Raw genomic sequence first — 72,089 nt, 5'->3', positions numbered from 1 at the left:
ATTCCTTAAATAAATCTAGATATAATTAGCATTTTAATATTCAAATTATATCTCTTATAATTTATTTTAAAAAAAATAATTAAAAATTATATTTTATTTTCTGATTTTTATTTTTAAGTACTTACGATATTTATCTTTTATTTTTAGATTTTAATATTTTTCTTGATTAGTTAATTTTTCAAAAATTTAACAATCTTTTTATATATTTTATTTTCTATTTAAACTGACCACTCTACTCATATATTCTATGTTTCTTTTTTATGCTTACTTGCTAGATACAAGAAGAAAAATGGTTTTTCTAACTCCTCTTGATTCTAAAACCAAAAACACTGTTCAAAAGCTAAAGGGAGAAGCTTCGCGTGCAAAGAAGTAATTGTTTGAAGAAGGATCATCTTTAAGCTCGTCAACTAAAGCAACTGAAATAGACAAGGAAGGAATAGCAGAAGTAGAGCAAACCATGACAAAATAAGCAACCAGTCAAGGAATCGTCATCATTTTTAAAGCGATGGCATTTTTGTAAATATGAAAAACATTTCGAAGATGACTTTCGTGAAAACTATCCTTGTATAGCTGAAACCATAAAACAAGGACGATTTTTAATTAAGACCGTTGTCGATATCAAGTATTCAAAGACAGTTATTTTCAAAAACCGTCTTTGAATGAGGACCGGTTTTTATTTTTGCCTCTTTGTGACATCCTGGAAATTTCTACCCGAAATTTTTGTAAACGGTACATTTTGTATGATTATATATATAAGTATTATTCAGTGTATATGCATATATGTTCCTGGTAGAAGTAGGAATAGTGGGGGCAAGATACGTGGGTTAGGCTGATTAAGGAAGAGAAATCCATAATTGGAAGGTTATAGGTTAATTCTCAATTAATTAGTCTAAAAATCATCATTTTGCGTGTAACTTAAAATTTAACAAAACCAACCTCTAAACCACGCTCAGGGTTTTATTCTGAGCGTTTTGATATATATATTGCCTACTTTCAAAAACTGGCCCCGACGGACGCAGAGGAACGCGAGGAACGGGAACCAGAGAAACGGCATGCAAACCGAGGCAGAATTTTTTTTTTTAGCGTTGCAAAGGTCAGATTTTCCCCTTTTTGTGACTGAGTATGAGTCACATCAAGAGGAAAAAGTGGGCCCTTTTTGCTCCACTCAAATGGAGACATGTGACATAGCTTAAAATAAAATAATAGAAAAGAGAAAAGCCTTTTTAAACCAAAAAGCAACACTCTCTCTCTACTCACTCAGCCCCAAAATTTCAGAAAGCTCTTTCCTCTCTCTCACGTTGCCATTCTCTTCTTCTTCCTCCACCATTGAAGCTCCAACAAAGCTCCAACCTTTGGTAGCCATTTCTGCTCCAAATCGCGAAAGGAAGGCATTTTCGGAGTCGTGAAGCGCATCTCTACGTGTGGGACTTCGAAATTTCAGGTTTGGGTAGACTTCTTTCTCACTTGATTTTCGTGGGTATTGGGTTTTGGGAGATATGATGGGTAGTTTTGCTAGGTTCCTGCTTCATGATAGTTATTTGTGAAGAAATTTGTTGAAAGCATGTTGAACTTGCCATGTTTGGATGAGTTAAGTTTACCCACTCAGTTTTAGGGTTTTTATGATGATGTTTGTGATGTTTATGTGCTGAAATTGCTTATGGAAAACTGTTAGAGATGAATGGTAGAGTTAACCTAGGGTTAGAAATTGAGAATATGGTGTTATGAGTGGAAAAAAAGTGAGGTTTTGAGAGTTGGAAGGCCAAATCTGGATTTAGTGGTATTTGGAGGTTAAAGTGAGTTAATCCTAGCTTGAAATGTCATTTAGGACTTATGAGAAAGTTTGGGCTGTGCTAGAGAGAAAAACAAATGACCAAAGTGAACAAAGAGCCATTTCTAGGGTAAAATTGGGTGTTGAGGAGTCAAATTTTGGTTCGGTGAAATTTTAGGTGTAAATCCAGTTTGAAAAAGTTTAAATTGATGTTATAGACCTGTGAGAGGTGAGAGTTTACTCCAAATTTACCCCATTCTCAATTGCACTTCTCAAACCTTGAAAATCCATTAAATTGAGGGGTTTTGGATACCTAGATTTTGTGTTGCTTTAGTCTGAAGCTTGTCCCTTGTTTAGACATGATTGATACATGATTTGGGACTTGTAGGATTCGATTTGGGAAAAATTGGATGAAGGCAAGAGTGGTTTTCGAAATCTGCACTTTATGCAGAATTTTGCTGTTGAAATGTGCAGCAGAATTTTGTATAAGTGCAGAAAAATGCTTGTGTATGGCTGGTTGTGAAAAGGGTAGTACATATGGGGTTCTGGATATTTACTAGCAGATCCCAACGGTCAAAATGTAGACTTATGTACTAGGGACTTCCAGTAAAATTTTCAAGTCGATCCAACGGTGAACGAATTGGAACGAAGGAAATGTTACTGGCGTCTTTAAGTGAGAAAAAGCTGTGATTTTTGGTTTGAGTTTTGGGCAGAGTTTTCTGCCTTTGCCCTGTTTTGCTTGGTTTTGTTAGTTTGTGATGAGTGGATGTTGAATTACTTGGATGTTGTGGAAGCTTGGAAGGATTGATGGGGACCCGGCGTTGAGAGGAACGAGGATAAGGGCTACGTGGGAGTACGTGAGCTCAGTTGGAGGTGGGCAACAGGGGATGGTGGGTTTGTACGTGATTTGTGGATGTGGAGAACTTGTTTTGCACCATCGCCCGACCACCACCTAGTACCACATGTGATGGATACCCCATAGTCCTACAAGCTTGAAATGAGGAAGTGTGGAAGGGTGAGACTTCCTACTTTTATTCGTTGACCACAGAGTGGTACCTGGAGATATGTCGCGGGGGTCAGGAGACCTTGGGGACGTCAGGTGGGGTGCTATTGCCCAAAACCAAGCTTGACCAATCCCGACCCAACCCGGGCATAGTCAGTCAATGAGAACCTGTGATGTACCTAAACAGGCGAGCTCCTGGCAGTCAACAGATAAAAGAACAAAGACCACAAAGCAAGGAGGCTTGTGTGGTGGCTGGCCAGCTGTGAACTTTGATTGATATATGGGATATGGCCTCTGGTAATCGATTACCAAGGGTGGGTAATCTATTACAAGGCTTAAAAGTGAAGACAGGAAGCTAAGATGGTCTCTGGTAATCGATTACCAAGGGAGTGTAATCGATTACTAGGCTTAAAAATGAGGTCAGGAAGCTAGGAGGGCTTCTGGTAATCGATTACCAAGGGGGTGTAATCGATTACCAGGCTTAGAAATGAAGGCAGCAGGTTGTGGAGGCCTCTGGTAATCGATTACCAGGCTGTGTAATCGAATACATAGAGGAACATGCCACTGGTAATCGATTACCAGTTATGTGTAATCGATTACACATTGCATTTTTGCAGGTTTCATGTCCTGAAGCTGTATAATTCGAGTTTGGCCTCTGGTAATCGATTACCAAGGCTGTGTAATCAATTACCAGAGATGAAAAGCCTAAAGATACCCCTTTTACTTGCATGTAGTGGTTATGAGATGCATTGTGTTGCGGCGTAGTTAGATTTTCGTGAAAGAGTCTACCCTTTTCTTTTCTTTCTTGTAGATCGTGATGGCAGCGCAGCTAATCTATGATCGAGTGGAGATGGAGTGCCTAGAGGGAGCTTGGGAGACCCTCGAAGGCAACATGAGGTGCCGATTTTGGGGCACGATTCAATTTACGGCTACTTCATTGGTGCATCCAGATGAACCCGCGCGCACGCTTCAGCGTACTATGGAGTGGATACTACCCACGCCTACACCATACCGTCTAGTGGAGCCAGTCCAAGTTATTGAGGTAACGTCATCCGAGGAAGACCCTGAGGAGGATCTCGAGGAGCTACCTCTTGAGCCTGCTATGAATGCTCTTGACTTTCTAGAGGGTGATGAGGACCCACTCCCTGAGGTGGATTCTCCCGAGGACGTCATGTCAGCATCCGAGGCAGACTCTACGGAGGATAGTGGCCCTGGAGAGATGGCGATCAGTGGAAGCTCTTCATCATAGTAGACAGTTCTATGGACTAGTTTTATATACTTTTTGAGGGTGGGTGTATCTAGGACTGACTGTTAGGTTTACTCTTTTGATTTTGTACGGGTAGACCTGTTGTATAGGAATTTGATGATTGTACACATGTGGCTGAAGCTACTATAGTGGATACTTTTGCTTTGGATGACACTATGTATTTTGTAAAACTCCCATATTTTGGACAGCTTTAAATGATGAACGTATTTATGTTTAATCTTGTTATTTGAAAAGAAAGCATTAGCAAACTTCATTTGCAAAAGAGTTTACCGACCGTATTTTGTTTAATTATTTTCACGTGACGACCTAAAGTAATGGTTGGTATACTCTGCCTTTTGAAACAGCAAAATAGTTTAGAGATTATGAGCGGTAAGAAAGAAATGACTCCGAATAGAGTTGTGAACTGGCCATTCAGGACTCTATAGTGAGGATTTTCCTTCTGAACCTAATTATTGTGAAAAGAGAAAGAAATGAAAAAGAAAAAGAAAAAAAAATTACCATGGTTTCTGTTATTTAAATCATTACTATTAAACCAATCATTATTTTGGGGATGCCACACTCTTCGCCTCCACTCACTCCATCTTTCAGTGAGGCCATTTTCACTTAGTTGAAGGTTCTAGAGAGAGTATAGTGGCCCTCAAACAAACACCTCTGAGTGACGGCCAGGTCTGTTGGTGCGCCACCAATAGTGACACCTTTACCTCTTCATACCCGCCCTACAACTCCCGACTGATCCGTAATAGCTCCTGCGATGTGGTGGCGCGTGGACGCGCCACCGTCCTCTGCGGGCTCACCAGCACTAGCCTTCGTTTCCACTCCACCTTAAATGACACCTTAGGAATGGAGCTGCACATGGGAACCACACGCTTTATCGGGACGACCACCGCCATGACAAAGAGGAAGAGCTTCAGACCCCTAGGGTTCATCACGAACTCGAAACTATGACTCACTGAGTGATGCACGTGGAAAAGAAACAACCTTATATGTTGATTCTTCATTTGTTTTATTTAAAAAAATGTTTTCTCTCCGTCTAGATCTTTAATATATAATGCCTAAACTTAAATGTGATTCATCTTCTAGGTGGATGAAGAGCTGGATGCATTAATTTCACGTATAAAGTTGAAGGAAGGAAATAAAAAGTTTTGGAAACATCATTTTTCAGGTGAGAGAGAATTGAAGAACAAACCTCATCATAGATGGTCACAGGAAAGGGAAGTTGAGTTGGCAATCAAAGTTACCCAAAAGGTAAATAGCTAAACCTTGACTATTTTTTCCTTTTAGCTGCAAGCTTGCTTCTTGTTGAAATGGTTATAAATGCAGAAGGGATCTATTTAGTATTACAAAAACAACCCAACAATGTCGATGCGTACTTTGGAAGAAAGGTAACATCTCGGCATTCAAAAAGTTGTGATCTTTATTTGGAAAGATTTGTTCCCTCTCCGACTTGGGTAATGAAAGCATGGGAAACAACTCAAGATGAAATGATGACTGCTGGTGGTTTGGATGCTGTGGTTTTTAACAGATTGGTTGTGTTCAAGTTGTTCAATCATTTTAAAATTGAAACTTTTTGAAGCTTCATGTCTTATATTGTGGCAGGCTATGGTGAAATGGTTATACTATAAGTTTTAATCTGAAATCCACAAGATGTCAACCTACTAAGTGAAGTTATCTTAATCCTATATAAGTTGAAGTGAACATATGGTATGGTATTAGGCTCAATTATTTTTATATTTCCTTTGTTTTTGAAGTCTACTTTCTGGATGCACCTGGTCCTAGGAATCATATGCCATGAGTATATGTTTTGATAACATGGCACCAACATTATGCACTACAAAAACTCTAAAATCAATACTTATTAAAATGTTGGATGTGTTGCATGACAACTTTATGATTTGCTCAAGTCTCTGAAATAAAGGAAGCCAAACATTAAAAGTGATCTGTCCTATAAGGGCACTGCCAACTAATTATTTTTTTAGTATACTAGATACAATTATTACATGCAAATGGATGGTAAAGCATAATGTATAGCATCACCTTATCACACATGTTAGTTAGTTGCATGGATCATCTCTATGATTTGTCATGTTACTTGTAGCTCAACCTTAGGACTATAAATCACTGACTACTATTATGGAAACAACAAAGAGAAATGAAATCACCTCTTTCAAGAAGCATCTGAGTGTTTACTATTTTTTACTATATTATATATAGTGATGCAATCCTACCCTGCAAGGGCATTGGATAGAAGACTCCAAGAAGATTGGGCCAAAGATGCAAGAGAAGACCCTAGGGTTCTCATGAGCCTTAGGGTAGATTTCAGGCCCATGGGCTAAGTATAAACCCACTTATCTTTGTACATATTAGATTAAGGTTTCATAATTTTTGGGCCTTGTATTTAGGGCTCCACAATATAGGTAAGGTACCATAGAAATGTAGGATTTTTCAGCCCTTGTATTTTAGGGCACCTAGACTAGTTTTTGCATTAGGGGTAGTTTTGTAATTTCACATGCATTAAGTGAATATTTGATGTGTGTGGTTGGAAATAAATTTAATTGAATTGGGAGAAGTCTAATCCAATTAAATTTTAGAGGGGGAGGTGAGCATTTGCTTGCTACACCTCATTGCCACATCATATAGTCACACTTTGTATATGTCCTTCATGCTTTACATGCCTCATGACACCTAAGCACACTTAGTGGAGAATCTTGGACTTGATCTTGGATTAGTGAGCTGAACCATAGCTAAAATTCACTAATCATAATTAGTGAAATTTTGGCTCCACAAATTCAATTTCAAATTCAAGTGAAATTTGAATAGAAATTCAAATTTCCCTCCAATTTTGTGTGACACTTAGGCTATAAATATAGGTCATGTGTGTGCATTTTGGAACTTTGACCATTTGAGAATTACACTTTAAAGTTCAGACCTCATTTGAGGCACAAAATTTTGTGCCCCTTCTCCCCCTCTCCTTCCACTCATCTTTTCCTACCTTTAAGCTCTTATTCATGGCTTCCTATGGTGGTGAGCTTCTTCTTGACTCATCTTCTCCCTGAAGTGGCGTCTCCTCTCAACTCTTCTTCTTCTCCATTCCACTGCCATTAAAATTCAAGAAGCAAAGGACTCCATTGATGAAGAAGATCCAAGGCCTACAAGCTCCAATGGAGCTACGTCATATAGTCACTAAAGCTTCTAGGATTTCTGCCAACTACATCAACTCATGCTTAACTTTAGCTTGGTTTTTATGCTAATAGTGTTGGATCAAGTGGCCTAAGAATAATTAAGAAGGGGAGGAGGTTGAATTAATTATTCCTAAACCTTTACTAATTAAAAATTTACTCTTCTAAGGCTTTTACTAAGTTGTTAAGTGAATAAAGAGTAGAGGAGAAAACTTAACCAAAAGTAAAGGCGGAAATTAAAATGCACAGCCGAAATTAAAAGAGTAGGGAAGAAGGAGACAAACACACAAGAGTTTTTATACTAGTTTGGCAATAACCCGTGCCTACATCCAGTCCCCAAGCGACCTGCGATCCTTGAGATTTCTTTTCCAACCTTGTAAAAATCCTTTTACAAGCAAAGATCCACAAGGGATGCACCCTCCCTTGTTCTCTTTGAAAACCTAGTGGATGTACCCTCCACTAGAACTGATTCACAAGAGATGTACCCTCTCTTGTTCTCAGTCAAACCCAAGTAGATGTATCCTCTACTTATACCACAAAGAATGTACCCTCCAATGTGTTAAGACAAAGATCTCAGGCGGTTAAACCTTTGAAACTTTGTGAATGGGGATACAAAAGAATTCTCAGGCGGTTAGTCCTTTGAAATCTTTTGTATAAGGGAAAGGGAAGAATCAAAAAAATTCTCAGACTGTGTCATTTTTAATTCTTTGACAAGGGAGAAGGGAGACACAAAAGAATTCAGGCGGTTAGTCCTTTGTTCTTTTGGAAAAGGGAGAAGAGAGACACAAAAAGAATTCAGGCGGTTAGTCCTTGGCGAATTCTTTTTGGCAAAGGGAGAAGAGATGAAAAGAATGAATAGCACAAGTTTTCAAGGTTTAGAAAACCAGAAAACTCTTGGAAAGCTTTTGGCACAAAGAAGAAGAAGAAGTTCAAAGAAATTCAAAAGTTGTAAAGGATTGTGTTATAAAGGTTGTTCAAGATTTTATAGATTGGATAATTGTAAAATGCAAAACAAAGTCTTGCTTTTATAGACTCTTCATGTCTGGTTAAGAGAACCATTTAGAAGAGTTATGACTTTTAGAAAAACTTAAAACCAATTTGAAAAAGTAAAAAATCATTTGAAGAGTTACATCTTTTGATTTGTTCAGAAACTTTCACTGGTAATCGATTACCAAATCATTGTAATCGATTACAACATTTTGAAATCAATTGGAATGTTGTAAATTTAGTTGAAAGCTTTTTGAAAACCATGTAATCGATTACCAGAGAGTAAAAACTCTTTGGTAAAAGGTTTTGAGAAAAATTCATGTGCTACTCAGTTTTTGAAAAAAATTTTAATACTTATCTTGATTGAGTCTTCTCTTGATTCTTGAATCTTGATCTTGATTCTTGGAACTTGAATCTTGAAACTTGATTCTTGAAATCAAATTTCCTCTTGAACCTTGAAGTGTTCTTGATTCAATCTTGAACTAATTCTTTGATTCTTGAAGTTATCATCTTTGTTAACATGAAGTGTTCTTAACTTTTGAGCTTTTTGTCATCATCTTTGTTATCATCAAAACTCCTTGAATCAATCTTGATTCATCATGAAGCTTGCTTCTACAATCTCCCCCTTTTTGAAGATGACAACTTCTGAAATCAAGAAACACACACACACACACACACACACTTTTTCCTAGTCGTTCACTCACATAAATTTCCATTCTCCCCCTTTGTTTTTGAGTTTATGCTTCATTTGAAATTAAGTTTATTACTTATGTGAGTTCTTGATTTAATCCTTATTTCTCTCCCCCTTTGGCATCAACAAAAAGCCAAAGTGCGTAACAAGTATGAAACATACAAATACAACTAATCATTCACACAACAATCATGGAAAAATATAAACCAATCATGAAGCAAGAAACATGAATAGATCAAATATATATAAAAACCACGTAGTCAAATAACATAATTCATATTTGTTCAAACATACCATGCAAATAAAGAAATGATAAATTGTTCAAATGTCATAATAATATAGATTATTTGGATAAGTCATTGGCATCTAGCAGTCCTAATTTTCTTCTAATGTTGTAGAAGGTATCTTTACTTAGTGGTTTTGTGAAAATGTCTGCAAGTTGATTTTTAGTATCTACAAATTCTAAAACAACATCACCTTTTAGAACATGATCTCTAGATACCAAGTGCGTAAGAATTATAAAACATACATAAATGACTAATCATACACGAGAATAGAAAAACAATCAAACAAGATAACTTAACCACTCATCAAACTTAGAAAGATAATATTTCATAGAATGTCATATAATCCAGAAATTCATTCATAATAACCAAATAAAAGTACATACCACTAGTCATATATCATCAAAATAATTGAATTTAAAACTCATAACCATAAACAACCAAGAGCAAGTAAATATAATCATCATGCTCAGTCATACTAATCAAGTATTAAAAGAAATACTAAGTATTCAAATGTCATAAAAACATAGCCAAATACAAGGCTTAAAAACAAAATATAATTATAATCTAAATCTATTATCAGAGAATCAAAACTTAATTCTAAGTAACAAAAATTAGTTATGAAAACATATATGATAACTCATTACTTATCTCAATTATTTTAGCATATCAATATAATTTTGACAAAAATCCAATCATGTCAAATCATACATAAATGGATAAACATACAATAAATGTATTTATACAAGAAAGAAAAAACTTATAAAAATCAAACAAGATAAAAAATCATTCACAAATCATAATTAAAACATATGTATCAAATAAGTCATAAATCATCAAAAATAACCAAGTAGAACCATAACACATAAAGCAACTAACAAGTTTTAAATTTTTAGAAAATAAAGTACTAATAAAGTTTCAAAATATAATTTCCTAAGTACCAAATAAGTAAACAAGATAATCAAGTTTAAACACATAACAGAAATACATTAAAACAAACTATTTTGCACCCATAAAAAAATACATATTCACTATCTTAATCAACATAACCTTTAAATATAATAAAAAAAATCATAATAACTCTCAAACACAATCAATCATCAAACATTTCAAATTAATTAAATTTAATTAACAATCAATTAACTATGCACAATCTATTTAAAAAAATTCAAATTTCAAATTTTTAAATTTCAATTTCAAATTTCAAATTTCAATTTCAAATTTCAAATTTCAAATTTCAAATTTCAAATTTCAAATTTCAAATTTCAAATTTTAAATTTTAAATTTTAAATTTCAACTTCCAGTAACTTCCTTTTTCAACTTCCAACTTCCAATAACTTTCACTTCCATTTTCAACTTTCAACTTCCATTTTCAACTTTCAATAACTTCCAAATTTTAATTTTCAAACTTCCAATAACTTTCAAATTTTAATTTTCAAACTTCCAACTACTTGGACACAATTACCAAAGACAAAAAATCAATCATGTATATTGAAATTATTTAAACTAAATATAGTTAATTAATTATAATAAATTTTAACATAATCAACTAATTTTGTACTTATCTTCAATTTATAGAACTAAGTATGTTCTATTGTAATCGATTAATTAAACACTAAATTTTAAGTATCAAATAACGATCATCAACACATATCATGGTAATTATTTACTTAATTCAATTATTCTAACATGTCAAAACATTTTTTATTTTTCAACAGAATCTAATCATCTTAGAAACAAAACATAAGCAATTCAAGCATTAATCAATTCAGACAAAATTCAATTAATCATACATATTTAAAATTAAAACTAAATATAGTTATTTAAACATTTTAAACACAATCAAACAATTTCAACAATCATTTTCTATTAGTCACAAAAATAACTTAAATGGAAATACTAATCATACCTTAATTCATAGAGATGGCTTAGATGTTACCTCTTTTAGATGTTACCTCTTTTGAGATGGCTTAGATGTTACCTCTTTCAATATTGTTGTCCGTGGTTGCTGGACGCAGAGAAGAAGAGGCTAAAGTATGATTTGCGAGTGAAAACCACAGAGTTGAGGCTGCTATCGCGCGCTCTCAACCCCACTCTCCACGAGCTTCATTCCTAAAACCCTAACTTCGCCATTGTCGAACTACTAACTTAACACATTGTCAAACTACTTCGTCCCAGGAGATCTTGATAAGGTTGGGGTCAGAGGACCAGCTAACATCCATGGCGGAGAGGGGGGTTTAGATCTAAGAAGGGCAGGTGGTGCAGGCAGAGAAGGATGGTGGCAGCGAGAAGGAGGGTGACCACAAAGAAGCTGCCAATAAGAGAGTGAGAGTGACATTGAAATGAGAGTGAGAGAGAGTGGGTTAGAAAAGATGGGACAATAATAGGGAAAAGACAACATTGGTTTTTACAAAAACTGGCATTAACATTAAAGCCCAATTTTAACGTGGTGATGTTAACATTGATTTTTGAAAAACCAATGTTGAAAAAAATCAATTAACACTGTATTTTAAAATCTAATGTTAACAAAATCAGTTTATTTACAAAAATGTCACTGCCCTTTTATTAACATCGGTTTTTATCAAAAACTGATGTTAAAGTAGCAATGTTAAAAACATTTTTTCTAGTAGTGAACTTAGCATTCAATAGCCTTTCAATTTCTGCTTTTATAGCTTTCATGACATTAGGAGCAAATCTCCTTGGTACATGCTTCACTGATTTCTTTCCTTCACAAATAGGTAGCCTATGTTCCACTAAATCTCTGCTAAGTCCAGGCATCTTGTAATAATCTCATGAAAACAATCCTTGAACTCCTACAGTAAAGAAACAATGTTTTTTTGAAGCCCATAATCTAGCAGTTTACTAACATAAGTAGGTCTTCAATTTCCATCAGTCCACAAATTGGTTTCCTCTAATGGAACTTGTGACTCCATCTTTTTTCAGATCTAGGGACATTGGTTTCTCAAATCATAATCGTGAGTTATCATAAATACAGTCTAGTTTCATATTCTCACCATTCTACTCGAAATTTTCTTCTTTTGATTTTTCTTTATTTTTTGATTTCGAGCACTTTAGTTCCTTTTCTTCATTCATTTTTTTCTTTGATAGCTTCAGTTCCATCTTCTTTTCACTTTCATCCACAGTAGCCATTTTGTTCAAACTATCAACCCTATAGGTTGAAATTTGAGCCATGAAGCTTGAATATGCTTGTGAAGAAGTTATATTTCTTCAATGGTGCCTTACTGATCAGTAAAAATGCTTTCTTGGAGTCCCAACGAAAAAACCTGTCCACGTCCTTACCGGTTTGTGATGAAACCACTAGAAGTATAGTGGGCCTTCTCTTACTTCCAACAAATACATCTAAACAAATGACTCCATTGAAACCTTATGGTTTCCCACAAAAGTTTGATGCAACAATGTTATGAGTTATAAAATCCTCAATAGTTTTGTCAAACCTTCTTAGCATAGATTTCAACATAATATTGAATGATACTCCATCGTCCACTAAAACCTTGTTAACAACCTGGTCTTCCACCATAGCAGTCAAATGAAGTGACTTCATATGATATTTCATTTCATCATTTGGTGGATCAAAGATGATGACATTGTGATGGGGAGTGAAGCAAGATACATGGGTAACCCAAACAACTTTTGGGCTTAGAGATGGGTCCTCGAAACATTCCTCTCTTGCATAATCTCTTATTATGTGACCGGCCTGATATTCCTTAGCAAATTTAGCAAGTAAAATGGAAATCACTCCACATATTATAATCTAACAAAAATGGTTGTCGGAGGTCTTTATTTATAATCTAACTACTACTAACGATTGAATTATCAAATTTTGACACAAGTACAATGAATTCCAAATTGACTAAATCTAATGGCTTCAAATGTCTTCACGTATTCCTTTTCATCAACTGCTACAATGCTATTTTGAATTTGAATTCAAACTCCATTCTGAGTGCTCTCTAATCTCATGGTTTTATATGTCTCATCAAGAATTCAAACTTCGTCAAAACTTATTATTTTTTATAACAATATCAACATTTTGAGATCTAGTATGCAACTTAATTTACTATCTCCTTGTTATCTAAATAATGTCTCTCAAGATTGTCTAAATAAAATTTTATGTACCACAGATAACAACATGCCTTTCCCATCAACTTCTCCTTGCATGAATAGACGGGATCATTAGTGTCACTCTTATCTAGTGGTTCAAATTCAATGTTAGATTTTGAAAACCCTAACTTAGAAATAGACAACTCAATTTTGCACAACCCACTCTTTTTTTTTTCAAATGTTTGTGTACCCCGATGGACTAATTGAGAATCAAGATATTCTTATATTAAAAAGAATTTATTTAAAAAAGAAAAGTAGTGTTACAATTTGAAAAAAAAAGACTAGTGTAATATATAAAATGTGTCATTGTAATGTTTTTAAATATTAAGAAAAACTAGTATAAAAAAAATAGTGTTATATATTTGGAAAAAAGATTCAAGAAATACAAGTATAATTTTTTAAAATTAAAACGAATAATCTTCAAAGATGAATTTGATTGAGTGAGATGAAATGTAATAAATTAAAAAAATATTTCAATTAAAATAAAATAAAAGAGTATTATACTCACAAATTTTTTAAAATTTATTTTTCTTTCTTAACAATTTTAACTCAACCAACCAAAGCAAGGGTAGATGTAATAATTAAAATGTAAATCCTTTGACATTATTAAACCTAAAAATAAACATGAGAGTTGTGGCACAGTTGCAGTCTCGCACAGGCTGGCGCATTTACCCACCCAGCATGTCACTATCCACCATCACCCCACCACCTCCCTACTACCCTTCCACTAACCGCCACCACTCCAACCCGCGCCACCAAATATCAACCTAACCCACCAAAACCTTTCCTTACACTCACAGCCAACCCAACCCCAACCTCACACACCCACTCGAATAATATTAACAACAACAACAACAACAACCCTTTGTTCCTTACACACCACACACTCTCTCTCATCTATCAAATGGCGACCCCCCCAAACGACGCCGCATCGACGAAGAAGCCACAACCCATCCCTTGGACCCACCAGGAGACCGTGCACCTCATCCGCGCCTACCAGGAGAAGTGGTACGCCCTCAAGCGGGGCCCACTGCGCCACAACCAGTGGGAGGAGGTCGCCGTCGTCGTCGCCGCACGCTGCGGCTACGACCTTGCCCACCCCGCCAAGTCCGCCCTTCAGTGCCGCCACAAGATGGAGAAGCTCCGCCAGCGCCATCGCGCCGAGAAGAAACAACAACACTCCGCCGCCGACGCGCTCCGCCCCGGCGCGTGGCAGTACAACGCCCTCATGGATGACCTTGAGCGCGGCCCCCTCCCCATCTCCGCCCTTGCTCCTCTATACAGCGACGAAGAAGAAGACGAAGACGACGACGACGCCATCGACGATCAATACGACAATGATGGCGACGAGGGTTTCATTAACATCAAGTCGAAGAGTATTAACTGTATCCTCAGCGAGAGACCTGTGAGAATGAGAAGCAACGACAGAGGGTTTTTGAGAGAGCACGTTGTTGTTGTTGAAGAAGAAGAAGAAGAAGAAGAGGAGGAGGAGGAGGAGGAGGAGGAGGAGAATGAGAATGAAGACGACGATGTTTTGGGGTTGTCGATGGAGATGAGGGTTTTCGCGGAGAGGTTTATTGGGATGGAGAGTTTGAAGATGGAGATGATGAAGGAGACGGAGCGGTGTAGGTTGGAGATGGAGAAGAAGCGGATCCAGATGATTCTGGAATCACAAAGGAGGATCGTTGATTCCATTGGTAAGGCGTTTGGGTCTAGCAAGAGGGTCAAGATTACTCAACAAAACTGAAAAAGGTTTCATTTTTTTTTCTTTCTAAATTGTAATTTTAATTGAGTTTAAGTTCTATATTGTCAGTGGAAAAAAGTTATTATAAGAGGTACCACTTATACATGACAGAATGTGATTGTATGATAATCAATGCATACACTATTTACTCATTTTAAATTAGGGTTAAACATGGTTTTAGTGGAAATTTCGCTTTTGGTTCTTTTTTTGTTTGGTCTCTGTTTTATGGAAATGTGTCAGGCATGGTTCTAAATTGTGGTTGTGATTGTGGTTTCATCGCGATCCTTGACATTGTGGGAAAATGCGGCTGATACCACCACAGTTGCGGTCATGATACGGTTGTGTTGTAAGTTGAAAAGTGAAAATCCAACTGCAAATTAGAACCATGGTGTCAGGTGTAATCCCTGTAACTAATTGAGAAGTGAGAAGGAAGGAGAGGAGCCACAGATGACGCATTTCTGTAAATGAAGGATCAAGAGATGGTTTTAGTGGAAATTTCACTTTTGTTTCTTTTTTTGTTTGGTCTCTTGTTTATGGAAATGTGTCAGGCATGGTTCTAAATTGTGGTTGTGATTGTGGTTTCATCGCGATCCTTGACATTGTGGGAAAATGCAGCTGATACCACCACAATTGCAGTCATGATACGGTTGTGTTGTAAGTTGAAAAGTGAAAACCCAACTGCAAATTAGAACCATGGTGTCAGGTGTAATCCCTGTAACTAAGTGAGAAGTGAGAAGGAAGGAGAGGAGCCACATATGATGCATTTCTGTAAATGAAGGGTCAAGAGATGGTTTTCTTAGGGATTGGAAATGAAATTTCTGTATTTGGGGAGCTTAAAACATGAGTTTAATAGGTATGCACTCTCAATTAAAAAAAAATATTGTCAACGAATTAGAAATCATTCCTGACGCAACACATGTGGGTAGTTATTATAAAAGTGAATAAACTTATCATTCATGGCTGTTTGTGATCAGATGACATGTTATGTAAATGACTTTTACACTGTTCATACATGTATTATTTATTCCCAAAAACATATTTAACCTTCTTAATTATTTTTTGTTGTCTATTGTTTTTGTTCACCTGGTTTATGGATTTACGGTGACATGGTTTATCTGCCTGCAGGTTGTGAAATATAATGATCGAAATAAGCTCTGATGGTTTCCATAACAGAAGAGTCTACAAAACCAGTTGCAGATTGTGCTGCAAGTTATTTATTCTATTTATTGTTGCATTTGAAGTCTTTACTACTCACCTCAATTAGGGTAAGTTAATTTTTTTGGCATTAGTTGATTATAATGAAAATGATTTCTTTACAATATTTGTTTTTTCTTCTATTTATTAATTGAGCCCTATGAAAAAGTTCTTTACTATAAAATAGCTGCTTATCTATGCTAAGTTTGAAAGTTTGTGATAGGTCAGAATAAAGAATTTCTGTTTTTCTTCCATTTCTAATCAAGTTTCTATCATGCTGCTACATGAATTTCCCTTTTATTGCATACTGATCTTCTTAATATGCACGTGGGATGTGGTTTCTTTTTTTATATTAAACTTCGTTATGGAAAAAATCTATTAAGATGAATGCTTGAAACAAATATACCAGAAAACTATCACTTTAAAGGAAGGGTCATGTTAAATTTAACACTTTTATCTTCGCTGTCAATATTGTGACCTGTAATTCTGTACAATAGCTCAATAGATTCTACGAGCCTATGATAGTTTCAAATCTTAGAGGTAATTATGTTTGTCTGGAACCAATTAGTTGGAAAAGTATATAGGGGCATGTGCAGGAGTGATATATATCTCTAAATATATTTTACTGGAGTTCAAGGTTATTAGTAGTTGATTATGTTACTTTCCTATGCATCTTGTGCTTTTGCTGGAAAAAGTTATTTTAGGGCGTAATGATGCTGTTAGTGGTTTGAGCCTCCATTAACCCACCTATTTTCCTCTCCTGTCAAATGGCTGCTGCTTTCACTCCTCTAGGACCCCCCACGAGAAAAATATTCTGCATTTTGTCTATAGATTGCACTTGTTAATGAGGAATGGTAAAAAATTCCTCATTAAGATTTTTTCAGTATCACTCTTGCATATTGCTGATTATTGTAGCTCAAAGACAACTAGAGACATGACAAAATTGATGTTCTGTCTAACTAGTTTTAATATGGTACCAACTATGATCAAACTTTCCAGATACCAAAGAAGTCTTGACATTATCGCCATTTATTTTTATCTTGCTAATTTGAAAGATGTGTTTCTCTTAACGTCTTTGGTCAACCCTTCTGGTATTTTGTCATGTAGTTTATTCCTTGATATGCAGCAATGGCCATCTAACCTTAAGCCATTTCATGTTTTCCATTTCTATGATTTCTTTTTTGGGATGGCTTTTTGACAACATTTGAATGAGTAAGTGATAGGGTGTGCCTCCCTATCAGGGAAGTCTACGTGAGTGATAGAACCCGAACCAAGAACTTAATAAGAAAGAGCAGAACTGATTTATTATTGATGATAAAGAAATAAAAGAAACAATATAACTCAGGTAATTAGAGGAACCTGGAACCTCCTAAACAATTTCCGAATATTTCCCCCCTCCCTTCTAAATATTATCTCCTATATATAGTTTCTGCCTCCCTTCGTCAATCCCAATTATAATTAGAGTAATTGATAAATATCCTAATTAAATGTTTTAGATTTATATATGTAGTTTTTTATATTTTGTTGTCTTTTCTCTCTGCTGTAGTCATCCGTCATAGAGACAGCTTGTATTTTAACTCTCAATATATAAATACATTTCAACTTTGTGAGTGTGAGACACTCAAGTATTATAATCAAATATCGTAGTCTCAACTTGGCATCAGAGCGGGTTGATCCCACTCTGCCTGTTGTTTGCTGCCAACCGCCATCTCTGGACACCGGCCGCCACCATATTTTTTGGCGAACACCAGATCTGGAGTGCCTCTCTGAGTGAGGAAGAACCCAAGTGGTCGCGGTTTCTATTTCAGTCCCACATGCAGCTTTGTAAGGCGCGTGCAGTTCACCCACTGATCATCCATTGTTGTAATGTCACCGGACCACCACCATAGTGCTCGTTGGAGGCTCCTGTCCCTTTTAGGCCCCGATTGTCATTCCTTCCGTGTTTGGTTGGTGGGTTTGAATGTAACCCTTTGTGTCTCGAGTTTGTACATTGTTTTCGGGAAATACTTGAGTTACTGGTTCTACTGTCACTGGAAAGTTGTGTTGCTGCCACCAGCCTGCTTGTCGTTGCCTATTGGTCCTATTTCAAGTCTCCTCTCCTATTTCCCTTAGTTTGAAGACTGTGTTCAACATCTTTTTCTCTCTCTTGGGGCTTGTTCTTTTCCTGTTACACTAGGAAGTAGGAAATAGAAGTTACTTACTTGGAGATGATGACATTGATGAATGAAAGCATGAGACTAGGGTGTAGGACGTAGGAAGCATGAGACTTGGAGATGATGATGTCGATCTTTTTGTAGCCACTACTTTATGTTTTTTTTTTTCATGACTTTGATTGTTTTGCTTCATATATGATATATTTTCTTATTTTGCTTATGTCACTTATTTTTACTTTAAAATACTATGTATTTTATTGATCTTGTATCTTACTATTCATAAGACAATTCGATTCACGATTCGTAAAACAGCTCTTCCGATTCACGATTTGAATCTCAATTCGATAACCATGCTTGCGAGTTGGTTCCTCTTCCTCCTGTGAAGAAGGAAGTTGGTTGTAGATGGGTATATGCTTTTAAAGTTGGTCATAATGGATAAGTTGACTGTCTTAAGACTTGATTAGTGGCCAAAGGATATACCTAGATATATATATGGTCTTGCTATGGCGATACTTTCTCTCCTATGGCCAAAATCACTACTATTCGACTCTTGTTTGCCATGGTTGCTATTGGTCATTGGCCCCTACATCAATTGGATAATAAAAATGCATTTTTTCATGGTGAATTAGATGAGGAGATTTACATACAGCAACCTCCTTGGTTTGTTGCTTGGGGGGAATCTGGTCTAGTTTCTAAGCTTCGTCGATCCTTTTACAGGCTCAAACAATCTCCACGAACTTGGTTTTGGAAAATGTCATTTTGTTCAAAGTTTTGGGCTAAAACAAAGTGAAGTAGATAATTCAGTTTTTTATTGTCATACATCTCCTGGAAAATGTGTATCTTGTTTATTTGAATGATATAGGCATCACAAGAAATGATAATGCTAAGATTTCCCAACTGAAAGAATACTTGTCCAGTCATTTTTAGACTAAAGACCTTGAGAATCTTAAGTACTTTCTTGGTATTGAGGTAGCTCAATCAAGTGAAGACATTGTGGTTTCTCAAAGGAAGTATATGCTCTTGATATTTTAGAAGAAACATGCATGAATAATTGTAGACCCATTGATAGTCATATGGACTAGAATCAAAAGTTAATGACAGACCAAGATGAACCATACTCATATCCAAAAAGATACAGAAGACTAGTAGGAAAACCCATTTATCTCACAATTATAAGACCAGACATCTCCTTTGCAAATAGTGTGGTTAATCAATGCATGCAGGCTCCTCATGTTGATCACTGGAAGGTTGTGATTTGCATTCTTAGGTACATTAAAAAGGCTCCAAGACAAGGATTGTTATAAGGACAAAGAAAATATTCAAATCTTTGGGTATTGTGATGCTGATTGGGTTGGATGCCCCATAGATAGAAGGTTCACTACTGGACGTTGGAGGCAGTATTATCTCTTGGAAGAGCAAGAAACAAAATACTATTGCTCGGTCTAATGCAGAAGCAAAATACAGGCTATATCCACAACCACTTGTGAGTTAGTTTGGATCAAACAACTTCTTCGAGAGTTGAAGTTTTGTGAAGTTAAACAAATGAAGTTGTATTGGGACAACCAGGCAACTCTTCACATTGCTTCAGATCCATTTTAACTCTCAATATATAAATACATTTAAGCTGAGTGTGAGTGTGTGAGGCACTTAAGTATTATAACTAAATATCTTAGTCTCAACTATCCTAACAAGATAAAGATCATTATCTCCTAATAATGGAAAAGATAAAGATAAGAATTCCCTAATAACAAAAAGATAGTGATCTTCTAAAAAGATAAAGACAATAGTATTCGAAAAAGATAAAAATAATGATTGCATAACTCTTTTTTGTCTTTCTTGTCACGTAGACCTCCCAAATAGGGAGGCACACCCTATCAAGTAGAAGAAAGACTAAAAAGAGTTAGGCAATCATTATATTTATCTTTGCAGGAGATTATTATCTTTATCTTTGTAGGAGATCATTATCTTTTCTATTATTAGGCAATCATTGTCTTTATCTTTTCTGTTATTAGGAGATCATTATCTTTATCTTTTTAGGATTTAATAATTGGATATCACTTTGTAAATATTTTACTGAAGTGATAATGTTTTGAAGTTGTTAACTAGTGGCGATTTTACCAGCTTAGATCTTATGTATAAAGACGTGAACAAGATTTGAATTTAAGATCTTTTGCCTTTAAGATAGTGCTTATAGTTTTGGGTTAATTATGTTTTTTTATCTCTGAACTTTTTTAACTTTTTCTTTGTAGTTTCTAAACAAAATTTTGACTAAGACCCTGTTGTTTTTGTCCGTCATCCTTTTTAGTCTTTGCACTTAATATTATTGTTAAATGATGATGTGGCATTGATTTTAATATTATTTTATTATGTTTTGTAGCGGCCATTTAAGTGATGATGTGGTTGGATGAACTTTTAATTAAGTATCAAATAGTGTTTAGTGGTTAAAAATCAATCACCCGAAATTGTTCCACTATTATTTTTAACAAGTATAAAATCCTTGAGTTCCAAATTCACAAAGACAATGTTGTTCGCGTTTGCAGCACCGATGACATCGTCGTTGGCTCCTCGATTTAGCATCACACATCACTTCCGTTCTATTATCTCGAGGGGTGGAGCAACGAATTGCAGCGTTTTTGCTGGGGTTAAAGGTTGGGGGTAGAGTGTTTTGTTTAGGAATATTTTGAACCAGTTTAACAAAGTGATTGGGTTCGCCTCGCTTCATGTTGGGGATGAGGACGGACAGAGGTTGTAACTGTAACGGTGACGGAATGGGGATAGAATGAATGAGGGGTATAGGGAGACTGATACGGAGGGTGAGAGTTCTATTATCTGGCATCCACATTTGGCAAATTCGGTCCCGCCCCTCCCCCAATTTTATTCTGCAAATGCAACTCCTCTATTATTGAAATCGTTCCCACCCCCCATAACATTTATGCCGATCTGATATCTGTTTTGTGAGCTTCACTTCAATTTAATAACATACACACTACCCACATATGCACCCGCCCAGCATCTGTTTGATCCACGACCTCAAAGAAACCAGTGCTTTCATTCCCAATTAACAACTTGACTTTAATCATCAGTTGTTCTCCTCCCATTCCTATATTGATATTTAATCCAATTCAACCCAGAAAGCAAAATAATAGAAAAACAATTTGTTTCCCTTTTGTTCCCATAAAACAATTTGCTTTTTAAAGTAGCCACTAAATGAATTTGATAAGCGTTTCCAAATCTGAATTTGATTCTCCAATCAATGTATTTCTCTTTTGTTCACTTAATAGCATGCATCATTCGTTTCATTAATTTGTTCCTCTAGTGAGTTTCTGGGACCGGCTGGGGATTCGGCTGAGAAGAGTTGGGCCTTAGTGAAGCAATTTAGAGTGTTGCTAGGTGCACCCAGCATTATTGCTGGTGCACCCAGCATTTAATTAAAATATCAAAACTGCCCCTGCACTTTTTTTGCATTTGTGATGGGTGTGTGTGAGGGTGATCCGTAAATCGTGCGGATCAAGTTGATCCGTAAGGTTTCTATGGATCAAGTTGATCCGTAAGGCTTTTACGGATCAACTTAAATGGCTTATAGATTAAGGGTATTTTTGTCATTTTACCTTAAGTGCTGGGTGCACTAGCAATAATGCTGGGTGCACCTATCAACACCCAACAATTTATGGCCGTTGTTAGCCGTCATAAATTATTTAACACTTAATTAAAAGTTCATCCAACCAAATTCTGAAAGTTTTAAACCGCTAGAAAAATAAACACCCACAAAATGTAATAAAATCATATTCAAATCAATGTCATATCATCACTTAATGATGATATTTAATGACATAGATTAAAAAGGATGAAGGATCAAAACATTAGGGACTAAGACTGGTCAAAATTTTATTCGGAGTGAAAAGTTGAAAAAGTTAATGGATAAAAAATATAGTTAATCCTATAGTTTTGGGCTTCATATTAGTTTGGGTGATATTACGTGCACCATGCAATTGTTGGTACACCTAGTATAACATGCGAAATTCTCATTTTATCCTTTCATAAAATTGATACAGATTGGGCTTACGAATTGTCAATCTGTAAGTCTCATATAGATTGTCCAATTTTTATCTAAATTTACATGCGCATTAAATATACATTAAAAAATTTAGTGTTACATATAACGACATTAATTATTTTATAACATAATTAGTCTATTAGCTTAGTTGGTTAGAGTGTTGTGTTAATAATGCGAAAATCACATGTTTGATTCCTGTATGAGTCATTAATTTTGTATTAATAACATGTTAATAGTAAACTTGATTCCCTTAAGTAAGATCCAATAAATATTTTGTATTAATAACATGATAAAAAAAAAGATATACGAGTATTAGAATCTGACTCATTAAGTTTCTTGGGTTCAATGTTTTCCTTCTTAATCAATTAAGTATAAATAATACTCCTAATTGTTATTGTTAATATTGATTTGTTGACTAACGTGCTACTTTTTACGATAAAAATCACCTGCATATTGGAGGGACAAATAACCCATGGTTAACAAAATTATAATAACAAATTATTATTTTATACTTTAAGGAACGACATTATATAAATGATCCTCAAAGATTTTATAGAAAAAATCTCATAATGTTATGATGTTTGATAAAATAAAAAATTTGCAATTTAAGATTAGTTATTATAAGAAAAGACCGTGTGAAGCAAGTAGGTTAAGTGTGAGAAATATTTAAATTAAAAGGGATAAAATTGTAATTTGATAAAACTAACACGCACACGCACACGCACACGCACATGAACACGCACACCCCCACGCACCCGCACGCACACCCCCACGCACCCGCGCCCCCGCGCGCACGCACACACACACAGAGATATATATATATATATATATATATATATATATATATATATATATATATATATATATATATATATATATATATATATATATATGTTGATGCTCCCCAAATTGGGAGGGAACAAAAAGAAGGATTTCAAATGTGACAGGATGGAATCTTTTCCTTTATTTGCCATCTCATTTTATTCCATTTTAAATAACCGAGATAGTGAAACAACTTAAGGTTTCATGTTATTTCAACCCATTTCATCACATTTAATGTAGCTCCATGTTGAGCTTGTAGGCTTTGAATCTTCTTCGTCGATGGAGTCATTTGCTTCTTGAAGATTAATGGTAGTGAAATGGAGAAGGAGGAAAAGGTGATTGGAGACGTCACTTCAAGGAGAAGATGAGTCAAGAACAAGCTCACCACCATAGGAAGCCACGGATAAAAGCTTGAAGGTAGGAGAAGATGAGTGGAGGGAGAGGGAGAGCGGGAGAATGAAGTCTGAACTTTAAAGTCTAATTTCTCAAATGATCAAAGTTTCAAAATGCACACACAAGACTTCTATTTATAGCTTAAGTGTCACACAAAATTGGAGGTTTCACTTGAATTTGAATTTGTAGAGTTAAGTCTGGAGCCAAAATCTAACTAATTATGATTAGTGAATTTCAGCTATAGTTCATCCCACTAATCCAATATCAAATCTAAGATTTGCTTAGGTGTCATGAGACATGTAATGCATGAAGGACATACATAAAGTGTAACTATATGAAGTGACAATAGGGTGTAGCAAGCAAACACTCACCTCCCCCTTAGGCTGGTCCAAAATTTAATTGGATTGGGCTTCTCTCGAATCAATTAAATTTTTCTCCCAACATACACATCTAATGTGCACTTAATGCATATGAAATTACAAAATTATCCCTAATACAAAAATTAGTCTATGTGTCCTAAAATACAAGGACTGAAAAATCCTACATTACCAGGATACCCTAAACGTGTGGGGTACCCTACCTACACTATGAAATCCTAAAATAATGAAACCCTAATCTAATATGTACAAAAATAAGTGGATTCATACTTAGTCATGGGCCCAAAATCTACGCTAAGGCTCATGAGAATCCTAAGACCTTCTCCTGCATTCCTGGCCCAATCTTCTTGGAGTCTCCTAGCCGTGACTCTGGTGATGGCTCCCCTCCTTTAGAGGATTGCATCAACATTTCATTAATTCAAATAGTCCAATGTCATCAATGACCAATTTTAAATAACTTTGAGACTTAAAAAAAATCAACACCAAATTTGTCAACTTTGTTATTTTACCTGAAGTGTTTATTTTATCTAATTGAAGTGATAAAGAGATTCAAAACTAACTATTAAATAGACACTAGTTCATATTCAAGTGACAAAAATAACACGAGTGAAAACAAATTGTTATTATGATATTAGTTCAGAATGAAGAATTGTTCTAAGCTTAAAACGAAAATGCATGTAATTTCTAAAAAATGTTTTGACAACTAAGATGTTTGTTTCAAAAGGAGTTGCTTAGTTATAAAGTCTTAAAGAAATTTTTTGTTAAAGGTTTCATTCCAAAAGAGTGTTTAAGCTTAATGATTTCCAAAAACTGATGTGATTAAACAATTAAAGCAAGTGCAGTAAGTGGAGAAAAAGGAAGAAAATAGTGATAAAGATTTTTATAATGATTCACCACAACCTTGGGTTATGTTCAATCCTCATCCTTCAAGATGAAATTTCCACTAACATCCAATCACTATTGGACAAGCCAACCATTGAATTTCAACAACTTGTTTACAACCTCATTGGACTTCAAACCTAGCAGACTACTAGATAAGTAACACCACTGGTTTCCACTTTTCTAGCCACTTGTTGGCCTTTACAACAAGAATTTTGTGTTTGGTTGCACATAGATGGATTCTCCTAACAAGAGAGATTTTCACTTAGGAAATTACAAGATCCCGCTTCTATCTATGAAAAGATCACAACACAAGATCTAATGAGAAGTGGGTCACTCTCACTTAAGAGGTGTTGAAGCGACAATGACACATTCTCACACAGAGATGCAACTCAAGTTTTCTCTCATTAGGATAACTTCAACAATCTTCATGATGCTCCTTCCTTTTAAACCTTTCACAGTAGTTGTAGAGGCAAATAACATAAGAAGGGGGTTGAATTGTGTTTTAAGAAATTTTAAACCTTTTTTAAAACAAAACAAGAGTTATTTTCTAATACGAATTTTGCTAAAAATAGATAATAGAATACGTGAAAAGCTTGATCATATGATGATGAAAAGATTTTCACAACAGACCAAAAAAAATATAAGATCTAAAAACAAATCTATATCATTTGTCAGTTAAAACGAAGGAAAGCAGTAAAGAAAAAACACACATGATTTATACTAATTCGTCTTTGCCACTGAGGCTACATTTAGTTCTTAGCAACCCACCAAGTTTCACAAACTTAAAAAGGTTATAGTATTCTTTGTCCTACCAGGTTACTAATAGTTCTAAACAAATCAACAAGATTTATTGTTTAAGATTGTTCAATAATTTAAAAAATTATCATCTTATAGATGGATATCACACTCAACTCCTTAGTATATTATCTTAGGATATACAAAGTGTTTTGAGAGATTTCTGATCTATACAAGAATTAACATAAAACTTTACAGAAGAATGAATGAATGAAACTTTTGTGTGTTGTTGTTCAAAGCTTCTTCTATTTATAGCCTTCATCTTCAAATGTCAGTTGTCTCAATGGATTGATTCTTCACTTAAGTTCTTTGTCTGATGAATTATGATCGTTGAGGCATTTAATGCTTGCATTAAATGTGCATCCCTTCTTTATGCAAAAAGTCCAAGTCCATATTGGTGGGTTAGCATGATAAGCACTTCAGCAGAAAAGTCACATGAAATTAGAGCAAGTCTACACATCAGAATGTGCCTTTTGATGAAGATCAACACTTTCAAATCTTGGATTTCATTTATTTTTCATAGGATTTCAACAGATCCTAGGAGAATGTTTCTGCAAAATAAAATCTTAGACGTAGAGTATTAAATGAAGATCTTAGATGCAACACTTAAATGACATGGTAGATCGTGTCTATTCAAGATATCATTTGAAACTTCAGACGCAGAAATAGATCATGATTTGATAACAGATCAGACATAACTATTATCATTTGTATTTATTTGCATCTAATTAAAATAATTAGGAGTCATGATTTGTCTTTAAGACATAAATATCTTTTGACTTAACAATAGTCATTTGAGTGGAGCCCACACTACTGGCATACTTCTTGAAGAAGTTTGAAAATGATGATAGTTATCTAGACTTGACAATTATGCAAATTGTTCCAATGTACACATCTTGAGGAACTTTTATGATGAGCCTTTTGAAGATTCATCAGAATGGTGATTTTGATGTTTGTTAAGGAAGGGTCTGTTATGAGAGATTTTTCTAATGAAGCAAAATTGATATGACTTTCTAAGGAATCACAACTTTATCAAACTTAATACATCTTCAAAGATCAAACTTAAAACATATCCTTTGAGATACTAGTGTATAAGCAAGTTTTGAAGATTGAAGAACAACTTCTTGACAAACTAATGCCCTAGGCTAACTATTAAGCTTGACAATATCTTTACACTTTATCCTTCATATTCATATTCTTTGTTGTGCAAAGTTTGTATACTTCAGCTTAAACTTGTTTATCCTCAATTAGTGTAAAAAAAAACATGTAAAAAAAACATGTAAAAAAAAACTTGTAAACAATTAGTGTTTGTGAAATCTTATAAACACCATGTTGATAGGCATTTATTTCTTGTACTCTCACTATTGCATCTTACACCCCCATTGCATTTGGAAATGTAAATTTGCAGAATGCAATGTAAATTGCAAGATGCAATGGTGAGAGTACAGGGTTCAAATAGCCCCCTGTTAAACATAAAAAAACTACAAAAATCTGCCAGAACAGTGACACTAACCAAAATAGGCCATAACATTCTATTGGTTTTCCAAGTAGCATCTTACAGAGTACAGAGCCACATGTTCTCGTTTCCATAATAGATATGTAGTGGTGGATTCAAAAACATCCTTTAATAAGAACAAAAAAAATTTACAATATTTTTATAGTAGAAAAATATTACAAATATTTACAAAATGGCAATAAAATCCAAAATGAAAACTCATTCTTTTGTTGGATTATTAAGGATAAGCTCTTGGGACATTTTGCGTTTCTTAGACTTAAAATGGTTACAATATGAAAAAGGTTTCGTAAGTGCAGATGCTACACCAAGATAATAAAGACATCATTGACTAGTTGGAACACCAGGAAATATGTATTCACAAAAACTTCAATAGGCTTGTGCCCATAAAAATGATTTCTATCCCGATTATCTAAAGTAATAATACATTCACTAATCTAGTAAAACAAAAAGGAACTGTTCCTCTACACATGAGAAGGTAAAAGAAGACAAAAGGAAAAGGAGGGAGAAAGTACAAAGGAAATAAGAGACGACCCTGTACAAAAATACCTCTATACTCGTCTCTTTTCAGAAAGGCAAAATGGTTGTGTGTGGTAGGGGGGGGGGGGGGGGGACCTTCTAAGAACCGTGGTAATATACAAGATTTGCAAAAGATAAGCAATGATGCCTGCCAATATAACTTCGGTTAGTACTTCAACAGGACTTGTCCAGAAACAACGAATATCTGTTTCCATATTCCAGTCCCCGTGAGCTTCATCTGCACAAAATCCCATGACAAATTGAGGCCTTTCTTTTTTCTTTTTTTTTCCTACCACAACAATTAACAAGTACAACCAGTAAAAGAACAAGCCAAAAGCCAGATACACATGCACAGGACATATTAATGAACCACGTAGAACTCATCAAATGTTAGGTTACCAATCATAGATGAGAGTGTAAGGTGGGAAATGGGACTGTGGTTCCAAGGATAGGGGTCCAAACCTAGTGAATAGCTGCAGTAGCTATAGTCAATAAACAGTGGGATCCAGGGGAAAGTTTTTCAACCAAGGGGATCCAAGGATAAGTGACTAATCCACACTATCACCTTGAAGACAAGGTGAAACTTTAGGAGGCTACTATTGTTATATCTGTCAGAGCTAGGTGTCTCTTTAGTGAGAAAGTTGGTGGCCGAGATAATTTCAAGAAATAAGGCATCTAGCCTATAAATATGAAGGGGGGGGGGGGGGGGGGGGGTTGTTTATGGAATTGCGCCTGATCCTTTAGTCAATAACCCGTGGGATCCGGGGAAAATTTTTTTAACCAAGGGGACCCAGGGTTAGGTGCTTAGTCCCCGGGGTCCGGTTTGGAAATTGGGGAAATTTTGGGGGGTAAATTTTTTTTTTTTTTTTGGGGTTAGGTGTTTTTTTTTTGAAAAATTTGGGGGCCGGGAAATTTTCAAAAAATAAGGGTTAGCCTATAAATATGAAGGGGGGGGGGGGGGGGGGGGGTGGTTAAGAAATAAGGGAAATTTATCTTGTAATTTGAGAGAAAATTGGGGCCTTTGGGCATCGGAGGTGCAGACCCTCGCACATCTGCTTTCGTGTGTTCTGTTTTGTAATTTGGGGAAGTTCTTTCCGGTATTCTCTAATAAAATTTTAGGTTCAGCAATGAGTCCACAACCCAAAACTGCAAAAGCAAATAATTAAGCCCAAACAGTGGAGGAAAAAGACATGCTATAGGAATAGAAGAGTTTGAGCAGTAAGTAGTGTTCAGCAAAGAAAAATTACTTGTAGATCAATCAAGACATCATCATACAATAGAATACGGTGATGAGCCACATAAAGATTCTAAAAATATTCATATTCTAGCAGAATTTTTTAGTGATTTAAAAGCAACTAGGATTTTTAAAGCCCAAGAACTCTTTAAAGGACATTTTCCCTCTATTTGACTTAGAAGTAAGGAAAGAAATAAGAGAAGGAAATGAAGAATAAGAGAGACTAGAAAAGGTGGGTTGTTACTTGAATGGATAGAATAGGCTGAAAAAACTGTTTTATTGTTTTCTTATCATAATATTATTTGTGATAAATAAATTATTAAATTATTTAAGAAACTAAAACCAAGAAAAATGAAAAAAATAAAAAATCTCCCCCCTATTCCACACCAATTTATGTGGGGATTTTGTTGCGTAGGTCCCACAAAAAAACCTTACTATTTAGTTTGGTATTTTAAACCTATCTCTCTTCTCTCCATTTCCTTCCTTTATATCACTCAAAACAAATTATAGGGTTTAGGATTATAAATTAATGCTTTTATGCAGGAAAGATCTTTAAATTAACGACAAATGTAGGGAAAGATCCTCCATTAAAAAAGTCAATTGATCATCAAACAACTCAAAGATGCATGCAGACTGGATCCTGGAGCCAAAATCCTATATGCACGGATCTTGTAGGGCATATCATAAAAGAGTTTCAAGGTCTTCAATTATCAAAATAATCATTTTATATCAAGTAAATTATTTCTAGAGCATTACAAAACTTGGAGACAAGTTTATTTCAGGTGAAGGGATACATAAATAGGATGAGTGTGAATATCATAATTATATATATTTTTCATTGCTTTTAAGTCACTTTATGGTGAACATGGTAGAGTCAGTTTAGTGGGTTCTATTAAGGTCACTTTAAGGTGTTGACATTTAATTACAGATATGAACATTGAGGAACAAAGTCAATCAATTACTGATATGCTTATTAAAAAAAATCAATTACTTGTATGATCATTGAGGAAAAAAGCTTTCATCTAATGTCAACACCAGTTCAGAGAACCATATATGATGAATGTGTGTTTCATATGCCTGTGGTGAAAAAATCACATGACCCTACCCCATCACTAAGAGTCAAAAACACAAATGTAATCCGACGCTATATTTGCACATATACAACCCAAAACAGGAAAAAAATAGAAATACCTGTACACTGCTGTTAAAGGTATAGAAACTCCAATCCTGACAGAACAAGCGCACTTGGCTGCTCCATCAGTTAGAATGCATCATTCCACAATAGAATTAGGTGACTGGATAAACAAACTGCTCTGCCCTGATTGTAGATGTTGCATATGTTGCTGAGGTTGATGTTGTAAAGCAAGATCTTTAGGAGAATGTTGTTCTTGCTCCTGTTGCTGCTGCTGCTCAGCTGGATACGGCTGCTGAGATAGGATGGGTTGTGATGACTGTTGGAGAGATTGTGACTGTGTATCAGAATTATGTGCCTGAGAAATCAAGCTAACTGACCTTGGCCCCAACCCTTGACTAATTGTTGGTTGCTCATTTCCCGTGGAATTTTCAACAGGTGCACTCCCCAAGGAGCTCTCTTGAGTTTGATTGTTCATAGCGGAATCAAATGGTGGTTCTGATGCTTTCCACTGAGAAGATACAGCAGTAGTAACACCTGGTACCACACTAGCAGAATCCATACAACCCTCTGTCATTGCACTAACCTGCGAAGCACTGTTTGCAGGCAGTTGATCAGATTGACTTTGATCAGACAGAGACTTGCTAGATGACATAGAATGCTCGTAATGGTTTTGAGGCAACATTCTCTTAACATTTGTTTGAGTTTGATTAATTTTCTTAGATTGAACCTGTGGCTGAAGCTGATGGTGGTTAGAAGCAATAACAGCTGGCTGCGGAGGTGACAACAACTGACCCGATGAAACTGGTGAAACCTGTCCTTGAGTACTAGTATCAGAAGGAATATGAAGTTGCTTTGATGAAGTGGTTGGTGACCCAGAATGTAACTTCTGTTGCAACTGTGAATGGTTTGAAGAAAAAGCATGACCCAAAGGCTTTGATGGTTGATTTGGATTTAAACCAGATCCAGGATATAAATTTTGACCTTGCATCATGTGCAAGATTTGGTCCCCTTTTTCACCAGTTTGGCTTCCCGCAGGCAGAGAGAGTCCACTTAGATGAGAAGTATCCACAGAGAGGTTCTGATGGACCATCATATTTCCTCTTGCCATTCCCTTCAGAAGTTTTGCCTGCTGTTGAGACTGTACATTATGCCGTTGATTAGGATGTTGCCTACCGGGCTGTTGATACTGCTGCTGCGGCCGCTGTGGCGGATGGCGTGGGTGTTGCTTTGCTGCTTGATTAGTCAACCCACTGGCAGTGGAATTCCTGCTGAACCCAGGTTGTGCATGGTGAAGTTTCTGCTGTTGGAGCTGGGATGACAATGGAGTTAAAGGGGATGATGGCGTTATAGGTGAAAGAGGCACTTGCTGAGGAGAATTTTGTGGTTGAACCTGAGAACTGTTCTGCAGTGGTGATGATGAGATGGGAAGTTGAGACTTAGCCTGGACATGTGGCATTAATGCATTTGATGCAGCAAGCTGCTGCTGGTGCTGCAGATATCGTTGCTGCAGTTGTCTTTCCTTTGCCAACCGAACAGCATAGGCTTGTTGCTGTGAATTAGTGGCATGACTAGGACCTTGAAGATGAGGACTGCTGAGATGGGACTGCTGCTGGGGGAGTTGGTGTGGCTGTTGGGCATGTCCTGGGTAAGGCTGAACAGGTGGTGTTGTCTGATTGCTAAAGGCAGAACTCGGCCCACACAGAGCAGGAATACCTTGACTGTTCCCTTGGGTGACCTGCATCTGAAGTTCTGGAACCATCATTTGTCTCTGATGTTCTGGGTTATGGCCAGGCTAATGGCAATGGGGGAAAATATCATCAGTAGAAATAAAATAAGATCACTGCAAATGTTAAAAAATAAACCAATCTCCTAACAAAGCCTAAGTGAGACCATTGCAGTTATGAAAACAAGGATGCTGAGTTGGTTGGGAAATAAGCTTCATAGCCACAAGGTGAAATACAGCCTTAGCACATCTTTGATTTTGGCATTTTGCTAAGTTCTTACCAAAAAATGGTTTTTGGGTTAAATTTTCTTTCCTGCACTCTGATTATTAGCTTTTGTGAATACATAATAAGCTTGTAAAAACATGCACTGAATAATACTATCCACAGAATCAATTGAATCCTAAAAAGATGGAATAAGAATACTTCTCACCCTCATCATATGTAGATTCTCATGAGGTCTTAACATTGAGTTGCCTTGTACAGTACCAACTCCAGAGTGCATATTTACAGGGCTTGACATACCAACCATACTAGAGGAAAGCATACTTCCAGAATTACGCATTGATGGTGATGCCATTCCTTGAAACCCAGGCCTCATTGCCATGTTTTTATTAATTCCACCCATTAAGCCCATACCATTTCCACCAGGAAGCATGCGAACACCATGATCACTTCCAGAAAGAGTCCCTGTAACTGGCATACTCTGCTGAATGTTTCTTCCAGATAGCATTTGATTGTATTGTATTCTCTGTTGCTCATCCACTGATGAAGGTGAATTTCTGGGAATCCCATATCTACCACCCCTGAACAAAAGCATCAATTGATTGTATAAAAACAAATGATGTTAATGCACAAAATCTAATCACAGCAAGAATCCTCAGCCATAAAACTGCACACCTGACAGATGCAGCAACTGGACCAGGTGATGATGACAAGTTATGGCCAAGAACCATACCAGAAGAAGACCCTGGTAGTGAAGAATTCACCCCGGATGTAGGAAGCATTGATGGTACAAAACCTTGATTTGGTAATGTCATACCACCAGGATGAGAACTTTGATACCCAAGGGCTGGGACATCTGGGTTTATTTCTTCCGCTTCACAGAGATCAAGTGGCCTTCATCCAGGATTCAAACATAAATTAAATACTTGTGCTAAACAAACTAATCAGGTGTACCAAAATTCTAAAATTACAAGGAAAACCCAACTACAGTTAGATGAGCATAGTAGATAATGCAACAGAACCCAAAGTTATAAAATTTCCATATTACCCAGAAAATAAGTAAAATAAAAACATACGTCAAAATACTTCCATTCAGGTTGTTGGGGCTGGTTAGGGAAAGAGCAATCGCGTGTGAATTATGGACAGGTGCTAATTGTTTTGAATCCAGGTTATCAACCTGCATTAAACAAGACTTTCTGTTAAGAATCATGTCACAAACTAATGACGATGGGAAAATTTGAATTTCACATAGTTAAAATTCTGCTCCATGCAGATAATATCCTTCAGAAGTAATCGCTAATCAGACCAATAAGAAGTAATTAGACTGTCCCAAATCAGAAGGCCACGGGAAATCAAAGAAATTGCTCCAAAAAACAGGCACATATAAAGTTTTGCTGTCTAAACATGTTAGAATATCTACCTAATAAATCCAGCCAATAATAGTGTTAAGAAAAGTGTGTTTTGCTAACTGTTCTCATATACAAACTAAGTTAAATGAAGCGGACAATGAAGCGTATATTTCATTTTTTCAATCATAACATCATTAAAAAAGTTGACAATTAATATTATTAATGTTACAAAAAACAATACACATATTATCAACAAAATATTATTTATGGTGAATTAGTTACAATAAACTATAAATTGATATAAGTTTTATTTTCATCTATACTAATAATAAAGGGAATACCCACATTTGGTTTACACAATTTATTAGACAATTTATCCTCTCTAAACCATCGATTACTCTCTTTTTAACTACATTGACCACCCCACTACTCTCATCAATGTCAGTTTCTTTTCTTTCAATAGATATATAATATAATATATTTTTACATTGTTAACCTCCTTCCTTTCTCTCTCTCCCCCTCTTTTATTTTATTTTCATTTACAGAAATAGAGACATGGATTTCCCCTAGTATTCATATAGACCCAAGAGTATTTAATCAGATTTTTGCAGATCATGAATTGAATTATATAGTTAATCCTAAGATTGATGTCCAATAATTAAAACAATATTATATATATGAGAGGAGGGATCAACTTACACCAAGAGTAACTCTTAGAGTTGATCCTCATCCACACCATTCATTTCTTTGGAATCTAACGGATGAGACTAATGACTTATTACAACCATTATATTTCAAGAAAATAAATGGTGAGGATAAAGAGTTACTCTTGGTGTAAGTTGATCCCTCCTCTCTCTCTCTCTCTCTCTCTCTCTCTCTATATATATATATATATATATAAAATATAATACAAATGTAACAAAGTCAAATGCCAATTTTAATGTCACTGCATCATAGGATCTATCCTGATATAAATGGTTTGGATTCAAACCTGATTCTTAGGGTAATGCTGCTTCTGCCCAATCTTTATAATTTTCTCAAAATGAGACTTCAGTGTATCCTCCTCCATTGGCCCCTGCAAACGTTGAAACAATTGCCTGGCACTACCCTGCTAAAGATACGAAAGATTTACCCAATTAAAGCTGCAAAATGTATGTCAAACATGGTTTCACCAATGCATCCAAATATACTAAAAATGAAAAACGAAAAAAAAAATTACATGCCTTAGGAATTCCAGGTAATGTAGAAGGATAAGACTGTGAAGACCCTGAATCTTCAGCACTATCTGCACCATCCCCGGTAGTTCTATCCATTAAAGTCTTATGACGCTCCTTGCATTCTTTTGGTTTCCGAAAGACGCACTGGAAATGTTGTAAAATGTCATTATCGGCAAAAATCTGATTAAATACCAATTAAACTACCAAATTACAAATTAAATAAAATTTGAGCATTTAAAGCTTCATAATGAACACCGCATCAGAGATTCAAAATATATGACAAATGTAAGCAGCAACCCTAAGTACTCCCAATTATTGAAATTTTGTTTATAGAAGTTACAAGGATACCCATCCTGCGAAGCAGGAGGTGCAATTGGTAGGTGTCAATAATAATATCTTTTTTAAGAAGATTGATTTTCAGTAATGATCTAATGAAATGTCACAAGGATAAAAGAAACAGGTCCAGCAACTACGACACTTTCTTCTAAAACCATCCATATTTGCACATCAGTACCTTGATTTGGAGAGCACTATTGATAGCATCACTTACGAGCTCCCAGTTTGGACCCATATCATGCACCAGCACCACAAGAGCCTGCAACAGGCAGGAGAATAATGGTAAGCCCTTTACACAATTGATAGATTTTAAAGTGTAAAATATTTATTCAATTCAATAATAACAGAGAAAAAATGATAAAGCAAATGAATTCCAAACAACCTGATCTTCAAAAAGGGACCAAGGACTTCCAGAAATAGGCTGTGCAGCAGAAATCTAATAGGAAAAAATAATAAATATATAAATAAGAGAATTAGCAAAATAAAAGAAAGAAAATTTGCTAGCACATGAGCATCTAACTTCACATTAAAATTTACCTTCAGAGCTTTAGTTTTCCGGGCCCGGTCTCGCCCACTAATGATCTTAATAAATTTATTAGGATTTGACATGTTACTCATTTGTGACGCAGCAGGGGAAGGAATAGAATTAGTCATAGGAACAATGTTGTCGAAAGGATTATCAAGTGACTGCCTTATTATCTTTGGCTTCTTAGCATTAGGTTGCCCACACAAACCTTCAAAAAACACAACAATTTAACTAAAAAATCATGAAGAAAATAAAATAATATACTAATTGTAAGTAAAAGAAGTTTCTAGATCTATTATAAAATTACAAGTGGTTTTACCACTACTTACTTCCATTAGATTCAAAGTGATGACTATCCACTCTCTTCTTGGACTGATCCTTCTGCATTGAGAAAACACAACAGAATAACTAACTAGAAAATAATATTCATAAACAGTGTACGCAGTAAATTTAAAAATATCTATATGAAGTTAGGGGTTGGGGTAGCAATCCTAGTTTCAAATTGTTATAACAACTTTCAGATGTTCCAAAGAAGAAAAAATAAAGACACAGACACAGACACAACCTTCTGACATACCAAAAAGTGATAAGAAAAGTCAGTGTCTACCATGTTAAGTAGGGATCAGATTTACCTAAAACTAGAGTAGCACCTATGCAACAAGCACAGGTGAAAAACTGCAAATTTGTAAAACTTTGAAACACAATGCCACAATGTTTAGCTTCCTTATCTTTCCAAAACTTTGAAACACATTTGAAGAAACATCCCAACATTAGCAGAAGCCCATCCTCATCAAAAACTCCAAACAAATTGCTCTTTATGAAATTAGTTTCAAGATAATGCAAAAACTACATGGGAACATGTTCTTTAGTGCTGCAACACATTATCTGTTCCACAGAAACATGTAGTAGTTGCAATGACAAGTAATAACAGGATCAGAATCCCATTATTCTTAATTAAAAGCATACCTACCCAAATTACCTGCTGCCAAACTCTAGTATCTAAAAGAAAAAACTAAAGTATTTACTAGCATCTTTAGGAGACCTAATTTGCAAAGATCCTACCCCACCCCCCCTCCCTTTTTTTACCCGCCACAGCTGAAAGAGGAAGGCTCTGAAACAAGGTTACCTGTTCATTTAGAACAACAGAATCCAACTGCCATCCCTGATCATATGTAGCACCCTGCAGAATAAAAGTGAATACAGCTGAAATATAGATTCTGAGGTAAATAAAAAAAACTTCCACGTGTTCAAAAATAAGCATGGCTTAAGTTATATAAATAAAAATTCATTATTAACAGAGTATTTGCCTTCTTCTTCTTCTTTGGTTTAACAAATGTTTCAACACATTCATAAGATAACTGTTTTTCATAATCTGCAACTGACTCCACTTCAGTACTTTTCTGAATCAGGGGACCAACATGTAAAGTACTCTGGTCATCATGAAAGGAATTGGTATCGCCACTTGAAGCATCCGCCTTATTAGCTTGAGCCTGTACTGTCCCCATGTTGACGGTGAAAGGACTTACAACTCTATGCCTAGTAGCAGTACGCATGCGCTTTGTTGGTATTGACCCAACATTTACACTAGCAGGTCTTTTTCCAAACAGCATGGATGGTTGATTTCCAGTTGCATAGTGTACATAAGGCAAATCAGCACCAGCATCACCACACCTAGGAGTGTAAGCCTTCAAATTTTTATGTTTCTTCTGCGCAGATTTTGATGATTTGTTGCCCTCATAGACACTGGGCATGTAATAAGTGTCGGTTTCTCCTTCTTCCTCATCATATGCATTCTCTTGAGACCCAAACTCTGTTTCAATCAATGAAAGAAAATAATGACAGGTTCCAGAGTAACCAACTATAGACTAAAAAATCCAAACAATGCAAGTGTCTCAATAGTACCTGCTGCAGTATCATACACAGACATTTCAATTTCCTCATGAATGCTACTCCCAGTTTTCTGAAAAAAATTATTCTATTGTTTCAATAAGTTAACATAAAAATAATATGTTTACATGAATATTTGAACTAATAAGATAAAAACATTATTCCTGACACAGCTTACCATCCAGGAGGGACTAAAACATAGTAACCAAGCATTTTTTTTTTCCTGATAAACAAAGTAGCTGAGTATCTTTGATCATATATTTACCTCGAACTGTAGGAAATGAGATTCGATAGCTTTTCTATATGTTTCCATTGCAGTAGGAGGAACTTCATAGAAAAGATTTTCCTATAAATTTAAATGACATGAGACATAGTTATTTGCTTACAACAAGAAACAACAATAAAGCCTTATCCCACTAAGTGAGATTTTCTTGCATTGATAATAACAAAATAATAACAAAAGTACTCCACAAAAATATTTATTAAATCATAAATTAGATTAAAAAGTCACATTCAATGGAGTTCAAAATGAATATTTCATTTAGCAATAACATGTTGAGGGCAATTGAACATGTGACAAAATCACATACATAGGACAGACACGGTTACATAGCTTACATTAAAATAAATATTTTAACCAGAATTATAAGGTAACTTGTCACATACTTCATTAAGATGCTCATCCCATGACATATCTACAGTGCTTGAGTCAAATATCTTTTCAGGTGTTGTTGGTGCTTCTGCTTGAGAGGAAATTCCCTGAGATCTATTAGCATCTAAAAACCTCAAAGCATATGCATGCACTTTAAGTGCAGCATGTTTTGCAGGATTTTGTCCCTCCAAAAATTTGCTTGTCTCCTGACCAAAACAACCAACATTTAAGCATCAATAACAAATAACTGAAAATGAATAAATCTGGATATAGCAACAAGTTAAGAAAGAAAAAAAATTAAGCATCCCAAATCCCTCAGATAAAAAAAAATGCTACAGTTCCAATTTTGAACCTCTGATGCATCTAACCAATTAGTGAGTAAAAGACTGGCAGCCATCCCACAAATGAGTATATATCAACATCAACATACAACAACAAACAATGGCCAAACAAAAGAAAGAAGTGATAATTAAAAACAACATATTTTGTCTAGATATTAGATAATTAGTATTTTTTAAACTATAATTTCTAACAAGGCTTAAAATCCAGAAGTCGTCTCCAAATGTAAACAAGAGAATAAAATGCATTGTGAATTTACTATTTTTGACTTAGGGTTTACATAAATAATATGCTACCTAATTTCATCAAGCATAATAAAGTGTAACCACTAACCATTTATTAGAGTATAATATGTTAAATGTTAGCTATTGTTGCAAATCAGTCAGTTTGTTAGAACTGTTAACAGATAGTTTGTTAGAAGTTGTTAAAAACTTTTGTACAGCTGTACCAATAAGGTCAGCCTCTATATATGCTCTCATTGTAATCAGTTCTCACTAGAGTAATAATAATACAAAGCTCCTTTTCTCTCACTCAGTTTATCTTAAATGGTATCCAGAGCCAAATTAATTTATTTCCAAAGTCAATTTGTGAAAGAAATCGACATAAAGCCATAACTCAAATAACTACACAACCTAAATGTATTTGAACAAACAATCCAGTCACTATATTCCAGATTCTGCAAAGCATAACACTCAACCAGCTCTAAGGATGTTGTGGATCCACTCTAGTATGATTTCATTTTGAAGTTGTTAAATTATGTGTGTACATGCTTGCTTCTATTGTTATGTTTAGCTTGTTTCAGAAGGCAGCATTACAATGTCCCATCAAGCTGTCTTATCATTAAGCCTTGTATTGTGTATATATGTATGTGTGTTAAAGTCAATAAAATTAAGCTAAGTGAGTCTACTTTTCAACTCACTAAAATATCAAAGCTTCAAGTTGGCATCAGAGCGGGTTCCTCCGTCTGCCGCCGCCATCCGGCACCGTCCTCCGCCGTCATTTTCTCCGGCGAGACCAGGGTTAGGATCGCCGGAAAAGCGCGACCAAAACCTTGCAAAATGCACCGACATCGAAGCTTCCACGCGCCGTTACAGCTTCGTGTGTTGTCCAGTGCATGTAGTTCATGAGCCGCCGTGCCGTCATCGGAATCTTGTCCGAGTTGCTCCGGCAGCTTCGTTGGCGCCTCCTGGGTGTGTTCCAAGTGGTGGTTTTCCGTTTCGGCAAGCTTGTGTGGTAGCTTGTGCTTAGTTCTACCCTTTTTCCGTTAGGGTTTCTGTCATTGATCAAAAATGACTTCTGCTGGACCTACCTTCTCTTTTTCTGGAACTCCGACTATCACGACTGCGAAACTAAACTGGAAGAACTATTTGTCCTGGTCTGATTCAGTTGAGCTGTGGTTCCTTGGCCAAGGATACTACGATCACTTGAAAAAAGGTATTGATACTGTTCCAAGTGACAGAAAATCTGAGTGGGAGAAGCTGGATTATCAGCTATGTGCTGTCTTGTGGCAATCAGTCGAGGCAGATGTTTTGGAGATCCTTAGATCGTTCAAAACATGTTGTTCTTTTTGGAAGAAGGCTCGAGAAATCTTTGCCAATGATATTCAGAGTTTGTTTAATGCAACTATGAAGGTCACAGCCCTCAAACAAACCAGCCACGACATGATTGCACACATAAGTAAAGCTCGGGCTGCAGTGGAAGAGTTGAAGAGGTTCCTTGTGGCTGATTCGCTGGAGGAAGTGAATAAAAAGCCGGATAAGTTCTATATGGTTCTTATCTTGAGGAGTTTTCATTCAGATTTTGATCATGTGCGTGATCAAGTTCTTGCTGGAGATCAAGTACCATCGACGGATTCTCTCATCACTAGGCTGCTTCGGGTTCCCCATGCGTTGAAAGAAGAAAACTCAGCTGACACGGTGGAAACATCAGCCATGATTGCAACCCGTGGGAGAAGGGGAGGTCGTAACAGTAAAGGAGGTCGCAGTGAAAGAGGTGGACGTCCTCAATGCTCTTATTGCAAGAGGATGGGCCACACTCAAGAGAATTGCTATTCTCTACATGGCTTTCCTGACAAAGTAGCCAAAGTAGCTCAGACAGAAAAATCAGAGTCCAAGTTCTCTGATGAAGAGTACCAAGAGTATTTGAAGCTGAAATCTGAGAAATCCAGCAGTCGAGCCTCATCTTCCTCTGTACCATGTTATTCGACGGCATGTATTTCTCAATCTATTGACGGTCCCAGTCCTTGGATTCTTGATTCAGGTGCCTCTGATCATATTTCTGGTAATAAGTCTTCTTTTACATCCATTTCTTTTTCAAAAATTCCTCACCTTGTTAATGTAGCTAGTGGTTCCAAAGTTGCAGCTCAAGGAAGTGGTCAAGTCTCTTTATCATCCTCATTAAAGTTGGACTCTGTTTTGTTTATTCCTCAGTGTCCCTATAATCTAATTTCATTGAGTCAGTTAACTCGTTCTTTAAATTGCTCAGTAACCTTTACAGTTAATTCTTTTGTTATTTAGGAACATGGCACGGGTCGACTGATTGGAGAAGGACGTGAATCACGCACGAGGACTTTACTACTTGAAATCCAATGTTTCTGTTTCCTGTTCTGCAACTTCAAATCCCAAACTTTTGCATGATCGTCTAGGTCACCCAAGTTTACCAAAGCTGAAAATGATGGTCCCTAGTCTGAAGAATCTTCGAGTCCTAGAGTGTGAATCTTGCCAACTAGGAAAACATGTTAGGTCGTCATTCCCACAAACTGTTCAAAGATGTAATTCAGCTTTCTCTACCATTCATTCTGATATTTGGGGACCAAGCCGTGTTACATCTTTTGGTTTTCGATATTTTGTAACCTTATTGATGAATTCTCTAGATGTACTTGGGTTTATTTATTGAAAGACAGATCAGAACTTTTGCCTATCTTTGTGTCCTTCCTAAATGAGATTGAAAACCAATTTGGAAAAACAATTAAGATTTTCAGAAGCGCAGAAGCGATAATGCCAAAGAGTATTTCTCTCATGATTTTACTTCCCTTTTATCTTCAAAAGGCATTCTACATCAATCTACTTGTCCCCATACACCACAACAAAATGGTATAGCAGAAAGAAAAAATCGTCATCTTCTTGACACTGCACGCTCCCTAATGTTAGCATCTCATGTTCCTACACACCATTGGGGGGATGCGGTGCTTACTGCTTGTTTCTTAATTAATAGAATGCCTTCATCTTTCCTTGAAAATCAAATCCCTCACTCAATTATTTTTCCTCATGATCCTTTATTCCATGTTCCACCTAAAGTGTTTGGTTGTACTTGTTTTGTCCATGGTCTTTCTCCTGGTTTAGACAAACTTTCTGCCCGGGCAATCAAGTGTCTTTGTAGGTTATTCTCGTCTTCAAAAGGGTTACAAATGTTACTCTCCATCAACCAGACGATACTATATGTCTGCAGATGTAACCTTCTTTGAAGATACACCCTTTTTCTCACCATCTATAGACCATTCTTCTTCCATCCAGAATGTACTTCCTATTTCCTCTCCTTGTCCCCTAGGTATCTCAAACCAAAATGACAGTGAAGTCTCACTTTCTCCACCACATCCGACTGAAGTTGCTTCTCCACCTCTTCTTACAGATGAACACAGGACACAAACAGTTGGTTCTACAGTACCTGAAGCTTCTCCTTATGATTCTCATTCTTCTCCAATCAATCCTCAAGCCATGGATCCTGCTACCTCACCTTCGTCTGATTCAGACTGGCCCATTGCCATCCGAAAAGGTACTCGATCCACTCGTAATCCTCATCCTATCTATAACTTTTTGAGTTATCATCGTTTGTCTCCTTCATATTCTTCCTTTGTTTTCTCTCTATCTTCGCATTTTGTTCCTTCTCATACTCATGAGGCACTTAGTCATCCTGGATGGCGACAGGCTATGATTGATGAAATGCAGGCTCTTGAGCATAATGGTACTTGGGAACTTGTTTCTCTTCCCCCTGGCAAGAAGACTGTGGGTTGTAGGTGGGTCTACGCAGTTAAAGTTGGGCCTAATGGTGAGATTGATTGGCTTAAGGCTAGATTAGTAGCTAAAGGCTACACTCAGATATATGGCCTTGACTATTGTGACACTTTCTCTCTGGTAGCTAAGATCACTACTGTTCGTTTGTTTCTTGCTATGGCTGCCATGCGTCATTGGCCTCTTCATCAGCTTGATATTAAAAATGCCTTTCTTCATGGTGACCTTGAGGAGGATATTTATATGGAGCAACCTCCTGGGTTTGTTGCTCAAGGGGAGTATGGTCTTGTGTGTAAGCTGCGTCGATCTCTCTATGGTTTGAAGCAATCTCCTCAGGCTTGGTTTGGTAAATTTAGTCATATTGTTCAACTTTTTGGGTTGAAACGGAGTGAAGCTGATCATTCTGTTTTTTATTGTCAATCATCCCCTGAAAAATGTGTTTATTTGATAGTATATGTTGATGATATAGTGATTACAGGGAATGATGCTACTAAGATTGTCCAGCTAAAGGAGCATTTATTCAGTCATTTTCAGACCAAAGACTTGGGATATTTGAAGTACTTTCTTGGTATTGAGGTGGCTCAGTCAGAAGATGGTGTTGTGATCTCACAGAGGAAGTATGCCCTTGACATTTTGGAGGAGACAGGCATGCAAAATTGCAGACCTGTTGATAGCCCTATGGATCCAAATTTGAAGCTCATGGCAGATCAGAGTGATATTTATCCTGACCCTAAGAGATATAGGAGACTTGTGGGAAAACTTATTTATCTCACCATTACAAGACCTGATATCTCCTTTGCTGTTGGTGTAGTTAGTCAGTTTATGCAGAGTCCTCATGTCGATCATTGGAATGCCGTTATGCATATTCTTAGATATGTAAAGAGAGCTCCTGGTCAAGGATTACTATATGAAGACAAGGGTAATACGCAAGTATCTGGATATTGTGATGCAGATTGGGATGGTTGTCCTATTGATAGGAAATCTACCTCAGGTTACTGTGTTTTCATTGGAGGAAATCTTATCTCTTGGAAAAGCAAGAAACAGACTGTTGTTGCTCGATCCAGCGCAGAGGCTGAGTACCGATCTATGGCTTTGGTCACATGTGAACTTATATGGATTAAGCAACTTCTTCAAGAATTGAAGTTTTGTGAAGTTGCACGAATAAAGTTATTTTGTGACAATCAGGTAGCCCTCCACATTGCGTCCAATCCAGTCTTTCATGAGAGGACCAAGCACATAGAGATTGATTGTCACTTCATTTGAGAAAAATCATTGTCCAAGGAGATTACCACTGAGTTCATCAATTCTAATGATCAACCAGCAGACATTTTGACTAAGTCCTTAAGGGGAACTAGGATTCAGTTTATATGTTCCAAGCTTGGTGCATATGATTTATATGCTCCAGCTTGAGAGGGAGTGTTAAATTATGTGTGTACATGCTTGCTTCTATTGTTATGTTTAGCTTGTTTCAGAAGGCAGCATTACAATGTCCCATCAAGTTGTCTTATCATTAAGCCTTGTATTGTGTATATATGTATGTGTGTTAAAGTCAATAAAATTAAGCTAAGTGAGTCTACTTTTCAACTCACTAAAATATCAAAGCTTCAAGTGAAGTAAACCATATTTTACAGTTCATAAATTTAATAAACCAAACCCCATTGCTCTTAATTTATTTTGGTTTAAAAATTATCAATAGTGTATCAGATAATACTAATGTATTATTGCTCCTTAATACATTCAAAAGCTGTTATCCAGTAGTAATAATAAAGTAAAATAACAGCACTAAAACAAATACTAGTACGTAGTCTTCTCACAAACTCCAAGGGCAACCAACAACAATATTTTAATAAGTAATGAAATCAAAAGGCAAAAGGAAAAAGACTTTGCAAATAAACAAGTCAAAAACAACATTATAAGTAGGGGTGGAAATGAGCCGAGCCAAGCCAAGCCAAGCTTTACTAGGCTTGAGCTCGGCCTGAGTTGAATACGTAAGGCTTGAGCTTGACTCATTACCTGTCATTGGCTTTTTTTTAAGGCTCAGCTCGGCTTATATAAAAGTCTGGCTTGGCCCACGAGCCTATTTAAAAGTCTGCTTAAAGACGTCTTTGATTAATTAATTATTTTAAAACCTAGTGAAATACTAACTAAAAAAAGAAACTTATAAAATTTCGTATAAGTAATGTACAAATCCAAAAAATAATTGATAAACAAAATCATATTGAAGTCAAGTCGTTAAAGCACAAAGTATATCAAAAGAAAATAAAAATAGCATAATATTAAAAAATGTATGGATTAGAGATGATTTGCAGAAAATGAATTTTATTCTACGTGAACAGTGTGCATGAACAGTAATAAAAACTGAAATTCTAAAATCCTAAAATTATTCTCCTCTCCGAAAAAAAACTCCCTAAACTAAAAACTTGGTGCTGTTATATAGGTCTTCAGCCCCAAAGCTTACAAATCTATCTTAAGTCCAAGCCCATAAACGAAATAAAATAAAATCTGGACAAGATAAGATGGGATGAAATAAAATCTGGACGAAATAAAATCTAGATAGAATAAAATTTGAATAAAATAAAATCTAGATAGAATAAAATCTGGATAAGATAAAATTTGATAAAATAAAGTTATTATTATTATTATTATTATTATTATTATTATTATTATTATTATTATTATTAGTTAGACAAGCCGGCTTGTCAAGCTTAACAAACTTTTTTTATGGTTTGAGCTTGGCCTTTTTATCTAAAAAGGCTTTTTAAAAAGCTTGAGCTTGACCTTTATAGTAAACAAGCCAAGCCGAACCGAGCCTTACATAGGCCGAGTTGAAGGCCCTCGACAAGCTGCTCAGCTCATTTCCACCCCTAATTATAAGTCCCATGAGCAAGCCTAGTCCCATAAAAATCTGACAAAATATATGCATGCACTCATTGAACCAATTAGAATAAGAAAATTCATATGACTACAAAAATCTAGCAATGCAACGACCAAATTCAAACAGCAATGTTTCTTTTGTGTATAGAGTGAAAAGGACAGAGGATAATCAGCACCATATTGCTATTTCTTCTTTGATCCCTCAAAGCTTCATTTGCATCAACTTTCCCAGATTCAACACAACCAACAATGCAGTTAATACCAAGATCATTGTCTAGAAGAAGCTCAGCCGAATGCCAAAACTGCATGACAGCCTTCGCTATTCTGTGAGACAAAATTTTTGTCCCTAGTTGTTTGTTTAGTTTTTCAAATCTTGACTGACAAGTAAAAGCTGTTTGATGACCCAATTGTGCAGCAGCAGCTATCTTCCAAAGACGCTCCTACAAATGCATTTTTTTTTGAGAAAAAAAAAACATTTCAAGAATAATCACATACATAAATTTAACAATTTAACAATGATTATTATTTCGCCAGTTTCTAAATGGAAAAGATTGCCACAGAAAGTATGAGAGAGCAAAACATCACTAGTAAGTATAAAAAATAAAACCTGAGCAAAATCATTTGCCAGCCATGCCATTTCCTCTAGAAGAAAACCCCATTGTGACTTTCTGCAGTTCTGTGTGGATAAGGAGCGAAGAGATAATTCTGCAATTCTCTTCCGCTTGGCCTGTTTAGTGCATCATATCAGACCTTTCAATTTATTGTGCAAACAACCAAATTTAACCAAAAAGTATACACAGAAATCAGTGGAAATGGAACCAGAAATAGAAACCTCTATAATTTTAGCCTCTTCCAAAATTGAATCTTCACGAGCCTTGTCTGCTAACTTCATATTGTGTGTAGGACATGGTTGATCATCAGTGGCAGCGCTTGTAACCTTTTCAGCTGGAGCAGTCTGAGGAGGTTCTGAAAGTGACACATCCACAGGAACCTCATGTCTTTCACAGCTGGTTTCCTTGACAGAATTGGACTGATCCACATAAACAGTATCTTTATCAGTTTTTGAAATGTTACTGTCATTATGATGTACTCCTTTGATATTTGACATGCAAGAACTGTTAATATGGACATCTTCCTCAGCTTTGGTGATATTACCACAACCAGAATGGTTTTGATAACCAGCATCATTCACATTGCTAACAGTAGCACCATTTACATTTTTTGTCTTATGCCTACCTTTCACAACTTCACAATCAGCAGAGTTCAGTTTATTCTTTAATGCAAATGTTTGTTCCATGGTATTTCCATTAGCATCAACGTTCTTTGTATTGGTACACATATCACTATCATTATTTACATCTCTAACTAAACTAGTCTGTGTGCACGAGGACTCTAAATCGAAATTATTCTTGCCTAATGTAGCATTGCTATTTTGGCCTTCATTTAGTGCACTTTTCCTGTCTACTTCTACATTGCCAAACCCATTTGGCTGACAATAAGGTCCATTTTCAGGTTTTGTAGTAGGTACATGAGGTGGAGGTTCATGATTGACAACAGCTACTGGATCCCTTAATTCAACTATGTTAACTTCTCCAAAAGCCATGAGAACAGGGTTTTGAACAGTATTATCTTCAGAAGGCAGAGTTCCATGATTTTCTTTTAAGCTTCTATTCACCGTAATATCCAATTTGTCTTCGGGAACACTAGCATTGCCACTAGTGGATTGATGATCTCGGATCCCAACCAATTCATTATTCAGAGTATTATTAGTAATCAAATTTTTGGTACCAACATCACCATTCAAACTGGAAAGCTTTGGCTTAGACAAAGTTGTCAAATTAAGGTTCTTTTGGCTATTCGTTTCAGACATTAACCCCTTCACTTCCCTTGAAGCCCCCCGAGGACCGTGACCTGATCTAGATCTGTTCCTTCGAGCATATGGCCGGAAAATGGCAGAATCTTCAGTTTCCTTAGCATTAAGATTTCCATCAATTTGGGAAGACTGTTCTGACAGAGCAATATTATTCCTTCTGTTTGAATGCAGGCACCTCCTTTCAGTTTCAGGCAACTCATTCTCACCATCAAAAAGTAGGAGATTATCAGCAGTATTAGGTTCACTAGCCAAAGGAGCCCCAGGTCTAGCACTACTGTCAACAGAGTCACCATGAGGGGAGGGAGTCAATGCAAAACTACCTTTTGCTTCACTGAGATCACAATAGGAAAGAAGTGACAGGAGAAAGAAGCAACGAAGCATTAAGAAAACTAACACACAAAAGATATTAATAGAAAAGTAACACACATACATGCATGGGAAAACTAGATAAGAATAGTCAACCTGGACACAAACTGCTCATGAGGCTGATCAGTGAGTGAAGTAGACTGAACACTAACTGAAGCAGCATTCCCGGACTTAAAGTCCAGAGGATTCCCACCCTGCACTTACAAAGTACAGGTGACCATCATTTACATCAAAGTATTGTGAGATAAGAAATGCAAAAGATCAAAACTTTCATACTTTTTCAAGAAATTCAAGCTCTCTTCTTCTTTCTTCACGAACATCATACTCCTCTCTGATATCGACATGCAATAGTTATTCTCTATGAATAAGAATGGAATGGATCGGCAGTAAAAAAACGTAATCAAACACAAAATGCAACTACATGAAGGGTTTTCCCATCACCTGAGCTCTGCTTGAGCCTTCTCAATTGCTGCTCTGCACGGAGAGATCTTCAAACCTATGCCAACTCCGCCGTCAACAACTCCACCCATAGAATCAACTTCAGCATTTACAAGGAGAGCAGATCCTGATTTATATCCATTCATTCCCAACCTCTAATATCTTAAAGCTTCACTTCCCATCGTTAAAGAGTCTGCCAAATTTGTGAAGTGAAGAGGGTATAGGCATAAATCTAATGGTAAAGCAATTTGTACAACACAAAAAAAATAAAAAAATTAAGATATTAGGACATACAAAATAGTATCTCTAAGAATTTGGTTTTTATCCAACAATATCATACCCATGTGGCCAACCACACCTAGTGGGATAAGGCTATTGTTGTATTGAGACACGGAACTTTCCATCAATCAAACATTAGAATGTTATTATGTTAACGCTATGCTATGTTAGGATTAGTGGTAATGAGTTATGACTTTTTAATTCCTACATTATCCTTATTTTAAATATATTATCCCTAAGAGGTTGTTGATTAGGTTATAGTTTTCATAGATAAAATGTTCATTTTATAATTCAAAAGTTTTGTTCCGTCAAGTGCACCCAAATTTGGAGGAAGATTATTGGGGTTAAACAATGAAATGGAATGGATCATGCTCCATGTTCTTCCATTATGTTCCATTCCTATTTTTACAAACCAAACAGTGGAACAACTTCCCTTTCCACTCCATGCCTCTCCACTCCACCCTCTACCACCTATCCAAACATAGCCTATATGACATCTGACAGCAAAACACAAGGTAGTTAATGCACATCTCCCCATGATCTTTGGAGGATCAGTTATAAAGGACCAAAATCCTTGATGTCTTCTCCTAATCTGTTATCAAGGGGTAGAGGTTGAGTTTGTTTAAACTTAAAAAAGAAACTTTAAAATAAGTATTTTTCATATAAGTGCTTTTATAAGAAACAGATAAGATTTGCTTCTTAAAATAAGCAGAAAACTTTTTTTTAAAGCAGAAGCAATTTAGACAAACACGCTAAAAAAATAGAAAACTGCTCGTTATAATATAATAAGTGCTTTTTTTAACAAATAAGTTTAAACAAACCAGCCCAGAATCCCCCTAAATCCCATAATGATACTATCTTACTTGTTAACCAAGCATCTCATTCTTGCCACTATAATGGGGACTAAGCCCTCTGGTAATGGATCTAATGTAATACACAAGCCTCCTAGAACACATACTAACTTGAGTGCTGCAGTATCTTTACAAGTACACCTACTACCACCCACAACCACAATACTTGGAGCCTCTAGCAACCATCACCAGTCTCGAAGGAAAATAATTAAGCAAGAAAGGCATTCCACAAAAAGTTTGAAATGTGTGACCAGCTTTCCAGCAAGGCTTAATTCACTATCTAACAGGATCGTGCCTATCAGAAAGTGGACTGAACTCTATCCAAAGCATGAAAACCTATTAAGTTAGGATGTCAGAAGACCACATACCAAACAATGGTTGCTAGTTGCGAGGTTCTTTATTGGCTATAGGTAAAAAGGGGAAGGATGTAGATTGTAGAATGTACAAATGTGGAAGACATAGGTTTTGGCGATTTGCAATTATTATGTATCTGGAAAGCAGAAAATTGTGTCATGTTCATATTTTGAATTTTGAAATCAGTGGTAATACAACTCTGCAGCTGAATGAAATCAAAGATAAAGATGATCACAGATAAGGAGAGTATATAATTTATTTAAAGGTAAGTGCAGCATAAACACAGTCCTATAGGCTACAGCAACATCCAAAATATCATCCAAGATGAAGGGGTGAAGGCGCCTCAGTTTAAAATGTTCAAACGGGAAAGCAAATGCAAACCCAGACAAAAGTTGCAGACTCACCAAAGATGCCAACTAATGACAACAAGCAAAATAATGCGGTAGTTTACAACTAAGTATTAGTAGTCACTAATAAATTCACATATTGAGAAACTTGTGCGTGCATGAATGTTGCCACTTGCCACCAATGATTTTCTTCCTTTCAAATTTCAAACTGGCATCACCAACCAAACATATAAGCTTCAATTTACAAACCAGCCACTCCAAAGATACGCATTTCATTTAATTTCCCAAAGGGGAACAAATTCCGCTGCATTTAATACCACATTAATGCCAAATACCCATAAACAGACAAACCCGAACGCACTTCTAACACAATGCATGGCACAGTCGCAACGAGACAACAATCAACCACAATTCGCCCAACAAAATTAAGCCCTAACAGCACCCATTTCCATGAATTCCCCCAATTTGCATGATCCTAGGGTTTCCACGGGAACATACGAAAATGCCAAAACCACAACAATTGATGCAAGAAAAGCACCTGAATCCACAAAAGGGTAGCGTAATTGGAAGCCAGGGCACAACCTGAGAGCCCCAAGAGGCCGTTTCAGCGCGAAGTTTCTCTCTCCTAGGGTTTTGGAAAAGGGGGCACCACTTCGATCACGAGTTGGCCATGGAAACCAGCATGTAGCAGCAAATTTCAGCCGTGGAAACAATTTCAGAGAATCAAACGTCGCCAATTTGGGCAATCGTGATGGTAATTTTGTTCCTCTCTAATTCGTTTCGTTCGCCATATTCTGCACGTTTGCTGTTTTTCTTGCGCGTGTGGGTGGAGAGGGACTATTCGTGTTGTTGTGTGCTAGGCACGGAGACACGACGTATAAGGGGCTTTCACAACTAACATTTTGTTTAGAGGTAAATATTTGTTTAGTTCTTATAATTTAATGTTTTTTTTAATTAATTCTTATAATTTGTGTTTACTTTTTTATTCTTTTGATTTTAATATTTTAGATAACATTTTTATTACACTAAAAGGATAAAAAAATAAAACAAACATAATTTATAAAAACTAAAAATAAAAAATTAATTTTGTAAGGATGAAAATTAATAAAGCACAAAATTACAAGGATTGAAAGATATTTAAGCCTTTTCTATTTCTAATTTGGGATTTTTTTTTATTGATGTATTGATTCTGATAAAAAAAATTATGATTTATTGATTATTAGTTAAAATATATTTTTTGTCCTTCTTAATATCTAAAGTTTGCTTTTCAAGTTCTTGCAAAAAAAAAATGTATTTGTTTCTCATCCTTGCTAAAGAACAACAATAAAAATACTTCATTTTCTACTTATTTACTCAACCTGAACTATGTGTAGTTCTCCTTTACAAACGAGTAAAGGGTTCCACTAATCAAACTTGATTACAACAAGTATTCTTTCTTGTTCCTTTTGGTTTACAAGTATTCTCAAGGTCCTAATATAATCCTTAGACTCTCAATTATTGTTTTGCCACTAAGTCACTCTTGACTTTCACAAACAGAAGTTTGATACAAAATCAGATATTCTTTACAACACTTAACGAGTGGATTTACAATGAAGTTATAATCTCTTACTATTACTTTGTGTACTACAAAGAATGGTCTCTCTTAAGCTTAGTGTGTTTTCTCAATAAATGCTTTTCTTTTTCTTTTGTTTCCTGATTCACGACCTTTGTCTTTCTATATATGATTGCCTTCTTTCTTCAATCATTGATGTTGTATTTATAGGTAAAAAGATACATGTAAATGTGGAGAGTATCTTTGGAATTGAAGGATATGACCGTAGAGCAGATTGATTTTGTTTCTTGGAATAAGCAGATCATGTGTGTTTAGTCTGATAGGATCAAGACTTTCCGTATTTGTCATTCATAACTCAATATGACTGTTAACCATATAAAAGGAAGTTAAAGATAGATTTGTAAATATGTTCCTTTTAAATAAGATCATATAAACTGGAATAAATTAATAATTCAAATGAAGTTAAAGATAGATTGGACGAATATTTCTCACTTCTAGTAGACAAGGTACCCACTAATTGATAAGTCTTACCTGGTGTTGCTTCCAGTCAACAAACTTGTTGACTAAAGTGTTACTGTCTGGCAACGAAAGTTCTTTTACTGATGATGGACTGCTTGGAGTCCTCGTCCAATCTTTCAAAGACATGGAATACTTGGTGTTCCCAGAGGAGTTTGCTGATGAGGGTGGCATAGTAGATGTCATCCACTTCTCCCGAGGACTTCATGTTCCTTAAAATATTGATGTAGACAATGTGTGGAAGGTCGAAAGGGGTCTCATCCATCAGATGGAAGAGTACAAATTTGTGTAGGTCAGACATAGAGTTTTTTTAGCCTACTTTGTGCATGAAGCTTTTTGAGTGATGTTGGACTAGATTTTGGTCATATCACATAGAAGGTTGTACTAAACATTCTTCTTCCCATCTGCCTCCTTGAGGTTCTTTCCGATGAGAGCTTTTGGAATGTGGCTCTTATGTTTTCTCTCAATCTTCTTGGTATGTGCTTCCTTCCCTGATGCACCCTGTGACTTATGTAATGGACTCCATGGATAACACCACCTCTTTTCCAAGAACCTTGGACATAATGGTCTTCTTATCCTTGAGTTGAGCATTCCTCTAGAACATCCGGATGAGTTATGGGTATATCAGCTGTAGATCATTGAAATACCTACGGATGCCACACAACAGTAGAGTATGTTGTATGTTGAGACCAAGACCTTCCAACATTCCTATGTCAAAAAAATGTTCAATATGCATAGTGGACTCTCCGTTAGTGTGGATGGTAGTGATGTATGTGGTGATGATGGTCGAGTCAGAAGTAGTGTTCTCACTTGAGTTTGTCATGGTGAGTAGAGAAAGAAATTAGGGTTTTTGTGAGGTTTTCTAGAGAGTTCTAGCAAAGATAGTGAAAATTGACCATTGCCCTGATATTTAGGAGTTTATAAAAGGAATGTGAGCATTTTCTCTGGGCTTTTAAAAGGTAATTAATAGACTTGTAACTCAAGGATAGCTCAGTAGTCAAAACACAACGTTTTGATAAGATATAAAGTTTTCAAAATATCCCTCGTCCACTCGTAGTCGTCTAGTCATGCATATATGTATGTATGGCCATTAGACAATGTGTCCTCTAGATGCAAAGTGTAATGTGTCAGGCATTTAGACATTAATCATTTCTTTACTAAGGTCATTCCAAGTTGATCTCTTAACAGAATCAACCTTTCTTCAATATGGGGTTTTGTGAAAATGTCAACTAGTTGACCATTAATAGGTACAAACTGTAGTTCTATTGTTCCCTTCTAAACATGGTCTCTTAGAAAAGGATGCTTAATTTCAATATGCTTGGCTCGTGAATGCATAGTAGGGTTTTTAGAGATACTTATTGCAGCTTTATTATCACAATAGATAAGGATGCTTTCTTCATACATATTGTAGTCTTCTAGTTGATTCTTTATCCATATCAATTGAGTACAACAACTTGTTGTTGATATATATTCAGCTTCTATAGTGGATAGTGCTACTAATCCTTGCTTTTTGCTGATCCAAGTGACTAGGTTTCCACCAATGAGAGCTTCCACTAGTGCTTCTTCTTTCAATTTTGTCATTAGCATAGTCAGCATCATAGTAACTAATAAACCTGAATTCTTTGTTATGCTTAAAGTAAAGACCAAGATTAGGATTTCTAATTAAACATCTAAATATTCTTTTGACATTAGTTAAGTGAACTTCCCTTGGGTCTTGTTGAAATCTAGCACATAGTCCAACATTAAAAAATATGTGAGGTTTGTACCTAGTTAGATATAGTAAGGATCCAATCATTGCTCTATATTTAGAGTTGTCCTCTTTGTTGGACTCCTCATCCAGTCCAATACATGTCGTTCGATGCATAAGAGTTTCATTTTTTTTGCATCTTCTAACTTGAACTTCTTGATAAGTTCCTTGACATACTTGGTTTGATGGATATAGATTCCATTGTTGGTCTATTTTATTTGTAGTCCTAAGAAGAACTTTAGTTCTCCCGTCATACTCATTTCGAATTCAGCCTGCATTAACTTAGAGAAATCCTCATAGAGAGGTTCATTAGTCACACCAAATATAATGTCATCCACATAGATTTGAACTAATATAAATTGGGAGTCATAGTTTTTGCGGAACAAAGTTGTATTCACTTTTCTCCTTTCAAAGCCATTGTTTATAAGGAATGAACTAAGATATGCATGCCAAGCTCTAGGGACTTGTTTAATTCCATACAATGCTTCATATAGTTTAAAAACATGGTGCGTAAAAGTGTTACTTTCAAACCTAGGGGGTTGCTCTTGTATTACTTTTATTGAGAAATGTGTTTTTTACGTCGATTTGATATAGTCTCATTTTTGTATGAGCTGCATATGAAAGTAAAATTCATATTGCCTCTAAATGAGCAATAGGAACAAAGGTTTATGTATAGCCTATACCTTTCTGTTGTGAGTAACCTTAGGCAAAGCAATCTTGCCTTGTTTGTCATAACCTTACCTGCCTTGTCCAACTTGTTTTTGAACACCTACTTACCACCCACTGCTTTCTTTCCTTGTTGTAATTCTATAAGCTTCTAGACGTCATTCTTCTGAAATTGTTCAACTTCCTCTTGCATGGCTTTTACCTAGTTCTCATCTTCCATAGCATCATCAATATGCTTGGGTTCCACTTCTGAAATGAGAGTTGTGTAACCTTGTTGTTTGAGAAATCTTCTTGTCTGGACTTTGGTTAAGGGATCTCCAATGATTTGACTCTCTAGATGGTTCTTCCTTAGAATTCATCTAGTTGTTTCTCTTTCTTCTTAAGGTTGTCCTATTATTTGATTGGACGCATTTGTTCTTGTAGATTGTTCTATCAGTGGTCCAATGCCTTTGTCCCATCTTATATCTACAAAAGATTCATCAAGCTCTAACATTTTTGTATCAGGCTTTGTGTCCTTAAATCCTACATGTATAGCTTCTTCCACAATTGAGGTTCTAGAGTTGTAAACTCTGTATGCCTTGGATGTTTTAGAGTACCCAAGTAATGTTCCGTTATCAAAGTTAGAATCAAGTTTTCCCAAGTTGTCCTTAATGTTAAGGATGAAACACTAGCATCCAAAAGGATGTAAAAATGAAATGTTGGGTTTTGGTCCTTTGCACAATTCATAAGGAGTCCTTTTTAGAATGGATCTTATATAAATTCTGTTTTGTAAATAACATGCAATGTTCACTGTTTCAGCCCATAAGTGTTTAGGTGTAGAGTTGCCATTGAGCATGCTCCTAGCCATTTCTTGTAATGATCTATTTTCTCTCCCGACAATATCATTTTGTTGAGGTATTATAACAGTAGGAAGTTATGGAGAATTCCATTTTCTTCACACAATAGATGAAAACTCTCATTTTCAAACTCTTCACCATAATCACTTTTGATTAAAGTAATACATACTTCCTTTTCATTTTGAATCCTTTTACATGATTTAAAGAAGACCTTAAAGAACTTTTTCTAGTGAGTAAGGAACGCAACCCATGCCCATAACCCATGTCCATCTTGAGTAGTCGCCACTACTACTAGACTATATCTCTTTCCATTGACAAAAGTTGTTCTAGTTGGACCAAACAAATCAATATGTAACAGTTCAAGTGGTTTTGAGGTGGAAACAAAGTTTTTGCTTGAAAAGTAGGTTTTAATCTGTTTCCCTTTCTAACATGCTTCACAATGTAAATCATCTTTGTATGGCATTCTTGTTAAACCTTTTACAAGGTCATGTCTTTGCAATTTGGAGATCAACCTCAAGATTGAATGTTCAATTTTCTTGTGCCATATCAAATGATTTCCTTTGATGAATAATAGACATGTTACATTTTGATATGATAGTTCACTAAGATTAATCTTATACAAATTTTATTTCCTAAGTAGTGAAAAGTTGGGTTCCATTTTGTCTTGGACAACACACCATTCTTTGCTAAAGGAAACATTAAGTCCACTGCCACATAATTGACTTATGCTAAGCATATAGTGTTTAAGTTGTTTAACAAACAATACATTATTAATGAGAGGATAAGGATCAATACTTATCTTTCCTACTCCTGCTATCTTCCCATTCTGATTTTCTCTGAAAGTGACTGTTCCACCATGCATCGGAGTTAGACATTAGAACATACACTTTTCTCCGATCATGTGACGTGAGCAGCCACTGTCCAGGTACCATGATTGGTGTGTTCTTGTTGTGCTTGAATATATACACAACATGAATTATTTTCTCTTTAGGAACCCAAATTTTCTTGGGTCCTTTCTAGTTAGTTCTAAAAGCATTGGATGATCCAATAGTTGGTAGATGTCTACAATTAGATGACATGTGTCCAACCTTTCCACATAAGTAGCATACTATGATTTCTTCATCATGAATATTCTTTTTTCCTTTATATCCATTTCCAAATTTGTTAGTTGGGCATTTGTTGTATCTTAACATTTTGTTAAGTTTCTTAGTGCTTCCAACAAATTTGGATAGAGTTTGTCTCAGAAAGTAAATCTTTTGATGAAGTGTAACAACATCTTGAGGTTGTTTTTGGAGAATCTCATACTGTTCAAATGTATCACTTAAGAATTTTAAGTTTTTCCTATGTCCTTCACATTCAACCCATAAGTTATGTTGATGCAATCTTACCCCCCAAAGGCATTGGACAGAAGACTCCAAGAAGATTGGGGCAGAGATGTAGGAGAAGGCCCTAAGGTTCTCATGAGCCTTAGGGTAGTTTTTGGACCCATGGGCTAAGTATGAGCCCACTTATCTTTGTACATATTAGATTAGGGTTTCATTATTTTTGAGTCTTGTATTTAGGGCTCCATAGTGTAGGGAGGGTACCCTAGTAATGTAGGATTTTTTAGCTCTTGTATTTTAGGGCACCTAGACTAGTTTTTGTATTAGGGGTAGTTTTGTAATTTCACTTGCATTAAGTGCACTATTTGATGTGTGTGTTGGGAGAGAAATTTAATTGAATTGGGAGAAGCCCAATCCAATTAAATTTTGGACCAGCCTAAGGGGGAGGTGAACATTTGCTTGCTACACCCCCATTGCCACATCATATAGTCACACTTTGTGCATGTCCTTCATGCTTTACATGCCTCATGACACCTAAGCACACTTAGTGGAGAATCTTAGACTTGATATTAGATTAGTGGGTTGAACCATAGCTGAAATTCATTAATCATAATTAGTGAAAATTTGGCTCCACAAATTCAAATTCAAGTGAAATTTGAATAAAAACTCAAATTTCCCTCCAATGTTGTGCAATACTTAGGCTATGAATAAAGGCCTTGTGTGTGCATTTTTCAACTTTGATCATTTGAGAAATTAGACTTCAAAGTTCAGACCTCATTTAAGACATAAAATTTATGCCCCCTCTTTCTCTCTCCCTTCAGTCATCTTCTCCTACATTCAAGCTCTTATCCATGGTCTCCTATGGTGGTGAGCTTGTTCTTGACTCATCTTCTCATTGAAGTAGCCTCTCCAATCACCTTTCCTCCTTTTTCATTCCACTGCCATTGATCTCTTCAAGAAGCAAAATACTCCATTGATGAAAAAGATCCAAGGCCTACAAGCTCTACTTGGAGCTACATCATATGTTTACTTGCCTCCAAGTTTTCATAATTCTTATGGACTTGGGAACATGCTTTCAATAGATTACATCTTTCCTCATTTAGGCAATCATGAAGTTTATTGAGTGTGATATACTCATTTTGTAAGCCTTCCAGTTGATTTTTCAACTTCTGAAGGTCTTCCAATATACTATATCTTTATTTACAAATATCCTCATTTTCAAGACAAAGCTTTGTTGTCTTTAATTTTAGACTTTCAAAGTCATCACATGATTGAATGGAAATTTCTAAAGAATTATCTATTTTTCCTTCATGTTTTCCTTGAAGTAGTTTGTAATCTTTTGAAAGACTTTTGAAGTCCATTCTCAAATTTTGATAAGCTTTAGACAAAATGAATGAGTTAGAGAGAAGTTCATGATATGCTAATTGAAAAGTTTTGAGGTTGTTTATATTTACCTCTTCATCTGATTTAAAGTCTTATCTTTCTGATGCAGTGTCTGCCATCAAATAGAGGTAGGCTTTTTTTCCTCTTCTGTCTCCTCATCAGACAATGTGTCGTCCAGTTCTTCCCATGTGCTCATCAATACTTTATTGTCCTTTGTAATGCCCTGAAATTTTGATAACTGAAAATCAATGTTTAATGTATTTCTTGTGTCATTTGATTAATTGATTGATTTGGATGAGTTGGGGTGTTGTGTGAATTATCTATATGTGAATGCTTTGTGTGAATTATTAGTGTGAGAAGTCGTGCTTAGCATGAGAAGTCGCGCTCAACGCCAAAAGTGAATTTTCACTTAGCGAGACGAATTTGTTAAGTGAGATCTGCAGATTATAAATACAACCAACAACATAGAAATACACGTTTTAGCTCTCTCTCTCTCTCTAAAATTTAGCCCCAAAACCCTAACCCCTCTTCCTCCACCATCCACGACAACCAGTGGCCACCACGAGCCACCATCGCTTACTGTCGGACCACCACACGAAGATGAACGCTTTAATCGAAGCGAAATATTCAAAATCCACTTGAAGGATTCGGTAGAGAAATGGAGCTCTCAGCTCTTTGTTCATGGTTTTTTCAAGGTAAACATGATTCCTTTGTCTTTTCCAAGTTTGTTTGAGCTTTTCATAGTATCTCTTGCGATTTAGGTGCATAATAGGATGTTTTTATGATTCCTTTGAAAAACCTTTGAAAATGAGACGTTGTAAAAGTTACCTTTTTATAAAATTGATGTTGTTTTCGTGACCTTTTCTAAACCTTGATCACATTGGCATGGTTAGAATTCCAAAATGATGTCTCTTTAATGTAGAAACCAAAAACACCATTTTTGTCCCTTTTAAAATTGAATGGGTATTTGACTCAAATATTGATATTGTATATATGACTTTGATTTGGTATATAGGACTTTGTGTTTGGATTGACAAACTTGAACACGAGAGACCTCTGAACGATGCAAAAGGGAGTCGACGGAGAGATAACAATAAGTGAGGAGGGTTTATTATAAATTATATCTTTTGATATCATATTTGGGGCCAGGGAACCAAACTATGGGGATGTATGCCTGCCCTAGTTACATGTTGGTTTTCAAGAAAAATTATGTTTTTAACTAATGAGGTGCGATATATCTATTATTGATGAATGTCATTGTTGTTTTATTAGACTTGTGTTTGTTGGATCAAGTGGCCTCAGAATAATTAAGAAGGGGGGTTGAATTAATTATTCCTAAACCTTTACTAATTAAAAATTTACTCTTCTAAGGCTTTTACTATATTGTTAAGTAAATAAAGAGTAGAAAAGAAACTTAACCAAAAGTAAAAGCGGGAATTAAAATGCACAGCAGAAATTAAAAGAGTATGGAAGAAGGAGACAAACACATAAGAGTTTTTATACTGGTTAGGCAACAACCCGTGCCTACATCCAGTCCCCAAGCGACTTGCGGTCCTTGAGATTTCTTTTCCAACCTTGTAAAAATCCTTTTACAAGCAAAGATCCACAAGGGATGTACCCTCCCTTGTTCTCTTTGAACAACCTAGTGGATGTACCCTCTACTAGAATTGATCCACAAGAGATGTACCCTCTCTTGTCTCAGTCAAACCCAAGTAGATGTACTCTCTACTTGTACCACAAAGGATGTACCCTCCAATGTGTTAAGACAAAGTTCTCAGGCAGTTAAACCTTTGAAACTTTGTGAACGGGGATACAAAAGAATTCTCAGGCGGTTAGTCCTTTGAAATCTTTTGTATATGGGAAAGGGAAGAATCAAAAGAATTATCAGACTGTGTCGTTTTGAATTCTTTGACAAGGGAGAAGGGAGACACAAAAAAATTCAGGTGGTTAGTCCTTTGTTCTTTTGAAAAAGGGAGAAGAGAGACACAAAAAGAATTCAGGCGGTTAGTCCTTGGCAAATTCTTTTTGGCAAAGGGAGAAGGGAATGAAAAAGGATGAATAGCACAAGTTTTCAAGGTTTAGAAAACCAGAAAACTTTAGAAAGCTTTTGACAAAGGAGGAAGAAGAAGAAGAAGTTCAAAGAGACATAGAAATCAATGTGGAAAAAATTGCTTGTGTAAAGAATGAATTGGAAACGATTGATGTATAAAATGCAAAACAAACCCTTGTTTTTATAGACTCTTCATGTCTGGTCAAGAGAACCATTAGAAGAGTTATGACCTTTAGAAAAACTTAAAACCAATTTGAAAAAGTCAAAAACTATTTGAAGAGTTACATCTTTTGTTTTGTTCAGAAACTATCACTGGTAATCGATTACCAAATTAGTCATTGGACGGGGGTTCTTACAAACGTGTTTATTATAACATCTTCCATTTTGTAAAGGTTATATATTTTGACTAACATGTCATTCAACCCCTTTCTAGTGTGATTTATTGTATTTCACCAGATATTTAAGGTGGAATTCTAAAGATAAATAGCATTCGGATGTGTGCCTAAGGATTTTTATACAATTGTTACAACATGTAGCCCAAGTGGGAGATTGTTGGAATTTTCTATTCCAATAATTAATGTGAGCTACTATTATAAGACAATTATATTACCTATTTATCATTAGTGGGTTTTATTTTATGTGGTCAAATTAAGTAAGTCCTTTATACTACTAAATAAGATGATATGGCCTTAAAGAAACAAATGTCAATGCTGGCCCATTAAGGGATAATGAGAATCCTATTAGGTTAACACACTATAAGAAGGCTATGGTCCCCAATATACTGAGTCATCACACATAGTTTCTGTTCTCCCCATCCGAATAATTACGAAGGTCTTATTATGGAATAAAGAGGCTCCAGTTGAGGAAGAACCATAAGGTTGCTGACTATATTATTAGTCGATTGTTCGTGATTCAATGATTGTTGAAAAATGCTTTGACCAGGAACTAACTACAGAACTAGGTATTTTACTCTAATCCTTAATAATTAGGCATGTCGTAGATCTTAGGGCCTTTGGTCATCTATACTAGGATATGTACCTGTGAGTTTTAGCTTGTGCGTGAAGAATAAAGAATAAAGATTAAAGATTAGAAAGAAATCCCAACAACCGTTGCAACAACTCCCTATCTATTTCACCAATTGGATGCTTCATGACACCGAGAAACACTACCAAATGATAGAAAAGGTGGCATTGACACTCATCACCACGACACGATGACTTAGGCCCTACTTCCAGAGTCATCAAGTGTTAGTCAAGATGAACTATCCTATAAAGAAGGTTTTCAAAAAGCCTAAACTCACAAGAAGGATGGTGGCTTGGTCTATTGAACTTTCAAAGTTAGACATTCAATACGAACCACGCGGCCCAATGAAGACACAATTCATGGTTGACTTTCTGGCAGAATTTGCTGGAAACAACCCAACCACCCCAGGCTAGTGGATGCTTTACGTTGATGATTGTCCAACGTAAAAGAAAGTGGGGCAGGGATCATCCTAGAAGGCCCTAACAATATCACTCTAGAGTAAGCCCTCAAGCTCAACTTTAGAGCCTTAAACAACCAGGCAAAATGCGAGGCACTCATTATAGGTCTGAAGCTAGCAAGAGAAGTTAGAGCCAACAGGCTACGATGCTACACAAAGTCGTAGTTTGTCCAAGGACAGGTTGCCAACACATACCAGACCAAGGAAACAATACTACTCAAGTACTATCACATAGCGAAGTCTCTCATCGACAATTTCAAATGTTTTGAAATGTACTACATCCCCAAGCAAAGCAATACCCAAGAAGACCTGCTCTTCAAGCTAGCCAACACCAACAAGGCCAGGTACTTCAAGACCATCATCTAGGAGACGCTCCAAACTCAAACCATAGATGTTGAGGAAATTATGGCCGGAGAAGAGGATGAACCAAACTGGATGACCCCCTACAAAAATTCTTAATACATGGGGCATTGCCACCAAGCGAGGACGAAATTCGATGCCTCAAACGGAAAGCTAGTTACTATGTCATCCTTGATGGTGAGCTAATTCAAAAGAGGGTTGATAACACCCCTACTCAAATGCCTAAATAGTCAATATGCAGACTACATCATGAGAGAACTTCATGAAGGGATCTGCGGCCTCCATATCGGAGGATGCTCCCTAGCCACCAAAGTGGTGCGAGCTGGCTACTACTGACCAACACTTAGGGCAGATACCCTTGACTTTTCCAAGAGATGCAGACGATGCCAAGAGTTTGCAGATGTACCACACACTCCTCCAAAAAACCTTCATAGTCTGAGCTCTCCTTGGCCCTTCACCATGTGGGGAATGGACATCCTGGGACCATTGCCAAAGGCCCCAAGAGTAGTCAAATACTTACTAGTCGCCATCGACTACTTCACCAAGTGGATGGAAGCAAGACCACTTCGGGAAATTATGACCATCGAGGTGGAAAAATTCACCTAAAAATTATGCCAAGAGTTTGTAGGTACGACCTCCCATACACCATTGTCACCGACAATGACACTCAATTCAAAGCTCAGACTTACGAAAACTTCCTGACAAGGCTAGGCATCAAGCACCTAGTCACCTTTGTCGAACATCCTCAAACTAACGGATAGGCAGAGGTAGCAAATAAAGTTATCCTCATGGCCCTACGTACCAGATTCAACAAGTCTAAGGGCCTATGTAAGAAGAACTCTACAACATACTCTAGGCGTACCACTGTACACCCTAGACAGCCACCAACAAAACTCCTTACCAGCTCACATATGGCACAGATGCCATGATCCCTGTAGAAGTCAGGCAACTGTCGACAAGGAGACTACTGTTCCAGCAACAACAAAATGAAGAAAATACGAGGGTCAAACTTGAAACCATTGAAGAAGTCCATGAAATGGAAAAGATTAGTGAAGAAGCTACCAAACTTCGAGTAGCCAGAAGATACAATACAAATGTTCAACCACGAAGACTCCAAGAAGATTGGGTCAGAGATGCAGGAGAAGGCCCTATGGTTCTCATGAGCCTTAGGGTAGAATTTGGGTCCATGGGCTAAGTATGAGCCCACTTATCTTTGTAAATATTAGAATAAGTTTTCCTTCTTTTGGGCCTTGTATTTTTGCCATTCTTTGGTTTGTAGGGTACCCTACAAATTAAGGGCACCCTACCCTACAAGTTAAGGGTACTATAGTAGTATAGGGTTTTGGCCTTGTATTTTAGGGCATTTTGAATAGTCTTTGTAGTAAGGATTTTTTTATATTTTCATGTATTTTGGCATGAGGGTGAGCTTAACTGTTTGAGGGGTGTTAGTAGTCCCCCTCTAGCTTCTCAAGGAAGCTTTCTTCCTTGCTTCCCAAGGAAGCTACCTTCCTTGCTTCTCAAGGAAGTTTCCCATTGTATTTTCATGTATTTTGGCATGGGGGTGAGCTTAGCTATTGGAGGGGTGTGAGTAGCCCCTCTCTAGCTTCTCAAGGAAGCTTTCTTCCTTAGCTTCCCAATGAAGCTAGCTTCCTTGCTTCTCAAGGAAGCTTCCCATGTGCTAGGTGTCACAACCTACCCTTCGAGGAAAATGCTAGAAAAACCTCACGGGTGCGTCTTCCAAGGAAGAAAAAACGCGCAGAGTCGCCACCAATTTTTATTCGAGAAAAATGCTAGAAAAACCAAAAAGTGGTTTACGAATCTTAAGAAATAAAGGTTCGGGAGTTGTTTACGCTCGGGGAAGGTATTAGCACCCCACGCGTCCGTCACAACGGACGATAACCTTTAATCAAATGTGCAAAATCATGACTTCAATCCTTAGTTTATTTTTCCTTTTTTCATGTTTTTTTTATCTTTTTGGGGTCGACAAGAGCGGGGCTCTCGCTCCTACGTATCATCAATTGCGATGAGGAACTCAGATCTACGTACTTCTTTAGGAAGCAAGAAAGTTATGCAAGGTGTTGATTTTAGACTTTTAAACGGTTCATTTTAACCGATAAAAATAAAAGAGGACCGTTAAGGCGTTGGACCTTTAAACAAATTCAAATAATTTTCTTGTGGACAAAAGCTTGATTTGTGAGTTGATTTTAGCTTTGGTTTCACTTGGTTATTTCTCAACTCATTCAAAGAGAACTTTCAAAGTAAACAACCGGTTGAAACTTACCTTTTTGATGATTAACCGAGGTTACAACATAAACGATCGGCTGAATTTTATTTTAAAGGTGATTAAACGATATTACAATGCAAACGATCAGTTGAAATTCATTTGAACATTTATTAAGTGAGATTATGGCTTAAATGATTGGTTGAAACTCGCTTAAAACAAAGAAAAAGAACACCAACGGTAGAAGAATGAAGATGAAGACATATAAAGCAAGAATGGACCTCGAAGGGTGCATAGAATGAATTCAAAGCTTCAAAATAGAAAACTAACCGGTCGAAGATCGAAGAATGATGAAGAACGGATGAAGAACGGTGAAGAACAGTCACAAAATTGATCACGAAAACGTTACGGAAGTGCCTCAGCCTTGATTTTTCTTCTTCTTTCTCCTTCTTCTCACTAATTTCAGTGAAATATGCTTTTAAATGATGCTGAACCCTTTCCCCTTAGCCCCCCATGCCTATTTATAGCAAAATAGGGGGAGGAGGTTGCAACACAGCTTGCCCAGGCGAACTGGTTGCTTCATCTTGAAGCTTTCTAATGGGCCTAGGTGGGCCCAGGGGTTGAGGAATGCCCATAAATTGACCATTTTGCCCCTATTTTGAGTATTTTTCTCATTTCCTTCTAAAACATCACAAAACCCTATGGATTGCACAACAATTGGTGTTAAGTAGCTCAACTTGGCTGGCAAAAATCCGCATGTTGACAAACAATCGTCCCCGAACAAAATTAGGGTATGACAGTTGCTCCTTTTTACTTATCTTTTGTGGGGGGATAAAAGGGAAGTAAAGATAAGACACTTATTTCGTTCGAGTGATCTCTCCACCCGACTGACCACTAGCCCAATCAGCGAAACCTGTCAAAAGAAAGAGCATAAGAGACATCAGGTGCATCAACAAAAGGCCTTGGAACCTTGAAAGCGATAAAAATGGATGATTGTGACGGTCTCCGCATGCCATCAAACTTGATTGTCTTTGGATAGCAAAGGAGATTTTAGTAACTTTGAAAACAATGAAAAGCGAAAGACCATGATTTGTCCCCTCATGCCATCAGACTCACTTGTCTCTGGATGGCAGAGGGAACTGCAATAATCTCGGAAACAATTAAAAATGGATGACCATTATCATCTCCGCATACCATTGGACTTGCTTGTCTCTGGATGGTAAAGGAGACTAAAATAGTCTCGAAACAATGAAAGCAGATGACCATGATGGCCTCCACATGTCATCAGACTTGATTGCCTCTGGATGACGAATAGGAGACTTTAGTAGTCTCTGTCGAAAGGCATTGAGTCTTCAACAAAAGGTGGCAGATGACAATAATTTGTCTCCGCGTGCCAACAGACTCGTTTGTTTCTGGTTGGAAAATGAGACTAAAATAGTCTCAGTCGAAAGACATTTGAGTCTTGGCAAAAGGGGGCAGATGACCATATTTGTCTTTGTGTGTTATCAGACTCGATTATCTCTGAATTGCAAAAGTGGTAGATGACCATAATTTGTCTTCGCGTGCCAATGAACTCGCTTGTCTCTGGTTGGCAAAGGAGACTAAAATAGTCTTGGTCGAAAGACATTTGAGTCTTTGACAAAGAGAGCAGATGACCATATTTGCCTCTGCGTGCCATCGGACTTGATTGTCTCTGGATAGACAAGAGGAGACCGTAATAGTCTCGGTTGAAGGACATTGAGTCTTTGACAAAGGGAGCAGATTACCGTATATATCTCTGCGTGCTATCAGACTCGATTGTCTCTGGATAGCAAAAGGGAGACTTTAATAGTCTCAGTGAATCTTTTAACTAAAACGCGAACACGCTTAGCAAAGAAACAAGCCTCCAGACCAGTCAGGACAACATATATTTTTGAAGAAAAATAATGTGTCTATTAGGGAAAGAAAGTACGTTGATAGAATTTTTCATAGCCACAAATGAGATTTGGGGATATTAGCATTTCGTTTCTAAATGAGTGTTTAGAAGAAACACTGGGTCCAATTGAAATAGAGGGAAACAACTCAAAGTGTATAAATCTCACACAGACAAATGTTTCATCCTAATTCCGAACCACACATATGTCATGACTTGACTTTGCAAATCATTTCCTATCAAATCAAAGATAACATGCATAATCATGGATCAATAGGACTTTTTTGGGAAGTTGGATTTTGGTGGGGAATTTGGCTTTTGAGTGTTCTGGCCTTTCCCTTGTCTGTTTTTTCTCTTTTCTCTTTGGTTCGACGCGAAACAAGTGCAGGCACAAAGGTTTGGGTGGCAACTAGGGAGGTGACTGCTTCAGGCATCCCTCAAGTTTCAAACAAACTTTTGTTTGCTTCTTTTTCCTTTTCCTTTTTGACAATTTTGCATATTGTTCAGACATTGTCTTGTCCAAAGAACCTTTTTGTATTCTTTCTTTCTTTCTTTTCTATTCTCTTTTTGCTTTCCTCCAATCTTTGATTGGTTGATTTTCTTTTTTTCTTTTCTTTTGAAGCACATTTATAACTGTGGAAGCAATGCCTTCCAAGATTATTTTGATGATGCCAAAGAATCAAGAGTCAAGCAAGTTCCAAAGAATCAAGAGTCAAACAAGTTTCAAGAATCAAGAATAATCAAGATCAAGATTCAAGATTCAAGATTCAAGTAAAGAATCAAGACTTAAGATACAAGAATCAAGAGAAGACTCAATCAAGATAAGTATTAAAAGAGTTTTTCAAAACATTGAATAGCACAAGAATTTTTCAAAAAGAAAAATCTTTTACCAAAGAGTTTTACTCTCTGGTAATCGATTACCAGAAGGCAGTAATCGATTACCGGTAGCCAGCATTCTTTTCAAAACTGATTTACAAAGCTGTAATCAATTACCATAATTATGTAATCGATTACCAATATTTTAAAACGTTAGATTTCAAATTTCAAGAGTCACAACTTGTGATAAAAAAATTTCAAATCATTTCAAACTTGTGTAATCGATTACACAATACTTGTAATCGATTACCAGTGTTTCTAAACGTTTTTATTTTCAAATTTAGACATGAAGAGTCATATATGTTGATGTGTAATCGATTACACTATGATGGTAATCAATTACCAGTGATTGATTTCGAAAAATAAATTTCCAAAAGTCACAATTCTTAAAGTGACTTGTTTCTGAAGATTTTTTCAAAAGTCACAACTTTTTAAGTGACTAGTTTTCACAAAAGTCACAACTCTTAAAGTGACTAGTTTTCACAAAAGTCACAACTCTTAAAGTGACTAGTTTTAAAGAAATTGCCAAAAGTCACAAACTTTAACTTGAGTCATCAAATTATTATAAATATGTGACCATGGCACGGATTTAGAAAGACTGGTTCCTTTCATGCATAACAAATATCTCTCATAGAGTTTTTGTTCAATACTTTCTTTTTCAAGAAAAGTTCATTGACCAAAAACTTGTGCTATTCTTTTTCTTCATTCCTTCTCTCTTGCCAAAAGATTCAAAGGACTAACCTCCTAAGAATTCTTTTGATTCTCCCTTCTCCCTCTTGACAAAAGATTTCAAAGGACTAACTGCCTGAGATATCTTCTGTTTCTTACAAAAGATTTCAAAGGACTAACCGCCTGAGATATCTTTTTCCCTTTCCCTTTAAACAAAAGATTTCAAAGGACTAACTGCCTGAGATATCTTTTGTTTCCCCTTACAAAGATTCAAGGGACTAACCGCCTGAGAATTCTTTGTCTTAACACATTGGAGCATACATCCTTTGTGGTACAAGTAGAGCGTGCATCTACTTGGGTTGCGATACTGAGAACAAGAGAGGGTACATCTCTTGTGGATCAGTTCAAGTGGAGTATACATCCACTTGGTTGTTCAAAGAGAACAAGGGAGGGTACATCCCTTGTGGATCTTTTCTTGTAAAGGTTTTTACAAGTTATTAGAAATCTCAAGAACCGGTGGTTGCTTGGGGATTGGATGTAGGCACGGGTTGTTGCCGAACCAGTATAAATCTTGTGTTTGTCTTCTTCTTCCCTATACTCTTTAATTTCCACTGTGTACTTTTCATTTTCGCTTTAATTTTTGTCTAAGTTATTGTTTCTGTTCTTTATTTTCTAATAACTTAGTAGTAAAGCCTAATTGAATATAGTAACATTAAGAAGGATAAGTTTTTAATTAGTCAAGAGTCATTAATAATTAATTCAACCCCCCCTTTTAATTATTTCGAGGCCACTTGATCCAACAATAACCTGAGGATAAAAGAAGCTTCTTTTGGGGAGATCCTTCTGTTCTTTCTTCCAATGGTAAGGGTAGAAATTCCTATCCTGGGTCAAGGTTTATGGTTGAAGAGTTGAGGTTTGGCTCAAAAAGGCTTGCGGAAGGCAGTACATGATGTGTGTCGGGATCTTTCTTTAGCAAGTGGTTCAGGAATAAGGGAATGCCACAGATTATTTCCATAACACGCATATAATAATGATGATTAGAAATTCATGCTAAATTGATCATGCACGCACCCATGCAGACACTCAAGCATCAAATTTTGTGGCCATGTAACATTAAGGCTTAGGGTTCATTTTCCCCCATTCAAATCAATCCAATGTTTCTAAAAAACACTTTTTATCAAGTTATGCACACATTCGATCCCATTTTAGGAATTTGAGAAAAATCTTTCATCGCATTCACTCTTTAGGTGCACACGCATTTTTTTTTCAAAAATCCTTTTATGTTTTGTGTTAGTCGTCTTGTACGACTAACTTTTATATAGAAAAACCTTTTTCAAAACATGTATAGTTTCCCCAATTTATAGTTCTTTTGTAGGAATTTGTAAATAAATCTTGATATGCTTTGATACCTGTCATTAAAGTATCTTTTATTGGAATTAATGAGAAAATCTGTACAATTTCAGGTCAAGAGAGGCTAAAATCTTGAAGTGCTAAAAGGAGCAGTCATGCTAAGCAGACCCTGTGGGCTCAGCGCACATCCATCGCTAAACGCAGCTTTAGCGCGCTTAGCTTCAGTCGTGCTAAGCGGACCCCCCCTTTTAATTATTTCAAGGCCGCACGCTAAGCGCGAGATCAGCTCGCTATGCGAGACGTTTGTCTCTTGCCAGGCTCAGTGCACGACTGGCGCCAAGCCTAAATCCACTTACTCGCGCTAAGTGCGAAGGTGGCGCTAAGCACGACGTCGTGATTTCAGAGCCTATTTAAGCCTGAATTATCAGAATTAGGGTACGATTTTGAGAGACCAGAGTTGCATATTTTTGCATAGACTTCGAGAATAGTGCTCTGGAGGCAGCAACTAAGCAAGGAAGCTAAGATTCATTAATTTGAGAGATTAGAGAGTGTTTGAGTGATTGTGAGGTGCCAAGAAGAGGAGGAGGGATTCTCCTTCCTGTGTAAGCAACAATTGCTCTATATTCTATCTCATTTGTATTAGGGTTCCAGGGAAGGTGCAGATGGCGACGCTAGTCTCTCTGTGTCAACGGGCTCGCTTGCCTCTAGTTGACAAAAGGTGCGGATAATCATAAGGTATCTCCGCATGTCATCGGACTTGCCATCTCTGGATGAAAAAGGTGCAGATGATGACGTTAGTCTCTGCATGTCAACGGACTCGCTTGCCTCTAGCTGACAAAAGGTGCGGATAACCATAAAGTATCTCCGCATGTCATCGGACTTGTTGTCTCTGGATGACAAAGGTGCAGATGATGACGTTAGTCACTACGTGTCAACGGGCTCGCTTGCCTCTAGTTGACGAAAGGTGCGGATAACCATAAGGTATCTCCACATGTCATCGGACTTGCCGTCTCTGGATGATAAAGGTGCAGATGACGATGTTAATCACTGTGTGTCAATGGTCTTGCTTGCCTCTAGCTGACAAAAGGTGCGAATAACCATAAGGTATCACCGCATGTCATCGTACTTGCCATCTCTGGATGACAAAGGTGCAGATGACGACATTAGTCACTGCGTGTCAACAGGCTCGCTTGCCTCTAGCTGACAAAAGGTGCGGATAACCATAAGGTATCTCCGCATGCCACCGGACTCATAGGTCACGATAGAAAAAGGTGGGGTGGTCGACAAAAGCGGGGCTTTTGCTCCTACGTATCCTCAATTTGTGATGAGGAACTCAGACCTACGTTGTTCTTGATTTTGTGATGTGTGAGACTAAAATAGTCTTGGTGTTCTTTCACTAAAATGCGAACATGCTTTAGTAAAGAAACAAAATCTCCAACTGATCAGAGCAACATATAATTTTTGGTGAAAAACAATGTGTCTATCGGGGAAGGAGAGTATACTGATGAAATTTTCTCATAACCATAAATGAGATTTTGGATGTTAGCATTTTGTTTCTAAACGACCATTTAGAGGAAACACTGGGTCCAACAAAATAGAAGAAAATCACTCAAAGTGTATCAATCTCACACAGGTAAGTGTTTTATCCTAATTCCAAACCATAGATACGTCATGACTTGATTTTGCAAATCATTTCCTATCAAATCAAAGATTACATGCGTGATCACGGATCAATAGGATTTTTTCAGGAATGGTGTTTTTTTTTTGTGGGAAATTTGGCTTTGAGTGTTTTGGCCTTTTCCATTTATGTTTTTGTTTAGTGCGGGGCAAAAAAGTCACCAACGCACAGGATTTTGGTTGGCAATCAAAGGGAGAGGACCACTTCATGTCGTGGTTTCCTTTCTTTTCTTATTTGCTTGTGACAATTCAAATATTCTCTGGTCCAAAGACCTTTCTGTATATTTTTCTTATTTTCTTCCGATCTTCGATCATGAACTTTTCTTTTTCTTTTGTTTTTTTCGATTTTTGATCGGGAATTTCTCTTTTTCTTTTGTTTTCTTCCGATCTTTGATCGAGAACTTTCTTTGTTCTGGAAGTGTGTTAACAGCTCAATAGTGAATGACTTTTTTTTTTTCTTAGGAGACCCCATTGTTCCTTCTTCCGAGGACAGGGACAAAAATTCTCATCCTGGGTCAAGGTTTATGGTGGTTTGAGGTCTTGGGTCAAAAGGCTTGCAGAACGGCCGGACATGATGTATGTCAGGGTGTTGGTTTGGCCAGTGGTTCAGGGATAAAGGGAATGTCCCACATTTATTTCCATGACACACATACAATAACGATGATTTGGAAATTTTATGCAAAACTGGTCATGCATGCACCCAAGTGGACACTCAAGCATCAAGTTTTTATGTTCATGTGACACTAGGGCTCAAGATTCATTTTTCCTATTTAAGTCAACCCAATGTTTTCAAAACATGTTCTTTCATCAATTTATGCATTCATCCGAGTCCATTTTGGGCTTTCGGGAAAATTTTCACAACATTCACCCTTCAGGTGCATACACATTTTCCTTCAAAAACCTTGTGTTCTCAATGACAAGTTCATTTCCTTTCAAAAGCATGTTGGCTTTTTAGCTAACCAATTATATTTTTATTTTACTTTTTTTGTTTTGTTTTTTTTCATGAGGTATTTGTTGGATCAAGTGGCCTCAGAATAATTAAGAAGGGGGGGTTGAATTAATTATTACTGAAACTTTACCAATTAAAAATCTACCCTTCTTAGGCTTTTACTATGTTGTTAAGAAAGTAAAGAACAGAAATATAAACTTAACCAAAAGTAAAACCAGTAATTAAAGTGCGCAACGGAAATTAAAAGAGTAGGGAAGAAGGAGACAAACACACAAGAGTTTTATACTGGTTCGGCAACAACCCGTGCCTACATCCAGTCCCCAAGCGACCTGCGGTCCTTGAGATTTCTTTTCAACCTTGTAAAATTCCTTTACAAGCAAAGATCCACAAGGGATGTACCCTTCCTTGTTCTCTTTGAACAACCTAGTGGATGTACCCTCCACTAGAACTGATCCACAAGAGATGTACCCTCTCTTGTGCTCAGTCAACAACCCAAGTAGATGTACCCTCTACTTGTACCACAAAGGATGTATCCTCCAATGTGTTAAGACAAAGTTCTCAGGCGGTTAGTCCTTCGAAACTTTGTGAAGGGGGAAACAAAAGAATTCTCAGGCGGTTAGTCCTTTGAAATCTTTTGTTTTAGGGAAAGGGAAGAATCAAAAGAATTCTCGGACTGTGTCGTTTTGAATTCTTTGACAAGGGAGAAGGGAGACACAAAAGAATTCAGGCGGTTAGTCCTTCGTTCTTTTGGAAAAGGGAGAAGAGAGACACA

General features: G+C 36.5%; 2 protein-coding genes across 16 annotated transcripts; one reads left to right on the top strand and one right to left on the bottom strand.

Moving 5' to 3' along the window:
• Positions 1–13,907: 13,907 nt before the first annotated feature.
• On the top strand, positions 13,908–25,497 carry LOC100814846 (serine/threonine-protein kinase rio2). 7 transcript variants are annotated; one of them, XR_005890837.1, is made up of 3 exons: positions 13,929–15,047; positions 16,165–16,304; positions 23,522–25,497. XR_005890837.1 is itself a non-coding variant. In XM_003522154.5 (2 exons), the coding sequence occupies exon 1, from the start codon at positions 14,200–14,202 to the stop codon at positions 15,040–15,042; it is 843 nt and encodes a 280-aa protein (XP_003522202.2). In that variant the 5' UTR covers positions 13,908–14,199; the 3' UTR covers positions 15,043–15,047; positions 16,165–16,358. The 7 variants fall into 7 exon arrangements, 1 of the variants encoding a protein (XP_003522202.2); XR_413514.4 differs by lacking the exon at positions 23,522–25,497 and adding an exon at positions 20,927–22,078; XR_005890840.1 differs by lacking the exon at positions 23,522–25,497 and adding an exon at positions 20,764–20,834.
• Positions 25,498–27,579: 2,082 nt separating this feature from the next.
• LOC100814315 (chromatin modification-related protein EAF1 B) lies at positions 27,580–50,638 on the bottom strand. 9 transcript variants are annotated; one of them, XM_014773635.3, is made up of 24 exons: positions 50,290–50,638; positions 49,419–49,540; positions 47,924–48,113; positions 47,759–47,813; positions 47,579–47,676; positions 46,076–47,447; positions 45,851–45,970; positions 45,420–45,683; positions 38,038–38,229; positions 37,637–37,717; positions 37,387–37,459; positions 36,792–37,294; positions 36,611–36,664; positions 35,814–35,865; positions 35,496–35,692; positions 35,341–35,394; positions 35,137–35,217; positions 34,629–34,766; positions 34,397–34,516; positions 33,133–33,233; positions 32,732–32,950; positions 32,265–32,637; positions 30,167–31,902; positions 27,580–27,979 (listed from the first exon to the last, which is right to left on the bottom strand). In XM_014773635.3, exons 3-23 carry the CDS (start codon positions 48,064–48,066, stop codon positions 30,247–30,249), a joined length of 5,946 nt encoding a protein of 1,981 aa, XP_014629121.1. In that variant the 5' UTR covers positions 48,067–48,113; positions 49,419–49,540; positions 50,290–50,638; the 3' UTR covers positions 27,580–27,979; positions 30,167–30,246. The 9 variants fall into 9 exon arrangements, with proteins under 9 accessions (XP_014629121.1, XP_014629125.1, XP_014629120.1 ...); XM_014773639.3 differs by lacking the exon at positions 49,419–49,540 and having other exon boundaries at positions 27,580–28,030; XM_014773634.3 differs by lacking the exon at positions 49,419–49,540.
• Between the last annotated feature and the right edge of the window lie 21,451 nt (positions 50,639–72,089).

The sequence above is a fragment of the Glycine max genome, chromosome 3 (assembly GCF_000004515.6).
Source record: "Glycine max cultivar Williams 82 chromosome 3, Glycine_max_v4.0, whole genome shotgun sequence".
NCBI classification, from domain to species: domain Eukaryota; kingdom Viridiplantae; phylum Streptophyta; class Magnoliopsida; order Fabales; family Fabaceae; genus Glycine; species Glycine max.
Note: the sequence above shows the minus strand (reverse complement) of the source record. Positions and strands in the feature narration are given on the sequence as shown.

What these genes read in the sequence shown, in the direction of transcription:
- LOC100814846 (XM_003522154.5), top strand. Translation starts at nt 14,200, where the DNA reads ATGGCGACCCCCCCAAACGACGCCGCATCGACGAAGAAGCCACAACCC.
- LOC100814315 (XM_014773635.3), bottom strand. Translation starts at nt 48,066, where the DNA reads ATGAATGGATATAAATCAGGATCTGCTCTCCTTGTAAATGCTGAAGTT. An exon ending in CATGAGCAGTTTGTGTCCAG is followed by an intron (nt 47,448 to 47,578) that starts GTTGACTATTCT and finishes TTGTGATCTCAG; the next exon opens with TGAAGCAAAAGGTAGTTTTG. An exon ending in CATTACCTGGAATTCCTAAG is followed by an intron (nt 34,517 to 34,628) that starts GCATGTAATTTT and finishes TCGTATCTTTAG; the next exon opens with CAGGGTAGTGCCAGGCAATT.